Source organism: Apodemus sylvaticus, chromosome 2 (genome assembly GCF_947179515.1).
Source record: "Apodemus sylvaticus chromosome 2, mApoSyl1.1, whole genome shotgun sequence".
Classification (NCBI taxonomy): domain Eukaryota; kingdom Metazoa; phylum Chordata; class Mammalia; order Rodentia; family Muridae; genus Apodemus; species Apodemus sylvaticus.
This window is the reverse complement of record NC_067473.1, coordinates 77,274,762-77,344,845: the sequence shown is the minus strand read 5'-3', so window position 1 is coordinate 77,344,845 and position 70,084 is coordinate 77,274,762. Positions and strand designations below refer to the sequence as shown.

At 48.7% G+C, this 70,084-nt stretch overlaps 3 protein-coding genes and 1 long non-coding RNA gene across 4 annotated transcripts; 3 read left to right on the top strand and 1 right to left on the bottom strand.

Moving 5' to 3' along the window:
• Window positions 1–35,876: 35,876 nt before the first annotated feature.
• Window positions 35,877–37,753, top strand: Hoxa13 (homeobox A13). The gene is made up of 2 exons (XM_052172534.1): window positions 35,877–36,792; window positions 37,509–37,753. Exons 1-2 carry the CDS (start codon window positions 35,877–35,879, stop codon window positions 37,751–37,753), a joined length of 1,161 nt encoding a protein of 386 aa, XP_052028494.1.
• Window positions 37,754–50,711: 12,958 nt separating this feature from the next.
• Hoxa11 (homeobox A11) lies at window positions 50,712–53,047 on the top strand. The gene is made up of 2 exons (XM_052172533.1): window positions 50,712–51,423; window positions 52,815–53,047. Exons 1-2 carry the CDS (start codon window positions 50,712–50,714, stop codon window positions 53,045–53,047), a joined length of 945 nt encoding a protein of 314 aa, XP_052028493.1.
• Window positions 53,048–61,649: 8,602 nt separating this feature from the next.
• Window positions 61,650–64,106, top strand: Hoxa10 (homeobox A10). The gene is made up of 2 exons (XM_052173744.1): window positions 61,650–62,631; window positions 63,824–64,106. The coding sequence occupies exons 1-2, from the start codon at window positions 61,650–61,652 to the stop codon at window positions 64,096–64,098; spliced, it is 1,257 nt and encodes a 418-aa protein (XP_052029704.1). The 3' UTR covers window positions 64,099–64,106.
• Window positions 64,064–67,399, bottom strand: LOC127678631 (uncharacterized). Its single transcript, XR_007976611.1, has 3 exons — window positions 66,254–67,399; window positions 65,020–65,159; window positions 64,064–64,687 (listed from the first exon to the last, which is right to left on the bottom strand). It is a non-coding gene; the product is annotated as an uncharacterized LOC127678631 (long non-coding RNA).
• Window positions 67,400–70,084: the final 2,685 nt, after the last annotated feature.

Sequence of the window (70,084 nt, the reverse complement as noted above, 5' to 3'; positions counted from 1 at the left end):
GACAGTGCAGCCCCTGCCTGAAGTGTAGCAGTCATCTACACCGGGCATCATCAGGAGCTTCTTGGGCACAGGCACAGAGACAATGCCAGTGCCTCTGGGGGCAGGGATGAGATGCACTAGCACAAAGCTTCTGCGGCCTCCTAATCCTCCTCCAACCCCCCCACCCCCCACCCCCCACCCACACACCCCCACACACCCCCTCCTCCAGGCCCTCCTGCTGCACCTGCATCATCCACCTTTTCTTGTTGCCCCACCCCGCCGGCCGCCCTGCCAGGATGTAAACTCTCAGCTACTTTTTCAGCACCTTGCCTGCCTGCATGCCATCACACTCCTTGCTGTGAGAGTCATAGACTAATCCTCTGAAACTTTATGCAAACTCCCAATTGATGCTTTCTTTGACAAATTGCCTTAGTCATGGTATCTCTTCAAAGCAATATAAAAGTAACTAAGGCACCATGATGACTTTAGATTCATTTTCTGTCTCCATATGGCTGATTTTTGGATCTGTAAAACAAACTCAGATCCTTGCAATGCTAAGTGTACCCTGTACACAGTCTCCCATTGAATAACAAACACCCCACACTCCTTTAGGCTTTCTGACACTAAGAAGAATTTCTCACTGGTATAGCATATAAGGCAAAGTTCTTGGCCTGTGGAAGTTGAGCTTCCAGTACTGATAAGAATGTGATATCCTTAAGCTGTGCCTTGTGAACAAAGCAGTAAAGAGGGCAAGGGACTGGAGTTAACTACAATAAAGCACTTGCTTATGATTGGACCTGGGTTGAATTCCCAGCACTTCAAAAAACTAAAGACCTACAATGCCAGCTACTGGGAAGTTGAAGAAGGACTGCAGGGCTACGGTCTCACTGGGTTACAGAATGAGCTCAAGGCCTGCTTGGGCAACTTAGTGAAACAGTATCTCAAAATGAAAGGTCAGGGGGTAGAGAGATGGCTCAGCAGTTATGAGTACTGATTGCTATTCCAGAGGTCCTGAGTTCAAGTCCCAGCAACTACACAGTGGCTCACAACCATCAGTAATGAGATCCGATGCCCTTTTCTGTTGTGTCTGAAGACAGCAACAGTGACAGTGTACTCATATTTATAAAATAAACAAATATTTTTTTTAAAAAAAAATAAAGGTTAAAAAGTTAACTCAGCAGCTAAGAGTGCATATTACTCTTCAAAGGATCCAAGTTCAGTTCCCACCTCTCATATCAGGCAGTGTACAACTCCTGTAACTACAGCTCCAGGAGAGCTGAGGCTCCTGGCCTCCAGGGGCGCCTGCATGTATGCCTCACACTCACACCGATACATACATGTTCATGGTTAAAAGTAAAATAAGCTTCATGTGGTGGTGGTGTATGTCTTCAGTCTCAGCACTTGGGCAACAGAAGCCGCTAGATCCATGTAAGTTTGAAGTCAGCCTGGGCTACATAAAAAGTTCTAGAACAGTTAGGACTATAGAGAGAGACCTTGTTTTGATTGTTTCAATAAAGAAAACTAAATCCTAGAGAGAGAGATAAGGAGAGGAAGGAAGGAAGGAAGGAAAAAAGAAAGGAAGGAGGAAGGGAGAGAGGGAGGGAGGGAGGAAGGAAGGAAGGAAGGAAGGAAGGAAGGAAGGAAGGAAGGAAGGAAGGAAGGAAAGCTAACAGAAAGGGAGAGAGAGAGAGGGAGGGAGGGAAGAAGGAAGAGGGACAGGGTGGGGGGAGAGAGGAGAGAGAGATGAAGTGGAAAATCCTGGTTTCAGTCGTGTTATGTGATGTTTTTCTGGAAATTGTCTTATGAGAGGATGTTGCATTAAAGCAGACATGTAAGAGGAAGTTTTACTGAAGGAGACACATGAGAGGATGTTTTGCTGAGAACAGACATGTGGCGTTTTTCTGCAAGCTGCCTGGGAAAGGGGCATGTGATGTTTTGTTAGAGCAGACACTGGAGAGAACACACGATGTTTGAAAGGTTGTAAGTGTAACTCAGCAGCGGACAGTGGATGACAGTCTGGCATTGGTCTGCCTTGCAGCTCTTTGTTGGCGACCGTTGGTGACTGACTGGCTCTGCTGATGCTGATCTTCGCTGACAATGCTGTGGCGTTGGTTTGCCTTGCCTTCTTAGCTGATCACCGTTTGTCAGGACTTCATAGAACATAGAAACACACCAAAGAACCTCTCGTGATATTCCTGCGACTTCTGGGCTTCTGGCAGCGTCTGCTGATCGGCAGAGCCTCACAGTTTCTTCTGGATCAAACTGCCATGGCTGGTTTGTGAATGGTATTCGCGAGCAAATCAAGCTACCAGTGCTGACTCGTGTGAACTGAACTGCTGATATCCTGACAACGAAGACTGGAATAGCCCCAGAAAACTAAACAGGTCCACACCCCCCTTTGCCCTTCTAACCTTTCCTCTCTACTACCTCTGGTGGGTGGTGGACCAGAAGGGAGATTAAAGCGTTTAAGAACCATTATTAAAGTAGGCTTTAAAAAAAAAAAACTAAGACAGTATGTGTCACATGCTGGGAATATTATAGAGTACTTGGGTAGCATGCATGAGACCCTAGGTTCAATCTTTACTAGTGTGCAACTATGAAGCCCTGGCTAGCCTGAAATTCACCATACAGATCAGGCTGACGTCAAACTTGAAGCAATCCTCTTGTCTCTGCCTCTAGAGTGTTGAAATTACAGGCATGGGCCACCAATCCTGTTTGTTCCATCTTGCACCCCATTCTAGATGCTACCAACTCCTACCTTAGTTAAGTCTCACTGGAAACAGACTCAGACGTACCAAAGGTATGCCCTAGGCATGTCTTTTCTTTTTTTCCTTTTTCTTTTTGTTTTTATTTTCTTACAATGAGTGTTTTACCTGCATGTATGTATGTGCACTATATGCATGCCTGGAGGGCCTACAAAGGTCATAAAGTGTTGAATACATGGGAACTGGAGTTACAGGTTGTGAGCCACCCAGAAGCTGGAAACTAAACATAGGCCCTCTGCAAGAGTAGTGAATGCTTTTAACTACTGATCCTTCTCTTCTGCCCCACCCCCAGGTATCTCTTAATCTACTCAAGTTGATGATAGGAATTAATGATCATGTGAGACAAGGGGTGTGCATGCATTTGTGTAATATTTCCACTGAAAAGACTGCATCTTTACAGGAATTCAGACTACAGTAATTCCTCCTCCAGGCAGGCAGTCAGGCCAGAGAAGAAGCCACTAGAACATACTAGTAACCTTATTATTGCTGCTGTTGTTTCGTTTCTTGTTTTTTGTTTTTGGAGACCCTGTTTCTCTGTGTAGCCCTGACTGTCCAGGAACTCACTATGTAGATCAGGCTGGTGTAAACCTGGCGAACTTCCTGACTCTGCTTCCCAAGTGCTGGAATCAAAGGTGCTTGCTACCACCACCTGGCATAACATATTACACAGTAACTGTAAAACTCACTGTGCTTGGGCAGTGATACTATCCGAGCTAGACAGACACCAGGAAAGAGAGACAAAGAGGACAGATGAGAAGCTTTTCAAGGGACAGAATGAAAAAGGAAAACATTTTCTCAGAAGACCTTTTGAGAAAGAGTCAGCTCCTAAACTCTGTTCCCAACTGGCAGTAAAAACTGAGTGAACTAGAAAACACACTGTGCCTTACTAAAACAGTGTGGTAAGTTCATACAGAGTAGCCATTACTGAGCTTTCTTGGTTTCTAATCCAAACCCAGCCTTTCCCACAGAAGCTATAGCTTTTGTAGTCTTCGCTTTACTCCACGTAAAGTAAGGTGATACCGCTAACTAATTAACACAGTGTCAGATAGGTAGCCCCTGCTGTCTCCTTCATGCAGAAACACGAAGGCCTCTGGCCTGCTTTACACATTTTAGTCTTGGGTGGGAAATGCTCATAACTAAAACATGAAGTCCTTTAGGGTTACTTCTCTTTACCACCCTAGTTACTACTGCCAACAATTCATTTTTCCATGTACTTTATAATAGATTACGACAGTTAGCTAAAGGACTTGGCTGCTACTTCCCTCTCTCCATATTCCCATACATAGACCTCAAGCTTGAAGGTTTGGGGGATTTCCCTAATGACTAGGTATATTGGTTTCCTGTGAGAGCAAATTAGCACTTTCAAACACTAAAACAGGGTGGAAACTTCATACAGAGTAGCCGTGCCTGAACTTTCTTGGTTTCTAATCCAAACCCAGCCTCTCCCACAGAAACTATAGCATTTGTAAAGTTTTCACTTGACTCTGTGGGAAGCTGTTTTTCAGATTATGAACGAGCCCAAGGAACAGAGCAGCCCACAGCTCTGTGCTTTCTCAGACACTGAACAGAACTGAAAACTGAAAGCAAGAGCAGAGGCTGCCCACGGGGACTCCCTCTGCCCACCCGGACTCCCTCTGCCCACCCAGACAGCAAGTGCTGGGTCACAGCCCAGGAAGGGTCATGTGTAATATCTTTGGATCAAGATTGGGGAGGTGAGTTCTAAACCTAATCACTGTATAACCTTAGAGGCCACTGTCTCCCTCTGGGTCCTGACAGGTGGGTGGAGCACTGTCTCCACTCTGGAAGATCTTGTTCAGTTCTGAGCATTACATAACAAAAAATAAGAGACTGAGTTTTAGAATGTCCCAGCCAGGCATTCTGTGACTCTAATTCCATTCTGTGACTCTAATTGTCATAATTCTGGTTTCTGACCTCCATTTCTCCACTGAGGATCCAGAAAGAACTGGCTAAATTCTCAGAGAGCCACAAGGGCGTGGACCCTCTGCCGTAAAATAGAGGATGGAAAATATTCAGTGGACAAACACCTATAGCGACAGAAATAGAAACGGAAACAAGTGTCTTTGTCACCTTAGAGAATCGAGAAGACAGAAGTAGCAGATGCTCAGCTGAAGCTGATGGTATTGGAAGATGTTTCACTTTGAAGCGTGGTTTGGTTTTGTTTTCCTGAATTGTAAAATTCTCTGTTGACTACAGAATGACTCCAGCCCACTACTGGCCCCACTAGGCCGCCCTGGAACCTTTCTATGGTTCACTAACCTGAGGAATACTTGGGCTAGGTGGGAACCTGTGGGAAGCAGGAAGGGGTGCAGTCTTGTCTCCCGGTGTCTTGCCCAAGGATGGGGCTAACGATCTTTTATCTGCTGCCTTTCCAGCCTCAGTCTACCCAGCCCCCTCTGAATTTCTGAGCAGGTTGACTGAGGCTTTTGTCTTCTATCCACAAGCTGACAAGAATCAAACTCTCAGACCGCCTAAATGATAATCCTGTCAAATCCGAAAGGTTCTGGGAGTGGCCGGAGGCCTCTGGCCTATGTCACAATGCTGGCCTGGCGACAGGTTCTACTGATTCTCAGGGACGCTGCCTTGGCAAGACACCAGGGAAAACCTTATCCACGATGACCACCGCAGGTTCAGCGGGCTGCAAGCTCATGCCACCGGCGAGTGCAGAGCGACACGAGGACTTGGGGACTCGGGCAGAGATCACAGCCGCTCAGGCCAACCAGCCTAAAGGCGCGCGGCTCCCAGAGAGGGCTAGAGGGTGGCCCAGGGTAGCAGAGGCAGCGCGGGCGGGCAGTGCACCCCGGAGAGGGAATTCCATCCCAACGCTTGGTATTTGTTGGGAGGAAATTCGACCCTCCAGGAGCAGTGGGCTGGTGTCTGCGCCCTTTCCTGTCTGGGCTTAAAAAGGAATTCTCCATCTGCCGAGAAAGGCTGGGGCTCCCGCCGCGCCGGCGGGATCCAATCCCTCTGAGTTGTGGGGAGTCCGGCAGACACCTTTACCCCCCAAGGTCCTCACTCTGACCCGCTCCTCCCGCGCGACAGACTTTCCCCTCACTTATTCTGGCCTGTGGTCGACCGAGACGATACTCTGCCAAGTTCAGATAGAGAAAAGCCTCTTTTCAACGCTGTACATTTTGTGTAGAACTTTCAAAACAGACCACAACGCACGAGGTCACCGTCGGCCTGATACTGGTGGAAATTCACTAAAGACACTAGTATTTTCATGCCTTAGAAAGTAATTATTTCCTGTGTTCTTTTTCTTGTGTGTGTGCCGTGCAGGGGTGGGTCGGGGAGGGGCGATAAAACCTTGGAGACAATTTGACATTTCTATGTTTATTTAGTTTGCCTTTGAAATGTTACTTCTGGAAATTTTTTTACCCTACACAATGTATTCTAGAATACTTTTTAAAAGAATACTTAGATCGTTTGGGTTATAAAGAAAGAAGTAAAAAAGACAGTCCAGCAATCAATACGCGGAGGCAATGATAGTTAAATAAAACAACACACCGAAAAGAATTCTCAATATGCAAAGGAGATCCGTTCACAGGCAAACGAGGCTAAGCTATCACTGAGAATCAAAGAGCAAGTTGCAAAAGGGCTCAGTACAGCACAGTCCACATTTGTTAAGGTGGAGGGGAAATTGTTCTGCAACTAATCAGATGTGGTCTTGGACTTCACGGTTGATCATGTAGGACACACGTACCTTTCCTGTACTCACCTTTATGGGGGAATGAACACTCCACTGTTACTTAGGGGGCAGGGGAATGTGTGGTGTACTTGTCAAGGTATCAGTTTCCCCCCAGCTTGATCTCTTCCTAAATGAGTGTGTATTAGCTCTCTACTTCCTCCTACACAAAACAAAGAGATTAAAAAGTCAGATCCTTTCCCTCTTGATTGCTATCACTGGTCCACTCTCCTCTCTGATCTTCCCATTTCCCTGTTCATCCTTCAACCTCGGCTCCTCCCTGTACAGGATCCAAGAAACTTGCATCCTTTAATGTCTACTATAGGTTTCCTGGTTTGCATATGCATGCTATTTTAGATTTTGGGGCCCAAAAGAATGAAAGAGGAGAGAAAGGTATTTTCACTTAATCTGTTTATTCAATTTCCTTTTTTAAATTTCCTCCTCCTCCTCCTCCTCCTCTTCTTCTTCTTCTTCTCTTCCTATGATGGAGTTTTGTGAGAGGTGTTGGTTTTGTTTTGTTTAATTGTTTGTTAAGATTTTTATTTTTAGGGATTGGAGAGATGACTGCGTTGGCAGAGGACCTGAGTTTGGTTCCAAGCACCCATACTATGTATTATCTCATTACCACCAATAACACACACACACACACACACACACACACTCCATTTCAAAGTAAAGTCAGTTTTAAAGATTTGTTTTTATTATTTTTAAGTACATGTCTCTCTGTGTGTGTTTGTGCACATAAATACAGTTTCCACAGAGGCCAGAGGTATCAGACTTCCCTGGAACTGGAGGGAAGGCAGTTTGTGCTGCTCAGCTTGGGTGCTAGGACTGAATTCAAGTCCTTTGTGAGAGCAATTCATGCTCTTAACCACTGAGTCAAGTTTGTGCCCAAGCCCACCAGTGCTGGAGACAGTACTCATATCATTTAAATAAAAATGAGAGATGGCTCAGCAGTTAAGAGGACTTCCAGAGATCCTGAGTTCAGTTCCCAGCAACCACATGGTGGCTCACAACCATCTGTAATGGGATCCAATGCACTCTTCTAGTGTGTGTCTGAAGACAGCTGCAGCATAGCATACTCATATAAATAAAAAATAAATAAATCTTTAAAAAATATCTAATACAGTATGTTTTGGCTTTTGGAAGCATTTCAAGTTGTTTATTGTGTTTCTTTGCATATTTGGTCTTGTTAAATATTTCTTTATCTGATGGCATGTGTATGTGCCTGAGTTTAATTTTATGTGTATGTGCACCATACGTGTGCAGTGTGCCTTCAGAAGACAGAAGATTGTGAGACACCAGAGAAGTGCTGGGAACTAAACCCAGGTCCTCTGCAAGAGCAGCCTGAACTCTTAATCTCTGAGCCAGAGAGTGTTTTTCAGGGCTTAGATCCAACTCAGGATTCCATGCGTGCTAGGTGAGGAGTACCGGAGTATTAAGCCACAGCTCAGCCCAGCCTCACTCTAGGACTGCCTGTCTCCTACCTGCAAATATTCTCTCTCAGTGCAGCAAATCCAAAGAGCAGATCTTTAAAATGTGATTTTTTTTTCCTCCCATTCAGTCTCAAAGGACTCCATGCCTTGTGGAGGAACTAACTAGAAAGAGAAAGGTTTTTAGGGACATGAATGGAAGTGGGAAGGAAGGATGCTGGAAATGAGACTATGAAAGGGTTTGGGACGTGAAGCATGGGCCATGGATCTGGGATTGTTTGGATCAGTTCTGGTATTGTTAGAAAACCCTGAGCTCAGGGGGCTGGAGCGATGGCTCAGCAGTTAAGAGTTCTCATTTCTTGTCAAAGGACCCAGATTTGATACCCAGCACCACAAGGAGGTGCACAGCCATTCCACCTACCGTTCCAGGAGGTCTGACACTCTTCTGACCTCTGAGGACACCAGGCAAGTACATGGTACACATACATTACATGCAGGAGCTCACCTGTACTCATAAAAAAAGGCAATAAATCTTAAAATGGGCGGGAGTGGTGGTGCTGGAGAGATGGCTCAGAGGTTAAGAGCACTGACTGTTCTTCCAGAGGACCTGAGATCACATGGTGGCTCACAGCCATCTGCAATGGAATCTGATGCCCTCTTCTGATGTGTCTGAAGAAAGTGTACTCATATAAATAAAATAAAACTTGGAAAAAAAAAAAAGGCCAGGCATGGAAAACATGCCTTTAATCTTAGCACTTGAGAGGTAGAGAGAGGTAGATCTGGGTGAGTTCAAGGATAGCCTGATCTACATACACAGTAAGTTGCAGGACATCCAGAATTAGTGAAACTCTGTCTTCAAAACAAAATAGCAAAACAAAAACAACAGCACCAAAAAAAAGAGTTTAGTTTAAACTATGAATGAGCACAGGCATGTTTTAAACATGTACAGAAGACTCTGAATGTTCAAAATATTCATATATTGGAGCCATCAAGATGGATCAGTGGATAAGGCCCTTGCTGCCAAAACGGACCCACATGGTGATAGGAGAGAAACCATTCCTGAGAGTCATTCTCTTCACAAATGTGACCCGCACATACACACATAAATAGAAGTGTAACAAAGTTTACTGGGTGTGGTATCACACACCTTTGATCCTAGCACTTGCAAGGCAGAGCCAGGTAGAGCTCTGTGAATTTAAAGCCAGACCGACCTAGCAAATTCCAGGCCAGCCAGAACTGCGTATGATACCCAGTCTCAAACAAAATCATATATTCACATATAAAAATGGTTCTTGGTGGCAATAAACAGGACGAATCCACCCCTCACCAAGCAGAGGATTTTGTTTGTTCTGTTTGGGTGGATTTTGGTTTTTAAGACACCACCATGCCTGATCCCTGATGTGTTTCTGTTTTACACACACACACACACACACACACACACACACACACACACCCCATGTTTTCTAGGGCTAGTAAGATGGCTCTGTGGCTAGGTTACTTGTTGCTCTTGCAGAGGACCAGATTTCAATTTCCAGGACTCACATGGGGTCTTACAATCATCTTTAATTCCAGCTCCAGGAGATCTGACGTCCTCTTCTAATTGCTGTGAGATGCACATGGTGCACATATTCAGGCAAAACATTCATACACATAAAATTAAAAAAGAATACCTTAAGGTTTTGTTTTTTGTTTTGTTTTGTTTTTTTGGTTTTTTGGATTTTTTTTTTTTTTTTTTTTGAGACAGGGTTTCTCTGTGTAGCCCTGGCTGTCCTGGAGCTCACTCTGTAGACCAGGCTGGCCTCGAATTCAGAAATCTGCCTGCCTCTGCCTCCCAGAGTGCTGGGATTAGAGGCGTGCACCACCACTGCCCGGCTAAGATTTTTTTTTTAAGCACATTATCTTAGTATACCTCTGAATAGTGTGGGCTCAAACTCACATAACTTAAGTTTGCTTGTTTGTTTGTTTGCTTGCTTGCTTGTTTCACCACATGCCCCCACACCCAATCAGTGTAAAAGTACAGATGTGCTTCAGAGAAGTGTGAGGCTCCTGCTAAGGGCTTAGTATAAATGAGACACAATTGTTCCTTCCTCTTTCATGCCTCTGAAAAAGTTTATCCCTCTCAGTTCTCCTCCTAAAATCCTGTCTTTCTTTCTCTCCTCCACATGATTCTGCAGACAGCTCACCCACAGCCCACGGTGGGAAGAAAGCTCAGCACCATCTAATGGATGCCAAGGGAAACCTGGGCTCTGTTCTCCTCTTGAATTTTCAGAAGGAAAGGACTGATTTTGTTGATGTAAATTTTTATTAGTATTTGTTTATTTTATGTGTATGAACATTTTTGCCTGGGTGTATGTCTGCAGAATAAAGGGTATGCCCGTAGAGGCCAGAACAGAGTGTTGGATTTCCTGAGACTAGAGTTATAAACTGTTGTGAGCCTCTATGTGGGCGCTGAAAATTGAACCCAGGTCCTCTACAAGAGTGGCTAGTGCTCTGAACTGCTGGGACATCTCTCTAGAACCTGATACATATATTTTTTTATAGCATAAAATTTACTCATTTTACGTGTGAAGGTCCATGTTTGTTTTGTTTTGGTTTTTGGTCTTATGGTGGCACAGCCATAAAAATAAATCCATTTAAAAATATTTTCACTCTCCCAGAGATCCTTCATGATTCTCTATAATGAATCTTCCTTCCCATTTCCAGCTTAAAGCAACCACTAGTCTCTGTTCTTTTACCTATATATCACCTTCTCTGGACATTTTAAGTGGTTAAAATACAATAGTTGCTCTCTTGTTCTGGCTTCTATCTCCTAGTATAATATTTTTTTGAGGATTACCCACATGTGATATGTTTGTTACTTTATCACCCATGAAATTGGGACAATTTTTCTTGCCGTGTTTATAAAAATCACAACATATAAAATATTGAGAATGCATAATTAGTTCTCGATGTTTGGGCTGGGATGTAGCTCAGTTGATAGAGGGTGGTGTAGCATTCTGGAAACCCTGGGTTGGATCCCAAGCACTGAATAAGCACTGTGTGTCACCCATTGTGGTGACACACAACTGTAAATACCAGCACTCAAGAGGTGGAGGCAGGAGGATCAGAAGTTCAAAGGTCATGAACAAGCAGGATGGCTATTCCAGTAGATATGCCACTGCCAAGCCTAATGCTCTGAGAGTTTGATCTCTGGTATGTTCATAGAGGAAGGAGAGAACTAACTCCCACAAGCTGTCCTCTGACCTCCACACTGATGCCAGACTGTGCACATTCCTCCCTCCAACAAATAAATAATGAAAATGTACAGGATTCCACATCATCCTCAGCTACACAAAGAGGTGAAGGGCCGACTGAGCAATATGAGCGTAACGAGTGAAAGAAAGCCGGCCTGGGGACGCACGCCTTGATCCCAGTGCACAAGCAGGCGGAGCTCTAAGTTGGAGGCTAACCTGATCTAAATAATGAGTTTCAGGCTACATAGTGAGACTCTAGATCAAAAACCAATGAAAAGAATAAATTAGCTAAATAAAAATAATGTTTACTTAGTTATTGCTGTATCTAGATACCTGAGGCCCTGAATTAAGTGTGTCATTTTTTTCAAGATTTATTTAATTTTTATGAATGTGAATACATAAAAAGTCACTCTCTTCAGACACACCAGAAGAGGGCATCGGATCCCATTACAGATGGCTGTGAGCCATCACACGGTTGCTGGGAATTGAACTCAGGTCCTCTGGAAGAGCAGTCAGTGCTCTTAACCTCTGAGCCATCTCTCCAGCCCCTAAGTGTGTTATTTAAATTATAAAACTCAGACTTCACAAGAGCCTCGTGGGTTAATTAGGTGGCAGTACTCTGCATTTTTCAACCAGAGTAAACTAAAGTTTACAAATATAAACCGATGTGGCCACTGTTACAAAGCAAGTAGGGAACTCAACTTGTACGTCTTGACTCTAGAACCCAAACTAGAATCCCTCATTCTTCAACAAAGTGAAGGTCCTGTGTTCTATTCCTTTCTGTCATCATAGAAAACAAAACCCAGGAAACCGTTCAGAATAATGGCAGTGAGCAGAGGGGAGAAGGCGGGTGCTCTGAGCCCGCGCTGTGGAGCAAGCTGCCGCCGGGATGGAAAGTGCTGGAACCGGAACAGGATGTGATGAGAGCAGCCAACCTTGTTCCCGTACTCACTCACTGAGCCTGTCCCACAGGGGAGGTAAGCTGCTCTGTTCTGAGAACATCTTATACCCCCAGGAAAGAGCTGGGGGCCTGAAAGGCTCATATCTGCAGCACTGGGGTTCTGATTTTCATGTAGGCCAAGGGGTGGTGGTAGTGCGCACCTTTAATCCCAGCACCAAGGAGACAGAGGCAGAGGAATCTCTGAGTGCAAGGTCTACAAAGTAAGTTCTAGGAAGCTAGTAAGTATTACAACAGAGAAATCAGAGGAGAGAGGAGAGAGAGAGAGAGAGAGAGAGAGAGAGAGAGAGAGAGAGAGAGAGAGGACAGGAGGGGTGAGGAGGGAAGAAGAGGGGGGAGAGGAGGGGGGAAGGGAGGGGAGGAGAGGAGAGGGAAGGGGTGGAGAGGGAGGGGAGAGGAGGAGAGGAGAGAGAAGAGGGAGATTGCTTTGGAGAATATGTGGTACCCCTTTAGACCAGGATGTACATAGGCAAAAATAAATCCTGGGGGTCTATACTATTGTTGTTTGTTTACATGGTTAGGTGAGAGGTTTGGTTTGGGGACTTGTTTGTTTTACATTTATTTATTTTATAGGGGTGTGTGTGTGTGTCTATGTGTGTGTGCCTGTGTGTGTGCCTGTGTGTGTGACTGTGTGTATGTGTGTGTGTGTGTGTCTATGTGTGTGTGCCTGTGTGTGTGACTGTGTATGTGACTGTGTGTGTGTGTGCCTCTGTGTGTTACAGATATATGTATATGTGCCACAGTACAAATAACTTCACATCAAAGGAGAGCCAGTTCTCTCCTTCTACCATATCCACTCTGGAGATCAAAATCAGGTTCCAGGCTTAGCAGCAAGTACCCTTACCCACTGAGTCATCTCACCAGCCTTGGTACTTGGCTTTCTGAGACTGGATCCTATTTTGTAGCATAGGCAGACCTTGAATTTATGGCAATCCTCCTGCCATGGCCTCCCAAGTAGTAGAATTACAGAACTGAGCCCCAGAGCACTCAGCTTATTGTGAATTTTATGTTGAAATATAGAAATATATGATAACAGGGAGACGGCACTGTTACAGCTGACCTGACCTCTCTGTAGGAAGACTCCACGGAGACAAGCAGCACACTGTCTCTCAAGCAAGACTCTGGGGTTGTTTGAGTAACAAGAGAACCCCTTTGTTTTGCTGAGTAGTAGATCAGATCTCATGCATATGCATATGCAAACAGTATACTAGGCAAGAACTCTACCCGGAACTCCGCCTCCAGTGTGCTAGTAACTTAAGGTTTCACAGTGAACCTCAGGCCACAAGTTACTGCACTGAGCTTGTCGGAGATGTGTTACAAAACATTGCCAATTGTCTGACTTCTGAAAAAATACAAATCCACTCCTAGGAGACACAGGACAGGACCTAGAAGTGAAGGCCGCACCTCACTCCACTGAGGAGGCCCAGAGGGATCATAAGAGGTGACCTCAACATTTTGTAAAAGTGTGGACTTGAAGCTGGGCAGTGGTGGTGCATGTCTTTAATCCCAGCACTTGGGAGGCAGAGGCAGGCAGATTTCTGAATTTGAGGCCAGCCTGGTCTACAGAGTGAGTTCCAGGACAGCCAGGGCTACACAGAGAAACTCTGTCTCGAAAAACCAAAATAAAACAAAATTAAAAAAAAAAAACGTAAAGAAAAAAAGAAAAAAGGTGTAGACTTGAGATACTGAGTCTTCAGACAAGACTGAAGAGAAACAAAAATCCCATGCCACTTCAAAAACAGATCCCACAGTCACAGGGCCCTCACTGATAGCACTGACAGGCTGCACCTGGGCTTTGTACTTGTCCAGTGAAAGCAAGTGTTTGCTGCCTGTTAAGCAGCAGAATGGTGACTCTCCTCAAGGTGACACAGGGCTAGTTTTGTCCTGTTTCTCTGGCATTGCTGCGTACCCATGTCTTCACTTTGTAATATTTTCTTATAACCTAACGCTTAGTTTTGCATAGATTGCTTCATTAAAATGTATCCAAAAGACATAAAATATAATAAATATTTAGAATATAGAGCATCTATTACAGCATCTCTCATGACAAAGCAAGCTGGCACTCGGAGCATAAATCTATGTTGTGTTACCAAGTTTTCTTTACAGGTTCGAAGCCACTCCTGCCAAGGGTTCTGGCCGCTGATGGAGTTATGGACCAGGAACCCGAGGGTGGGGGTGAGCGGGCTGCAAAGACCAGGAAGAGGATATGGGTCATGATGCCCACTCTGCTAAGGCCATGCCCCAAGTCTAGCCCTTCTGTGTTACAGTGCCAGGCTGGAGGCTGGGGGCTGGGAGGAGGCTTTCTGCAGGAGTGGTTCAGGCCTCAGGATTTCTGCAGGTCTACAACCAGGGCCTGGCAGAACTTCCACTTCTTGGGCTCTCTTTCCCAGCCCTTCCACCTGGCACATTACCCTCCACAGCACGGTGGAATTCCTACCCCAAGCGACAACGCCCTCACACGCGCCTGGGAAAAGAGAACAGAAGATGGAACTCTGCATGACCATTGCACATCTTCCCAAGGTCAGACCGATGAGGGCAGAGAAGCTGAAACACAGAACAGTAGCGCTTTTCCTCGTGCCAACCTTGAAAGCAAGCAAAATCACCAACAGAAGCTTCGTGGGTCTCGTCTTCATCGTGCCCTGCCTCAGGCTTCCCTCTGCAGTCCCAAAAAGAAGCTCTCTGACACCCAGTGGGGAGACTTTGCATTAGTCACTGACCGTGGACTCAACTTCCTCATCTGTGAAATGGGTGTAACACCAATACACAACTTGGAGAAGTTGTGGGGGATGGTGCCCTATGAGATGATGCCTACAAAATACAGCATCAAGAAAAAACAAAACAAACCCCTTCCCCCAGGGGCTGAGGGATAGCTCAGCTCTGAGAGGCCTGTTGCTCTTCCATAGGACCCAGGTTTGGTCTCTGACTCCCATCCATGTCAGAGTACACATGACCGCTTGCAACTCCAGCTCAGAGGGATCCCGTGGCCTCTTCTGGCCCCTGGGCACCTGCATACTTACGACATATATACAAATGGACACATGCATATAAATAAAAATAATAAAAACCTTAAGAAATGAACAGAAAGCCAACTGCATGCAGCAAATAAGATGAATGAGAGAAAGGAGACTTCCTTTACCCTCCTTTTGTTTTCAAATGCTACTGGTCTCCAAACTTTCATACCCTTTCGGCCTGCCAAACTCAGAGACGCCATGGAGGCCCACCACGAGCACCCCAGTCTTCTCTGGCCACCTTCAGCACACCCCTGCCTCACCGCTCTTCCCACACTGTCCCATCCTCCATCCCAGCTTTCCCTTCACAGGGTTGTATGTCCAGTACCGCCACCTTTCTCTCTCACACACAAATCCACATGTGCAAGGGCAAACGGTGAGGAGACCCTGAGGGGAAAAGGCCTCTGTGTTCATATCCGGCGCTAACTAGTGCCAGTACCTCCAGAAAGGGCGGTTTCTCAGAGGCCTCTGGCTGCAGATGGAGAAGGCAGGCCTAGCTCCAGCTTCAACTTCTCTCCACACCGCTAACCTCCTCCTGCCCCCACCCCTGCAGCTGGTAGTGCTATAAAGCAAGCCTCCCCCATGCCAGTCCAACTTGGAGGCCATATTCACCCTAGCGGTGGTGACAGGTTGACGATTCCTGTAACAGGCCCCTTTCCTCTTCTGGGGGTTCCTGCCTGTATGGGGCCTGGCGGAGGGGCCACCAGCGGGGCCGGAAACCTGTGAGGAACTTACCCTGGCTGCCACTGAGTTCTGTTACCAGAATGGATGTTTTTCTACGATTACAACCTTCCCTCCTTCATTACGTCCCCCATGTTCCTAGGGTAGTAAATACCCAGCATATGCATTACCTTTCCCATAACCTACAATTATCAGGAAAGCTTCTATTAATAGACTGTTGGTGAGAAATCTGGCCCTGAAGTCAGCGCAGAGTGACACTTCCAGGGCTCCATATTAGCAGAGGTGCGCATCTCCTTAGCACTTGTCCTCCTTTTAAAACATACCTTATTATTTCATTTCTTAAAATGACGAATAAAAGCTGGGTGGGGGGGGTGGCGCACGCCTTTAATCCCCAGCACTTGGGAGGCAGAGGCAGGCAGATTTCTGAGTTCGAGGCCAGCCTGGTCTACAGAGTGAGTTCCAGGACAGCCAGGGCTACACAGAGAAACCCTGTCTCGAAAAAAACAAATCCAAAAAAACAAACAAACAAAAATTACAAATAAAACAAGTGAGGGATGTGGAGAGGACTGACAGGAGTCCAGGCAAAGGAGTCAGTTCCAGAAGTTGGCTTCAAGGAAGTTGTGAGCCACCACAAGTGGTGGAACTCTGGCCCTCTGTAAGACCAGAACGTGCTCTTAGCCACGGGGACATCTGTAGCTGTCATCTTAGCCATTTTCTCTACCCAGGAAACTAACAAAGGAGAGAAGAAATTAGTAGGTGGGACAGGGTGTTGGATCACATGGATAGTGTGAACACGGCTGTGGCTCAGTCCTCAGCACAGGAAGAGAGATGCAGAGGATTAGCTTTGGGTCTGATGGCAAGAAACAGTCCTCCAGTCACTGCCTAGTTGCTGAATGACTTGGGGGGAAGCTACTTTACCTGTCTGAGCCTGGGTTTCCTTTCCCCATGGAAAAGGTGAAGGTGACTGTCAATCACCTCCTGAAGTTGTTAGGCAGATTCGATGAGCTAATTCATTCATTCATTCATTCATTCATAATGTGATTAGCTATAAGTACTCCGTGACTTTTGTCAAATACAAACGGACAGCACCTCAATATCCTGATCCTAAAATGTACCTTGCTAGTGCAAAATGCCTATAATTCTAAAAATTACATATATATACATATATGCATATATTACATATACACATATACACATAATTACATATATATATATTACAACTTAACTTTCATGTTTCACTGTGTTCTTACTATTATTCAAGCCTAATAGAACTGGCTTTGTGAATTAATCAACTGTTCTCAATCCCACTGGGCTTTCTGAAGATACACTCTGAAAGGAGAACTCAAAAAGAAAGACCAAGAAGAAAGAGAAAAACATCTGGTTGGGATGGCTATAGCAGCCTGTCATGGCAGCACATGCCTTTAATCCCAGCATTCAGGATGCAAAGGCAGGTGGACCGATGAGAATTAAGTGGCCAGCCTGAGCTACATAGTGAGTTCTAGGCTAGCCACATAGTGAAACCCTCTCTCAAAAACAAAACAAGCAAGCAAGCAAACAAACAAACAAACAAAACCAAAAGAGATGGCAATAGTAAAATTTTTATTTTCTTCAAAGACTTTAAAAATTATTTGTAATTATATGTATAGGTATCAGAGGCCAGAGACATCAAATCTCTTGGAAATGAAACTATAGGTATTTGTGAGCTCCTGATGTGGGAGCCAGGAACTGAGTCCCACTCCACTGGGAAGGCAAGTGCTCATAAGCTCTTATTCTATAAATTATTTTTGCTGGGTGATGGTAGCAGCCGCCTTTGATCCCAGTACTCGGGAGGCAGAGGCAGGCAGATCTATGAGTTTGGAACCAGCCTGGTCTACAGAATGAAGAGACAGGCTGTCCAGAACAGCTGGGCCTACACAGAGAAACTCTGTCTGAAAAATAAAAAAAAGAAAATATATTTTCAGCTGGTTGGTGGTGGTGTGCTTCTTTAATTCCAACATTCAGGAGACAGAGGCAGAGAGGAAGATCTCTTTGAAGATTTGATCTAGAGAGTGAGTTCTAAGACAATCAGGACTACACAAGCCCTGTGTCAAAAAAAGTCATCATTATAGTAGGGTTAAATATTTAGGAAGTTATGACAAACTCACTCTTTCCTGATCACAAGATACTTCAGAAAGCCCACATGAGAGGTGTGTACCCAGAGTCAAGTCTAATAGTTCTCAGACTGGAGAAAAGAGATGTTTGCAGAGCTACGAAATCTGCATGCGCTGACAGCCCCATACCCAAGGATGTGCAATAGGCACACCACTTACTCATACAATGACCTGACCATTCAATATCACCATTAAGCATGTTATACTCAGAGTTATAGAAAAACAGAATTGGAGAGACCGCTGAGTGTTAAGAGCACTGACTGTGCTTCCAGAGGTCCCAAGTTCAATTCCCAGCAACCACATGGTGGCTCACAACCATCTGTAGGGGACATACATAAAATAAACAAAAAAAAATTTTTTTTAAAATTACCATGCACAAACTCACAAACACTTTTATCCTAGATTCAGAACAAATGCTAAGGTTTAGATCATGTGCCCAGGAAGCTATATACTTATCCAAAGCCTTCAGGAAGGCATTGCAATAGATGATTAAGACACCCCTGGGAAAGTTTTTAAGGCTCTAAAAGGACCCTTTTTTGTTTTTGTTTTTTGTTTTTGGATTTGGTTTTTTTGAGACAGGGTTTCTCTGTATAGCCCTGGCTGTCCTGGAACTCACTCTGTAGACCAGGACAGCCTTGAACTCAGAAATCTGCCTGCCTCTGCCTCCCAGAGTGCTGGGATTACAAGCATGCTGAAAGGTCACTTTTAGCAAAGCATTCTACCTTTCCACCAGAGGAGCCTGCCTCACAGAGGCCAGGACTGATGGTTCTCAACAGGAAGTGACCCTTTCCCCACAGTGGGCAAGACAATGTCTGAAGATATCTCTTGTACTCACAACTGATGTTAATAGGTAGAAGCTTGAGACGCAAGTAAATCTCCTGGCATGCACAGGCCAGCCTCCACAACATAGGAGGCCATCTGGCCTAAACTGTGAGTATGAGTGTCCAAGTTGAAAGCTTCTGGCCTAGAATGAATCTTACCACCTTGGAGAGAGCATGCCTTCAGGACTCCTCCAGCTGAGAAAGAAAGGCCAACTGGAGGCTCAGGAGGGAGCCTAACAGAGTCCCTTCTCGGCCCCAACTGAGAACTGGAGATGCCAACAGCCTGGGTCCTTCTTCACCTCTGCCTTCAGAGCACAAAATCCTGGCTTCTGAAGACATTAAATGAGATCCATGATTCCCAGGCTGGAGAGATGGATCAGTGGTTAAGAACACTGACTGCTCTTCCTAGAGGTCCTGAGTTCAATTCCCAGCAACCACATGGTGACTCACAACCATCTGTGGTGAGATCTGAGGCCCTTTTCTAGTCTGTTATGTGCTTGAAGGCAGCAACAGTATACTCACATATACATAAAATAAATAAATCTTTTTTAAAAAATCCATGATTCCCAGCCCCTCAGGCTGCATAACCCTGCCCCTCGTATCCTGTTTCCCTCCTGCACCCCCTCCCCACTCTGGAAGCACAGTTGGAAATTCAAATCTCAGTCTTTACTGTCCCGCCCTCAAAAGCTTGGCCTGCCTTGCTTCCTCTCCGGGGACAAAGTCTTCTGGACCCGGTACTGCCTCTCTTTCAGATGACCCCAACCTTGCTTCTTACACCAATTGTAAGTTTTTCTTCCTCTTCTCCCTGTACCTCTCCTTCTCTTCCTAATTAAGCTATATCCAGGGTGTCAGGAGAGAGAGGAAAGGATTTTGAAGACTTCCGTGCTGCAGGTTCTGGGAGCCTATAGCTTTGTGGGTTTTGTGAGGTGCCAACCACACTGTGATCATTAAACCCACAGTGGTCCTGGGGAAGGAAGGAGTGGTTCTCTTGTTTCTGTTAACCTGGGAGCCAGCTACATCTTGTTTATCAGACTCAGTTTCAATTCAGCTTGGTCAGGTTCCAAGTGCAGAGGTGGAGATTAAAGGCAACGGGAGAATCCAATTAGCTGCCCAGTCTTCTTTAAGCCAAAAACTCAGGTCACAAACTAGATCAAAGTGAAATGATTTCTCGACAGCTCTGTTCATTAAGGGGAGGGTAAGAGCTCACACTGCTAAGCCGGGCTCATTACTGGGACTGGCATTTTAAATACAGTATCTCCCCCAAATTACATGTTTCAGAGGTCAGAGGGAGAAACCCAGATTATCTTACATGGAGTCCCTTGCTAATAGAAACCAGAAAGCCGACGAGTGTAGGACGCTAGGAAAGGATCTGAACAAAGCTCCAATATTTCTGGGCAGGAAAACCAAAAGCAGAGGCTGGAATTGGCCAGGAGCTTGCACCTAGATAATCCCTCCTCCAGGGAGCTGAAGACTTGAGAAACCAAGGTCTTCCAGGTGGCCTGCTCACCAATTTGCTAGAGCCCTTCAGAATTTCACCCTCCTCTTCCTGGTTAGTACAGCTGCAAGGGAAACTCCCCACTACTCCGGCAGCCCAGCCAAGCCCAACTCTTTTTCTAGCCCCAGGATGCAAGCAGCTTTTTGAAGAAAAACTCTTCCCCAGTTCTTACTCTGGGGTTCAGCCATTTCTAGCAGAAGAAAGCCCTGGGCACGCTTTCCTGTGTTTCCCCAGGATCTTATTGAATGGCTAGGGAACCTTGGCAGAAGGGAGCACTGAAGCCCTGCTCACAGTCACTTCCCATAGAAGGGATCACGTATTGGATTGTTGTGAGAGCACTGAAAAAAGTGTGACTCTACAGGAGAGAAAAGGGAGAGGCAGGAAATACTCCAAACAGCAGTAAGAGCCATGCCTTTCCTTTCCTCAGCACCTCAGCCTTCCTAAAGCTGTGCCTCCAAACACAGCTCTTCATTTTGTGGTGACTCCCAACCATAAAATTATGTTCATTGCTACTTCATAACTGCAATTTTGTTACTGTTATGAATCGTAATGTAAGTATGTGTTTTCCGATGGTCTTAGGTGACCCCTTTGACAGGGTTGCTCAGTTCCAAAGGGGTCCAGACCCACAGGTTGAGGACATCAAAGCACTGATTTTTTTTTTTCAGTTGAGCCAGGAAATGTACAAAGTTCTGGTTTGCTTCACAGACCAGTTCTAGAAGTATCTCTAGAAGACTGCATATGTAAGGAACTTCAGGTTACAGATTTGGAGAACACTGAGTTTGGCTCTAATTTAATTTTTCAGACTTGAGGACAAAGCTACTTCTAGGGTCTGAAATAGTACCACCACCTCGACATGTTTTGCCACCAATCTGTAGCAGCAGACTGACTTCACTTGCAGGGTGTGGTGGGGGTGGGATGTCTGACTCCTGTGAATGAAAAAACTGAGAAAGAGGGAGGGGAGAGTTGGGGAGAGTGATGGGGTGTGGGAGGAAGTACAGGAGAGGTCTGCTCCTTCAGAAGTCTCGCTGGTCCCAAAGCCTAGCCACTTCAGAGCAAATGCATCACCTTCTCAACCAGGTTTGGAGAAGCCCCAGAAACCTCATTATGCAAAGTTACTCAAGGCCTTGGGTTTCTTTGTTTTTTTTAAGGGTACAACCACCTACTAACTCTCTCTGAGACTAGAGTTCTGACCCTCAAAGGCAGATTCGAAGTGATATCTCAGAGACAACCCCCCAAATCTGAGGGAGGTCCCCCGTGAGCAGGTGAGACCCCGTACTCTAAGTCCCCAAGAAACTGTACCTCAAAGGGATTCTGTTTGGTTCAGGGGCAAGTTTTTAGTTCTTGTGTGCGCACTTCCCTACCCTGAGACTTCACCATCCCCTCTGCCCCCTTCACACCCTCCCTTTCTCCCTACCCTGAGGCGTCGCTGGCGGCTAGGAGCCCTGAAAAGGTCTGCATCTCACACAGATTTTTTTTTTTATTTCCCTCACAAAGCACAGGGAGCCTGGTTGGTTTGTTTGTTTGCTTGTTTGCTTGCTTGTTTTGATCCAGCAGTCTAAAACGAGTTTAAAAATCGGATCTTTTCTAAGAAAGCTAAGAGGAAAAAAAAAAAAGAAAGAAAAGACATGGCGGGTGGTAGATGGTTCAAAGGAGCAAAGAAACCCTGGGGCTGGCATCCGCGGTAGCCAACCCTCCTGCCGAGGGCCAGGATCCAGTTATGCTGAGCGATGCGGGACGGGATTGGGACACATAAACCAGAGGCAACTTTGTACAGCAACTTAGCTGGGCGCCCGCACGGCACCCTCAGAGCCGCCGCCTTGGTTTTTGGGCTAAAAGCCCTGACTAAAATGAAAATTGGGGGCGCGGAGGGAGAGAGCAACCGACGACTTTTAAAGACACACACCTCTGTTGCTCTAAAGCGGGCAGCCAGGCATGGCCTGCCCACCTCGAGCTGCATTTTCACCCTGAGGGCGGCGGGCCACAGCCTGGAAGCCAGAGTGCTCACAACCCAAGTGAAGACCGCAGGGTGCTGGGCAGGTGGCACCACAGGACCTTACAAGGTTCTGTCTGGAGTGAGGTTCCACTGGGTGAGTGGAAGGACCTGCCCTGGGGTGAGGACGTGATGGCCCGGGAATGGAGGCGGGGGTTCCCCCCATCCCAGCTGTCCTCCTGGCCCTGTGGCACTTGGACCTAAAAATAGTAAGTTCACCCCAGGTCAGCTTTGCTAGAGCTAACCCTGCACCCCACCCCAACAAGGCTCAGCCCGCGCCTTTGAGACCTGCTCACGCGAGCAAGGCCTTCTAGATGTGTCATCGCTATCTGCAGCGACCTTCGAGTCGGGCGAGCTAGGCCGTGAGAAAGTGAAGAAAAGCCACCACAACCCCAACCGGCGGGAGGACTCTGACCTTGCCCAAGAGGGGCGCCCGGCCGCCGAGGGCTCCACCGCCACAGGCCGAGCCTCTGCCCGGTACTGATGAGGTTCTCTGGCGAGGTCTTTGAGGATCAAGGGACCAGGGGCTGGCACAGCTTATCTCTGCGAGGCGGACTCTCTCCGGCGCCGCCCGGAAACTGACCTGAAAACGGACAGATAAGCACTTCGAACAATCCGGGAGAGGGAAGAAAACCAAACCAAACCAAACCAAAACCAAACCAAAACAAAAGTAGCCTTCTTGGATAAACGTGCCTACTCCTTTTAGAGTTTTCCTGACTTCTCATAAAGGTGGCCTGGCCATTTACAGTAAGGGCAGAATAACGTTTGAGTCTGTACGACATAACTGTCTCTAGACTTGCTTCTCCCGTGTCCCCAACTAAGGTTTTCAAGCAGCGAAAGCAGCTAATGCATTTGTACACATTAAAATCTTGAACGCATAATTACAGGCTGCAGACAGGCTGGACAATAAAATATCTCCCCTCGATATTTTTGGAAACCTTTCGCGACTGTGCCTGGAATAAATAACAACCTCTTTCTATGTCCTTGGCCATCCAACGGTGGCAGGCCTTTATTTCAGAATACCCCTCACCTCATTTCTTCGGTAATGCTTTTGAAAAATGGTGGTGGGGACAGACAGTGGGAAACAGTCAGAGAATAAAGCAGGCAGGGCAAGGTCTGCTGGCTGCTCTAAACGTAGACAGAGACCAGGAACTATACAAAGAAAACGCATTCCGAGCCCTGTGGGCTTCCTTATTGGAGACTGTAAGCAGGACTCTCTAGGCCTCAAGGTTCTGGGCACCAAACCCTTCCACCATCTCTCTATCTGAAGACCAAGAAGATTAGAGGGACAAAAGTGTTGAGTTCTTGCCTCAAAACGACCGTGCAAACCCAGTTTCTACATTGAGCCTCAGACTACCTGGGAAATCTAGCAGAGGAGGAAGATCTGGACGAGGGCAGAGCAGCAGGCCTAAGAGAAGGAAGTTGAGGCAGTTATTTCCATCCACCGAGGCCTGGGTCTCTCTAGCTTCCCTTGAGTCTTAGTAGCCTGGTCTGTAAAATGGAGATGATTATAATAACCTCAGGACCCACTTCACAGGTCGTTATGAGGAAGCACTTAAATTTTTTTTATTGCTGTATAACTTACATATAGCCAAGTATACAAATCTCAAATACCCAGCTGAGTGATTTTTATGTATGTATACACTTGTGAACTACTGCAAAGATCAAGGTACAGAGTGGTGATACTAGTTCCCAGAAGTTTCCGTGAAGAAGGGATTTTAACACTAACTTTAGTATGTGATGATCTTATCTCCAACGCAAAGACTCAGAATCCTACTTTAGTATATGGAGTTTCTTGACCTTGAGGAAAAGAACTACTAAATAATTGATTGGGTAGGTAGCTCAGTCATGAAGCACGTGTGTTGCATGCATAAGGCCTTCCAATGCTGAAAAATGCAAACTAAATGTCGCATTTATTATTATTATTATTATTATTATTATTATTATTGTTTTATTATTGACACAGGGTGTCACTATATGGTCCTGATCATCCTAGGACTCCCTATGTGAATCAGGCTAGGGATTTACTGAGATCCACCTGCTTCTGCCTTTTGAGTGCTGGGATCGAAAGCATGTGTCACTACCACAGCTAATATTTATTAGTATCGTAGGTATGAACTATGGGACCCTCTGCTCTAGAGGAGCATTAGGGATCCTCTAGTACTCCGGACTTGGGAAAAAAGCTGAAATGAGGCTCACAAATATGTTTGAGACAATGGAGTTTTTGAGCTTCTGGATAGCATGCTCGTGTCCAGACCAGGAAGAGATCCCAGAGGTAAGAGTGAGTAGAAATGCATGTAATGCTAAGGTTCATCCAAACCTTGAGATACCTCATTTCAGCATCCTTCCTGAATTCAAATATAGCTTGATAAATGGAGAAAGATAAATTCCCAAAGAGGTATTGGGCCCATTTTATGAATAGGTATAATTCCAACAGCTAACAAATTCAGTTCATTATAAATTTTCAACACACACACACACAATAAAACGAAATCACTTCAACACTCTGATTCCAGTTTTTCTCAGAACAAGTCACTGTTAGTGATGCCTTTTTAAAATGTACTTCAAGAGGCTTATCCTGGCTTTGTGAGACAGTTCTTCACTGACGGGTGTATTGGCACCAAAAGTTATATATTCAGACCCAGTGTCTAAGACAGAAACGGTTAACCTTGTGTGGCCCACAGAGTGGCAACTGCAGCCTGAGTTCTAGGCCTTGATCTAATGTGAATGAACTTGGCAAACCCTGGTATAATCAGCTAAGTTAACTGTCATTACCAGAGGACCCCCACTCGGCTTGCCTGCAAGCAGAACCATGCTGGGAGAAATAATCAAGGCATTGACCATGACTTTGGAACTTCAACCATTCTCCGAGGTGAGGGGAAATTGGTAATGGCTCTTGGAGTTTTTAACTATTCTGTCTTAGTAGCCATTAAAAAAAAAACCACTCCGGTCATTAGGCCACCCTGGGTGTTCACCGCCGACTCCATTTCCTTAGTCTACTTTGGAGCGCTATGGGGTGGCCCCACTTTTGTCCCGCCCAAGCCTACGCAGAGGCAGGAGGTGACAGGATAGAAGCCTGCCCCCAGACCTTGGACCCTGCAGTATCCGCTAGGAGAAGTCGCAGGAAACGCGTTTACCACCTGGACGACCTTGACTGCAGCCGATTAAAGTTTAATCCGAGGTGTGTGCTCAGCCTTGCCATGTTATTTAAACACATCAAAGGTCATAAAAAGATTCCAAAGGCGTGAGCAGGGCAACTCGGACCGGCAGGGAGCCAGCATTTGATTCTAGTTGACTTCCAAGCTTAGGATTTGGAGAGAAGGGTAAGGAAAGGGCCAGAAGAATCAAAGGAAACGCTTTTGCTTTCCCAGAGAAACTACAGATTTCAAAACGTGGCAGGGGAAACCGAGTCTCAGACAAGGGGACAAACAGTGCACTGTAGTTCCGATTAACTTGGAAGACATCTAGTGGGGAAAGATCGCAACTGCAGCGACGCATCCTCAGCTCTTCGCCAGCCCAGACAGCAGGCCTGCTGGACCACTGGGGTGTCTGCTGGACCACTGGGGTGTCTGCTGGACCACTGGGGTGCCTGCTGGACCACTGGGGTGCCTGCTGGACCACTGGGGTGTCTGCTGGACCACTGGGGTGCCTGCTGGACCACTGGGGTGCCTGCTAGACCACTGGAGGCCACGAAGAGAAGCCAGTCTCTCCAGTGCAGTCCTTTATCCTGCCACACGCTTGCTTATTCTTCTGTCAAAGATCCCAGAGTACTGAGGGGCTGTTTCCACTCCGAGAGAAACTGATCCAGCTCGGAGGGGCGGTCTCTTCCGCTTGTGGTTCTAGTATCCAGTGATGAGGTGTTTGTTGTCCAAGATTCCCGATCTGATCCAGTTATTCTGGAAGTGCCTGATCTCGCTTTGGGAAAAGTCCTACACACCTATATGTGGCTACATAGTAGAGTCCCTTAGGTCGGAAGGCACGAAAGCTTGCCAGCCTTAGATTGCACTGCACTAGGCAGCTAGCAGGCAGCAGGAGGCTCAGGATGCATCACCAACTCATCTCCAACAAGGACTCTTCAGGCCAAACTTAATCCGTGCGGATATCAGTGACATTCTAGTTACAGACTGCAATGACCCCCGTAGATGTAAGCTCCACGTGGAAAACATGGACTGCTTTCTCTCATCTTCCTCTTCCAGCCCTAGCTGGAACATTAAGGCCAAATCAACAGTCTGCACACCTCCTCCCCTTGTGCTTAAGAGATGCTGGTTGTAGCTTCTCCTCATGGAACTGGCTCCACCTACTTCCATAGACTAAGGATATGCTTATCCGCCCCCCTCCCCACAGCCTCCTGCCTGACTACACTAGCAGGGGTCTCCATTTATTGTGGTACCACATCATCCTAGAACGCCAGAGAAAGAGTAGCATCAGGATACTGCTTGTCTTTGTGATTAAAGGGGGAGGGGCACAGGAGAGGGGGCTGGAGAGATGGCTTAGTGGCCAAGAACATTTGTTGTTCTTGGGTTCTTTTTCAAGAAGACCCATGTTTGATTCCCAGCACCCACATGGTGTCTCACCCTAGATGCAAGGGATCCAACAGGCACATGCAATAGTACACATATGCACGCGGGCAAAACATTCATACATGTAAAATAGAATAAATAAAATAAAGAAATCTTTTAAAAACGAAAAAGAAAGACAGGAGACGCTGCTCTTGTCTTTGCTACATCACCTTCCCAGTACATTGTGGACTCAAAATTGGAGCCCAGGGCAGGAATATTCTGGAAGCAAGGGCTGCAGAGAACATGGTGGCTGCTGGCAGCAGCCCTCTGCAAGAAGGTCTCCTTGTCTGGTCTTGTCCACTGGCAGGATCAGGACTACACATGGCTTTGGGAAATGACCTCTCCGTGTTTTCTATCAACTTACCTTCTCTACACCCCCACACAATCCAATCTGGGCTTGGAATTCCCTTGATTCTCAAAAGAGGGTCGTTATTTTACTCCCCACTTCTTAAAAATAATAATAAATTAGAAATGATAGAGGAAACCATTCAGGTCAAAAATTCTTTAGTTTTTTCCACAAACATTCAGCTCATCACAGACCTGAAGTGCATCCACCGAAGACTACAAAGTCTGTGGCTCTCTCTGTTCCCACCCTAACCTAGGAAACTCTCTTGGGTTTTATTGAATTGGCTACAGATTACTGAAGCAGCTCTAGACGGGGCACGGGGCACGGGAAGCAGGACTGTAGCTGAATTAGCAGGAGAATGGAGACCTGGGGTCTGGATTACAAAGGAACCTGGGGTGCAAGGGCTAGGAGTAGCCCAAGTCCCGCGCTGTTCAGATGGACTGGGGTTACTCTTGGAGACTTTCAGGTCCCTCAGCCCAACTTTGTGCCTTACCTGAAAAGTCCCCTAACTTCCCCAGAGCACTGGACTTGTAGCTAGATTCCGCCCAGAGCCTGTCCCCATCACTACACCCATATACCACTCTGTTCTTAGAGTCCTGTTCTTAGCACAAGCCGGAAGGACTTCTATTCCTGGGGTGACAAATGAGTCTGCTCGCTCTCAGTGACATCGAATTACTTTGCACCAGCCGAGGGTCCCATGACCCTACATAACCTCACATTAGATCCTAAAAATGTAAAAGAAATATGGCCTTTTTAAAAGTGGCTGAGAGCAAGTGATCGTTAGCAGGCTGGAGGGGCTGCCCCCAACTCGGCTACCGGCTACCGGCTGGCCGAAGCAGATCCCAGCTGGAATTCACACGCTTGGGCTCTCTACAGACAGATGCTCAATTTTGAATTTAACTCAGGACCCTAATCAGGTTCTCAGAGTTCAAATTATTTTTGTGTAATTAGAGAAATCACAGGGAGACTTGAAGCCTTGCCTATGAAACGGGACCTCAGTGTGTGGTGGGGGCAGGGGAGGGAAGCAAGCAAAGACGACAGAGCCAGCTTCTGAAGAGAGCTAGCTTGCAGAGGGGGGCTTCCATGTTACTTTAAAAACACAGGCATTGCTTAGCTTGCCGTGGCTTAAATGGTTTGTCCGAAGTTACAGCTTCCTTGTTTCTCATTTTCTTTCTTCCTTTCTATCCCTTCCTCTTTCTCTACCAGTTTGTCCGTTAGGGTTTTTTTCCTGTTTTCCCTCTTCCACCGAATTTTTGATATTCTTAATTCTGCAGTCTCTGCCCTGACCTTGACCCAAGCTTTTACTCCTTGGTGACCTCCTTCGTAAGGTCAGGAGACCCAGGACACCCCCACCCTGGCAGCCTCTGTGTCCTGGGCCACTTAAGAGCAGGTTTGTTAGAACCCCTGGACTGCAGTAAGGGAAGGCAAGTCTGAGGAACACTTGTAGGGCTTTCTGCCACATACTGTTAGAACTGCTAGAAATTGACATAAAGTATATGCACATAAATTCTCCTGTTTAATTTATACAACCCTTATGAGTTTAGTCAAATAGCACTTTTCCACTGCCATGAAGAGTTATATATACTCACTATAAAAATAATTCCAGATATTTAGCAGCAAAGTGGGGGACAATTAAAAAATCATAAACAACCCAGTACTCTGGCCTTGGAAGGAAGCTGAACTACTAGGTGGGGATGAATCTTATTCAGCAGCTGCCAAGCATAGAATTTGTCAAACTCAAGAATTTCTATAATTTGTTTTTGTCATTTTGGTTTATAAAGTCACCAAGACTTTTAGCTAAACCAACTTCAGAGCTTCCCGGAATCATGCTCATTTTTCAAATAGATCTCTGAATTAATACAAACAAAACATCAATGCTTTTTTTTATTCAGTATTTTAAAAATCTCTTCTTGCAGAAGGAATATTTTAAAAGACATACAGAGCTAAGTTTTTTTTTTTCCTAGAAAACCATGGTAACTTTGCTATGCATGCTGTCTACCCTTTCTCCTCTCAGTTTAATCATTAGAAATTTCTATGAGAGGTCTACAGGGAAAGAAATGTTTTGAAATAGGAAATAGGCATTTGCTCAACATGAAAGTGTATCAAAACAAGTTAGGACACAGGGCAGTACTGGGGCACAGTTTGTGAGTGTGTATGCACACCCACCCATCCCCCCCACAGAAATCTTCAGTGAAAGAGCTCAGAGAAGAAGGTGATATAACCCCCCCATTCCGTGCATGTGTAATTTTTATAAAGAAAACACATACAGTTTCAGAGACGATCCCAAATCTTTTTGGTCCAGGTTCCTTCTTGATGAACCCTTGGACTCTCTATGGTCTTCGGCTGAAATAACTCTAGTTCACCCCTTTCTCACAATCTTGAAATTTTCTCAAAACCTTCTATTGGGAATAAAGCAGTTCAATGCCTGGAATTTAGTTAAACTTTAAATATCAAAAAAAAAGAAAAGGATGCAAGATAAAATGATAATAAGGACAAAGATAAATCAGATGTAGAGGGGCTTGCCGCACTTCTCTATGTATTTGGAGAAAATATATTCTAAAGGGTAGTTGTTCGCTGTATTAGGGAAAGGCAGAAAACATTTTCCCTGTACAAAGAGGGGAGGGAGTGGCCAACTGGGTAGCCCCTGGAATTGCCCACTCACTTGTCAGTTTCCAGGAACAGAAAATGACCTTGTGCAGTATTTTTGTTTTGTTTTGTTTTGTTTTGTTTTTTCATTCTCTCTGACTTCCCGATGCCTTCTTTCCTTTCCGGCCAGCTTCTTCCCAGGCGAACCGAAGGTCGGGGGCTGATTAATGAAGCTTCCCGTACCCAGCTACCCTCACCAAAGTGTAAATACCTATAAAAACTAATATCAAAAGTTTTTATTGAGCTGCTTCATTTCCCAGAGCATTGGGCTACACAGGGATCCTGTCCCACAAAGAACTGCAGCTGCGGGCTCCTCACTGTTCCCAGCTCAGTGAGGGTCCAGAGATTCTAGGGGAGGACATCTGAACCAGATAAATGCTGACGGCCCGCTCACCTTCCACTGAAGACAAATGTCCGCATTTACAGAGCCAGGAGGGATGACCAGTGGTTGGAGAAATCTGAATTGGACCAGAGGACAGGAAACTGGCCACCAGGCTGGTTTGACAAGGTGATTCTTTTTCTTTAGGACTTGGCATTGTGACTGTATTTCCATGACAAAACATTTGGCATACATTCATTCACTACGCTTTGCCTGTGGATACATGTGATGTGTGAATCTGTGCGTGTGCGTATGAAGGCATCGTTATGATTACTGTATATAACGTGCCTGTAAAAATCTGATTACACCTCAGTGTGTACTTGAAGGGGTCTTGAGTTCCCCCTTTCTCTTTGCTGGTGAGTTTCCCTCCCTCTGTTGCGTTTGTCTGTTAAGAATTCACAGCCAGATGGGGAGTGTCCTTAAGGAGAAGGACTTCTGTGGGCCCAGCTCTCCTGGCTCCACGCTGATTTCTCGGGGAGAAACACTGAGCCCAACAGTACTAGACTTAGACACAAACCCCTACTTCCTTCTAACTCTACCGTGTATTTGTTGATATAAAGGATCCACAGCCCGGGGCGCTGGTTTCCTGTTTTGTTGCGGGCAGTGAGCATCACCCTAGGGTTGGGAGGGGGTCCTTTTCACTTAGCAACTGCAGGCGACCGGGTTACCAGGAGGCACCCCATTCTGCCAGCATCCGTCCCAGTGGCCCAGAGCTCACTCCTAGAGTCTTGCAAGCTGGTGCCCTGGTCGGGCTGCCTACCACTCGCTGTGGAAGGGAGCGTCTTCCTTCAGGATGAGCCTCTATTTACAGGAATTCGGTCCCTCTGCTTCCAACTCACCGTCGTCGGTCCTTTAGGTGAAGTCTGAGCTTCCAGTTGTGGTGAAGGGTAGCAGAGCGACGCCATTAGAACACGGAGAGAGCTCTCACCACCTTCTAAATCACTCGAGAGAGGGGATCTCAGGCAGCGGGGGTAGGAGGTGCTCCTCACCAGAGCCTGAAACCTGCTGCTAGTTCTTCTAAAATGGGGGAGGGGTGCGGGCGGAGGTGCCTTCTTCCTTCTTTGAGACTCTGTAAGAAACAGTAGCGATGCAGCTAGATTCCTCTCTGAGTTTCTGCTATCCTTCCTTCGAGAAGGCTCTTCCCCATGGCTGGCTCCAGGCTGGTTCCCGTTGTACCTGCTCCAATCCGGCAGGCAGTGGATGGGCCAATTATCCAATAATTTGCTCTCCTCAAAGTCCATCCTGAGGTGGTTTTAGAGGCAAGACTGTGGGTTTCTTTCCTGATCTCCCACTTCCATGTCAAAGTGGGTCACCATCCTACAGAGTGACTACCCATGTTCCAAAATTATCCCCACAACACGAAACCTGTCCTTAACTTCATTATTGCTTCACTATAGGACAAAAACCTCAAATGAGTCATATGACATTCTCCTGTGCTCTGACCAGCCCAGAATTCCAGACACCCCCTCATACACACACACACACACACACACACACACACACACACCCAAAAGGGGGCCACTGCTTTCACCCTGGTGTGTGTACAGGATTGAGATCCCTCAAAAACTCAACTCCCTCCTTGCTCCATTCCCAAATGGTCTGCTGGTAAGGATTCTGAAGAGTTACCTTCTTTCTCTCTCTCCCCCACCCCAGTCCCCCAGACCCTGCCCCTTTCTGAATCCTTCTTGCTTTGCCATTATCTCTTTGCCCCCAGCCTGCCTGGGGTGGAAGCCAAAGGGTAAGACGTCCTGCAAATGCAGCTCATAAAGCTGCTGGGATACATTAGAAACACATGAATATCCCGAAATACAAAGTGTCTTTAAAACCAGCCCTGGAATGTTTATCCTAATACCAGATCAATGCAAAGAAGTAGTTCCAGAGAATGGTGCTGACAGCCTCTTCCGAGTTAAAGTGAGAGCAGGTAAACTTAATTTGCTAATGAAAATCAAATACGATTAGACCTCCATTTCCCTTTGTCCTTTTCTTCTCCAACATTAGGAGCCCAGGGTCCTGTAATCCTGGTTGGTCAGGGGTCCTCTATCAAGAAAAGAAAAAAAAAATGTAGCCAAAGTCTCAAGCGAGATGCAAGGGGGCCGTCAAAGCCCGTGGATCCAGGCTTGCACTAGTGAAAGCAAGAGCTTGGGAAAATCTATGGAAACTCCTTGAACAAAGGCAGGGCTGTAGCCATGCTGCCCTTGAAGGCCTTTGCTGAGAAATCTGGGTGCATCAGACAAAACTTGGGCACCAATGGAGACCTCTCTAGCTTCCTCTTGGCTCCAGAGCGCCTCTGGCCACTATTGCCTGAAGGTGACTATGGATGCCCTGACCGCTTCCCTGGGCCATGGAGAACCATGTTACCTTACTGGTGCTTCTGTAAGAAGAACCCCAAGCCTGGGAGACAAAAAGAGCTCAGAAAGTCAGGCCTTGCTCGCTGGACAGACAAGCACATTTTTCCTGTGCCTTTGGTGAATGAGGAAGAACACTGGAAGAGACTGGTGGCTTCCCAAGAGCCAGGCTTCATCCTCCAGTCTTCCTTTTCCCACACCAACCTGGTCTGGTACTGCCTGGAGCATTGTCTAAGAAACCATTAATGCATCCCTTCTCTCCCCCTTTGAAAGACTGAGGAATTGCTGTTTTAAAGTGAGTAGAATTTCTAGAAAGTCTTACCCCAAACCATTCCCAGAGTTCATTCTAATTTGAGAAACAATTCCCAAGGACTCCTACAGCCTTCAATTCAATAACTAGCAGGACATGTGGATGTTTTAAAACAGTGGAGAAGCAACCCAGGGAAGGGAGAAGGAGTCAGATATGCTACTATGCCCCTGACACAAGCCTAGTAGAAAATCCACACCAATGTATGAGATTTAAGACAGGAGAGCAAGGATGCTACTTTCTCTAAATAATTCTCTTAGGCTTCTCTCTTTCTCTCTCTCTCTCTCTCTCTCTCTCTCTCTCTCTCTCTCGCTCTCGCTCTCGCTCTCGCTCTGTTTCTCTCTCTCTCAAATTGATAAGAAAATATAAATCTCAGTAATTTAAATCCAAAGTCCTTCCACAACAGGGACGCCACGTGCAGGAAGCAAAGCCAGGGAATTCACGATGCAGCCCAAAGCCTCCCGCTGCTGCTGCTTCGTTCTTCCCAGACAAACCTGCTTCTGATCCCTCTGAGGAAAAAGATGAGTTCCTTTCTCACCATTTTTGGAGCGGAGGGACCCAGCCGACTTTGGCAGTCTGTAGAGCTGAGGCCCTTCCCCTGAGTGCAGGGCTCCCGGCTCCAGTGAACTGAGGGAGAGGGAAGAACGTGGAGCTGGTCTTGGCTGCTGTGTGGACCAGCAGTGCAGCCACTGCCAGAGGTGAACTGGCATAGCATCGGCTGGTGGAGGCTTCCTGAGCTGTGTTTTCGTTTTTTCCGAACCTAGCTGGAAAACTTCGGAGGCTCAGAAACCCAGCTCAGAGCAGGGCGGCCCGACAGAGAAGAATCAGTCCAGTCTGTAAACACCGCCCCCAAAACTCTACAAAGAGAAAAAAAATGATGCTGAGAAACCAAACAGAGCCAGAAGCCAGAACTGTAAAGGATGGGGGGGGGGGGGGGATTGAGAGCGAGAGGAGGTGGGCAGTTGGCTCTGTCTCTGGGCTTCTATTGTAGTTTCTCACGCTGACTAGACAGCAACTTTCAACTTGACCTTGGCCTCCAGCCGTGTCTGACCTGTATGTAAACTGCCCTCAAGCCCCGAGTCTCCAAGACTGGGAGCCTGGAACCGCACTTAGTCTCTTTGTCACTGTTGAGTTTTACAATGCCACTTAGAGGGAGGAAGGAGTGGGGGGGGACGGATGAAAAGAGCTCCGAAGTAACACAGAAATCAAGTCTTCACAGAGGTTGGTTCCTTAGTCTGCAAATGGCCCCCAGTCAGTAAGAAGGTAAACTGGGGGCAAATCAATATTTACCCAGGACTGCTAAAGTCAGAAGAGAAAGGACACACTGGGTGTGGGGGAGAATTGGGTGTGGGGATCAAGGAAGGTTTTATTGGGCGACGCTTAACATTAGTCAGAACAAACCCAGAATCCCGGCAGATAAAAACCTGAACCTCGCTTTACTGGTCCCAATCTTGCCAGAAGCCCAGGGGGCTTACAGAGCAGCAGATGAATTGGGTGGTATGTGTGATGCTCTAGCTTAGGGTTGAGTCTGCAGGCTGGGACCAGAGGGCAGGTCCAAGTCTGGCTGCCTACCAGAGCATTTGACCAAAGAGAGCACTGAACTCAGCCCAGCCCGTATATTCCAGAATGCACACACTTTCACTTTGACCATTTGTTCCCCTCTGGACGTACACAGTTGCAGAACCAGAGATAGATGTGGTCCTAAGGAGGCAGGGTCCCCAGAATCCTTTACCAAAACACTGCACCTAAACGTGGCTCTTCTAATACAAACACCCCACCGAGCTCCAGTGGTACAGAGGAACTCATCACGGCACCTTGAACCCACTACAGGCTGAGCTCCTACTAGAAGGAAAACCATGAAATGATTCCAAAGATCCTCTTTCTCTTTCCCCAAAACGGAATGCAACAGTAGATTTCCAGGTGTCTGGAGTGTCGTGTCCAACTCAGGATCTATGGAGTGGCTTGTAGGAAGCCCCAGAACCGCGATTGGAGTTCCAGCCAGCAGCCCAGCTGGGGCCTGTTCTTCTTAAACCCCTTCAGGAAAAGGCAGCCGGACTCAGGAGACAGGAGCATGAGTGAATGGTGCTTTCTTCATCTGAAATCCTCTGCGGACCAGAAAGAATAGTTGCTGCATCGGAATGAATAGCGAGCTGTATATACAAGTTGGACAATGTGGCAGTATGCCTCTCTCTCTCTCTCTCTCTCTCTCTCCTCTCTCTCTCTCTCTCTGTGTGTGTGTGTGTGTGTGTGTGTGTGTATGTGTGTGTCTAAATTTGCGCTTGCGTGTGTGAGGGGCATAGGGAGATACAATTAGTTGTTCTGATATTCTGAGTCTGTAGGCCTAATTGAAATTGTCCTCTAAAGCCTAAGAACAGGGAAGGAAGCTCCTAACGCAGCCCAAGCTTCCCAGAGAAATGTCCGGGTACTCAGGCTTCTCCTTAAACCAACAGGAAACAAACGCTCTTGTTCCCCAGGGGTGGGAGAGTCAAATCTCGGCGAGGCAAAAGCTACGACATCCTTGGGAGGGTCTAGCTGCAGAAAGATGTATCCATCTCTGGAAAGAAAACAGCCCCAGGAGTCCCTAAAACACGCCAGGCCATCCTGGGCCAGTTCAAGGCAAAGGTAAACCCTCATTCCTGGCCACTGGAGAATTTACCTGACTTGTCCCCACGACCTCAACTGCACCCCAACTGCAGCCCCTCACGGCCCCTCCCAACCTTCGCGGGAAACCCGGGAAGGGATCGGGGGTCCATGTGTTCCCCACCCCACCCGCCCTAGTCCCCCGCCTCTTCCGTGGGTGACTGCTGCGCGGCCGCGCGGCGGGAGCTAGAGCTGGCTCAGAGGACCGCGCGGGCGGCGGCGGGGACGGCGGGCCCAGCACGGAGCCGAGCCGGAGCCTCCCGCTTTGCATACGCCGGGGGCGGGCCGGGGGCGGGCCAATGGGCGGCCGCCTGGCGCGACCCCGCAGGGCGCGACCCGCCCCCCTCGCTCGGGCCCCGGCCCCGCGCGGCGCGCTCTTCACTTCTTGGGGGCTTTTTAAAACAGCGCCACTGGGGTCTTCTCCATGCGGCTCGGGCTATGACAGCCTCCGTGCTCCTCCACCCCCGCTGGATCGAGCCCACCGTCATGTTTCTCTACGACAACGGCGGCGGCCTGGTGGCCGACGAGCTCAACAAGAACATGGAAGGGGCGGCGGCGGCTGCGGCGGCGGCGGCAGCGGCGGCGGCGGCGGGAGCTGGGGGCGGGGGCTTCCCCCACCCGGCTGCCGCGGCCGCGGGGGGCAATTTCTCGGTGGCCGCCGCGGCCGCCGCCGCCGCCGCCGCCGCGGCTAACCAGTGCCGCAACCTGATGGCGCATCCCGCACCACTGGCGCCGGGCGCCGCGGCCGCGTACAGCAGCGCCCCGGGGGAGGCGCCCCCGTCCGCCGCCGCCGCCGCCGCTGCCGCCGCTGCCGCCGCCGCCGCCGCGGCTGCCGCGTCGTCGTCGGGAGGGCCCGGGCCGGCCGGGCCCGCGGGTGCCGAGGCCGCCAAGCAGTGCAGTCCCTGCTCGGCGGCGGCACAGAGCTCGTCGGGGCCCGCGGCGCTGCCCTACGGCTACTTCGGCAGCGGCTACTACCCGTGCGCCCGTATGGGCCCGCACCCCAACGCCATCAAGTCGTGCGCGCAGCCTGCCTCGGCCGCCGCCGCCTTCGCCGACAAGTACATGGACACCGCCGGCCCCGCGGCCGAGGAGTTCAGCTCCCGCGCCAAGGAGTTCGCTTTCTACCATCAGGGCTACGCGGCCGGGCCTTACCACCACCACCAGCCCGTGCCCGGCTATCTGGATATGCCAGTGGTTCCGGGGCTCGGGGGTCCTGGCGAGACGCGCCACGAGCCTCTGGGGCTTCCCATGGAAAGCTATCAGCCTTGGGCTCTGCCCAACGGCTGGAACGGCCAAATGTACTGCCCCAAAGATCAGACGCAGCCTCCCCACCTCTGGAAGTCCACTCTGCCCGGTAAATGGCGCCCCCTTTCCAGCCCGGGTCTTCCAGCTTTTCAGCTTCTCCTCGGCTCGCGCTCCAGGGTTACTCGGGTGCCCCTTCCCCCCCCCCCCGCACTCTCCCTGGCCTGGCTTGCACCCCTGGGAGCCTGACCCCGGCTGGCTGGCGCTGTCCGTCCGCCCTGCCCTAAGTTGAGCTGGTCCCTGGCCCTCCTTCGGTAAGGGGTAGCTGGGAGGAAGCTTGTGGGTCCTAACTCCCGGCAGCCCCTTTCTCCCTGTGTGCCCCACCCTCCCAAGCCCTTGACATTGACTCCAAGATGGGAAATAGACTTGATTTTGAGCTCACCAAATTGTCCCTGGTAGCTCTCTGGGAAAAAAAAAAAAAAAGGCTTCAGAAGCATAGAATGTTGGGACTTGGGGCAAGCTGAGAGGAGCCGAGGCTCTACAGAAGTGTTGTACCCTGTTGAGTGCTAAGGTGTGGACCGCTGTACATGCAGTATGGCCCGATTGGGGTGGTCACTGGAACACTGGGCGATTTCATTTCAATACACAACTAACCATACCCCCTACTAACGCTCCAGGCTTTGGCAGAAGGCTGGATTGTATAGCGCTCGCTCGTGGCAAAGAGCAATCAGACATTGACTGCAAGGCCAGCAGCTCACATTGAGCTGTCGCCTGTGTTCTGGCTCAGGTCGGCTCCCAGAGTAACTTTCCTTCTTCCTTATCTTCCAGACGTCGTCTCCCATCCTTCAGACGCCAGCTCCTATAGGAGGGGGAGAAAGAAGCGGGTGCCTTACACTAAGGTGCAGTTGAAAGAACTCGAACGGGAATACGCTACGAACAAATTCATTACCAAGGACAAACGGAGAAGGATATCAGCCACAACGAACCTCTCTGAGAGGCAGGTCACAATCTGGTTCCAGAACAGGAGGGTCAAAGAGAAAAAAGTCATCAATAAACTCAAGACCACTAGTTAATGGATTAAAAGGTGGAGCAGAGGGCAGCTTGGAGAAACGCTTAAGGATTTGTTTCTTTGCCCAGATGATAATAATAATGCGTAATAATAACTGAAGAATTGGATAGAGAGACGCTGACATTTCGCTCTCCTAAGGGGACTCTCTCTTCAATGGAATCTACAATTAAAACAAAACCTTAAGAAATGGTAAAGACTACCAGTTCTCCCGACAAACCCCACCAGACCTATAAGTGGCAAACTCTAGAGTCAACTCATCAGCCCCTAAAACACACAATTTCAGATAAATTATGAATTTACTCAAATCTTGTAAGTATTTATGTGACCATTATATTTTAGGACACTGTGTTAGATGGTAATCTGAAAACTGGTTACAGAAACAAAGGCTGTTTTCACGTCGCTTGTCCAGCACCGTCCTCTTTGCATGTTAAGTGCCTGCTCAGGTAAACCTTATTGAAATTACTACCATTGTTCAGTTCTGAAAAATGTTTAACGTAGAGGCTTAGAAGGCAGAAAGGCACTGAATTTTTTAATTTGAACTATTGCTAAAAAGGGAGATAAGAAAGAATACTCATCCAATGATCTATTGTTTTGATAGTAAATGTGGCCAGCTAAACCCTGAGGCTACAAGAGAACCCTGGGTGGGTAAAGAACTTCTGGAAATACCTTTCAATTGCTTACTGCAAACATGTTGAAATAACCCATTGTCAGAGCCTTTTTTCTCACAGGATTTATTGTAATTTTTGAAGTGTTCAAATCTCACCAGATAATCCAAAGAATTCACTTTAAATGCCCCTTCTCCTGGAACGTTCCACCCTAGTGTGGATTTCTCCTAAAACATATTCTTTCTTTAATTTTTTAAATTGGCATTTTCCAATGCATGTTAAACATTTTGCTAGAGACATCATTTTCCTTTTTTTTTACTTAAAAAAACAAACAAACAAACCTCAAAATGGAAATCCATTCTCCCAAAAATATTTAGTTGTCGACATTCTATATTTTGATTTACTACATGATTAGTATTTTTTCTTGTTTATCATGTTAGGAGGCTGCAGTAGAAAGTCTATGGAGTCATCCTCACAGCACATTTTTAATCAAGCAGTAATTTCAATTCACACATTCATTTTGTTCATATTCACTTTAAATGCTATCTTGTAAATAAAGACATTCGGCACACTGTGAAAGTGTATTCGTGCACCTGCTTTTTAAATACTTCCACTAAAAATGAAAAATTAGATCTGTAGATAGTGGTATTAACTCTGTTAATAAAATAATCACTGCCATTAAAATCTGAAGGAAACACTCGAGTTACTTTTCTATGCGGAACTTGCACTGCACAAAAACTAAACAGGCAGGCTTGTCTTACAAGCCAAGGACCATTCTTTTCTATTATTATTCAGTTTTTCTAAATTTTTAATGAGAAGGAGAAAAAATCTCACATAACTAAAAGCTTACAAATGAAAAGGTTTCAAGGAGATGAAAGTGTCAGGTATTCTGAGAGGGAGAGAAAGGAAAGGGGGAGAGACAGAGCATGGTCCCAGGCTCCCTGTGGCAAATGGAAACCAGTTGTTGAGTATCAGCAATGCCTAGGCTGTCGTATTTTAAAATCTGCTCTTAAGTCTGCATGTGACTGAAAGGACAGGTTTTTGGTATTTGTTGAAATGACAGGACTAGGAAAGGCCTTAAACCTTGACCTTGATGAAAAAAGACAATTTGTGACCTTGACTTTTGACAGCTCATGAATCGGCCTCAGCCAGATTCATAGATCAAGGGCGCCACCTCGTGTTGACAAACTTCCTTGTAATTCTTCAGCTTCAAGGGAATTGAGCTCTTACTTGACTTGTTTTAAAGATTTAGTATTCATAATTTTTTGCTCCAAAAGGAGAAGATTTGAATATATGTAAATTATACATGTGCTTGTATATATGTGAATATATAATATATGTTTATATATGTATTTGCATATCAGTGTTTGTGTGTTGTGTATATAATTGTAGAATTTGTACAGGTATAGTATTATTAATTGCTGATGACTGAAGACACTGTAATTTAAGGTGATTTCTAGACTTGGGGTACAAAATGGTCTTTACGCAATGAGTTTGCTTCCTTTCTTTAATGGCCAGCCTTAATCTGCCCTCACAGCGGCTCGCTGTGCATCAGATTTCTGCAGATCTGTTTTAAAGCTGTACATGTTTGTTACAGTCCAAGAGGTGTTCTTAAATAACCGTTCTTTCCCAGCCTTCACCCTCCAAGGTGGTCTGTGACCTTAATTAGAACTATCTGGGAATCTTTACGGCAAATTAAAAAGTCTCACATACCTTCCTAACTCTAGAGTTCTAGAGTTACATTTCAGAAATTCAAAGCAATCCACCTCTCTAAGAAGTCAGTAGGAGAACTTAAATATTTCATCTACAAAATGCTCACAATACAAATGCAGGAGAAAAGTTATTCTGGACAGCTTAATGCTGATTGTTGCGCTATGATGGCGCTTAATCTTATATTGATGCTTGCCAACCTGCCATTTGTTTTGTAGGAATAAATATACTTAGTATCAATAACTATCATCAAAACTATATTAACAATCAGTATTATAGCTGTTGTTTATTGGCCCCAAACAGCACAAGAGATATTGTGTTCAGAGTCATAAATAATACAGAATGTTTATGTATTTAATATACAAGTGGGATAATGTGGGGGTTTGTTTTTTCTTTTTGTCAAATCCTTTGTGTGTGTGTGTGTGTGTGCGCGACACACACACACACACACACACACATTAAAATGTTTAAGGAACTAGTAGCTTTGGAATTTGGATTTTTCAGCTGCAGATTAAGTTTACCTTTATGTCAGGGGACAATAATGGTGAATGAGAGAACTGAATTTATCATTTGTTGGAAGGTATTTGCTCCTTATAATCCCAGATGATGGAAACATCTCCAGCCCTTCCTGAAGACATATAAAGACTTGAAGAGCTTCTTTATGTCTTTCTAGATGAAGAACGATGGAAAAAAATATAAAGCTGCTTAAGCAAAGAATGGCCCTGAAACACAAGTCAGATGGTCTTGTAAAGAGTAATCTGTTTGCTACCCTACCATTTGTGGAAACACATGAAAATACTTCTTGAGACCGGCACCCTGCGCCTTGTATTACAGCCTCATTTCCAAATGAACTACCATCAAGCAACATTAATGACTTCTCCAAAATGTTTAAAGTTTTGAAAATTCCCTTCCAAGTTGGTTCAAACACTGTTTATGAACTGCTCCAAATGACTCTTCTGTTGATAGGAGATATTTTTCTTTAGATGTAAGACATCTTCTGAACCTAAGGCCTAGGAAAGAGGCTAACCAGCAGCTCTGCAGAGGGAATACTGCCCCTTCCGAAAGCCACCACTACTGCAGGAGTTCTGGGTAAAGTCTCTCTCTCTCTCTCTCTCTCTCTCTCTCTCTCTCTCTCTCTCTCTCTCTCTCTCTCTCCAGAAAATGTCAGGGTGCCCCCCCTTAGTTCTGGCGTGGTTGTTGACAGTGCCAATCTCAGCTAACTCCCTTCTTATTTAAAATGAACATGGCATGGATTTACACATTAGTTGAGGCGGTGATGGATTGTAATGGCTTCTTAGATTTTTTTATTTTATTATTATGTTGGTGGTGTTTTGTTTTGTTTTCAAAGATACAGTTTCCCTGTCCTGGAACTCACTCTGTAGTCTAGGCTGGCCTCCAACTCAGAAATTCACCTGCCTAGTCTCCAGAGTGCTGGGATTAAAGGAGTATGCTACCATGCCTGGAGACGTCTTCATTTTTAAATAGTAATCAGCCTAAAACTTTTTGAACAAGACAGTCAGGAGAACATTGGCCTCCTCCTGAAAAAAAAAAAAAAACAAAAAACAAAACCAAACAGCACAGAAATGCCAATGCAGACTAATGATGTTGAAAACTTCATTCAAGTATCTTTTTTCTAAAAAGGAAACTCCCTGAATAAAAATTATAAACATAGAACTTGAAAAAACGACCTTTTCCATCTGCTCTCAATACTGTCAGATTTATTAAGTAACTTTAAGTGGATGGTTGTAAAACGTCACTATGCATTTCACTAAGTATTTACGCTGATGCCGAACTGAGGCCAATCTTTTTTTAATTAATGTACGATTTTTAAATACAAAACGAACTTAGAGACGTTTGGGGGGGAAATATCCATTTAAAATACTCAACCTAATTTAAATGTTTTGTTAGAGATTCACCCGAAGGCAGTGAAATTCAGCTGAGTGTGACGTATTGGTGTACCAATAATAGCCAGATCGTAGATAAGTACAGATTGCCCGATGCTGAGTGTTTGGGCGGATGAAGATGCAGTATCTCGCTTCCTCTCAGTGAATTCCGGGGAGGGGGGGGAGGTTTAGGAGCTGTGAGGAACGTTGCCCTGGACTACTAATCCCCTGATGGGGTTCCATAGGCGCCCTTCTGGGCTTGTGAACCTCGCCTGAAGAGACTCTAGGGGGTTGCTGATTTATATGCGTTCCTTTAAACTTGATCGAATGCATGGCAGCAGCCCGAGACCTGGAGGATCAGAGAAATGTGCAGCGAGTTGCATGCACCCCATTCTTCATAAGCAAAGATGCGGCCCTATCCAAAAGGCCCGGCAAGATTTATGCCTGCCTGGGTTTTAGACAGGCACGCTAATTAAGTTTTCATCTGCACGGCCGCTGGGTAAATAAAATCGGGCTTCGTTCTTTATGAAAATTACTACTCAGTCCTCACGCATCTACCGAGCCGACGAATGCCTGAGAGGTGCCTGCTATTTAAAATAGTATAAAAGAAAGGTGATGCTTGCGCAGAAAAATTCCAACGAGAAAGCAGCCAAGGCCTTGCCACAGTCCATTTCGTTTCAATCCGGCTCTGCTGCAGAGCTAAAGCCATCCGGCAGAAATAATTTCACCGGTGTCTAAGATCTTGAAACTTCTGTGAGCCGTCGAGAGGCGCGGGCCTACCCAGGTGCAAGGGTGTGGGCAAGTGAGAGCAACGTAGCCGCGGACTGAGAGGGCTGCCGGGTGTCGCGCCTGTTGGAGACAGGACACCCCTACTCAAGATGGAGGCTTGGGACTTGCCCTGGCCCACCAGGTTCCGACGGCATGAGGGCAGCAGACAGAAGAGCCGCAGGATCGCGGTGGAGGTCGCGGAGGTGGGATCAGCAGCCCGTGCTGCGTGGACACAGGATGGCCGCGGACACGCGCTGGGAGCCGCCCGGAGTCTCGGGCTGACGTCACCGCAGGCCTCGCAGGCCTCCCCGGCTCCAGGCACTGTGTGCGGAGGACGGGCGACCGAGGAGAAGGTTTTGTGAGGGTGCCCCCTTCCCCGCCCCGCCCCTCCGTCCCCAGGAGAATAATCGGGTATTTAATCTCTCCTGGCCTTAATTCCTGGCTGCGTGGAAGGTGGTTTTGCAACGGGAAATAAAACTTGACAGGAGCATTTTCTCCTCGAAAAGGGGTTTTTGAGACGGGCTGAAAAGACACCGCGTTTTGCTGTTCCCAACACTTAAGCCTTGTGAGCCAGGAGCTGAGCGAAAGGAAGCGGGGAGAGCCAGCCGCGGGCTCCACCTGGGCAGGGAAGCAGCCTCGGGACGCGCGCTCTCCCGAGCATCTGCCGCCTGAAGCCTAAGGATAGGACCCGGCGCGCCGGAGCTTAGCACCGCCCGGGCCTGCCTGGCACCGTGTAACACCCAGAGCCTGGCCGAGGGCGGCTGGGATCTAGGAAGAGGAGAGGGCCTTGGGAAGCCGGGTTTAGCCCTGACTTCTGCCCTGGGGAGGGGGGCTAGGTAGATGGTAGATGGCGAAAGCGTGCTAGGGGCTTTGTTTCTTGGCCAAGGACTTGTGATCTTGCACGGAAACACGAGGGGGAATGGAGATGAGACGCCCAGTGTGCGTGGAATGTCTGCTATTGGGTGGCAGAGGCTGGAGACAGCCGAGGCCGGAGACAGCCGAGTCCTCCTCCCGCTCTTCGTTCTTCGCACCGTAAAGGTCAAGTCCTCGGCGCCACCGCCTTCTTCACGGTCAGGGCCGCCTGAGAAAGAAGCCGCCACGACTACAGAAAAGCACAGGACACATAATTGGCCAGGCCATCACTCTTGCTGCAAGCAGGTCTTGGCCCTGATAGCCTGAGCCTGAGCACTGAGGCAAGATTCTTTCTTACTTTTCAATTCCCTTTATCCCCATCCTCCTCTGAAAGAAAGGAGTCTCTGAAGCTAAGGATAGCCCAAACTATGCCTTTGTAATGGAAAGGCAGAAACTGCCCCTAAACGGGGGATTTCTGAGCCTGCGGGGGGGCCAATCCAGGGCAAAAGTGAATTTATACATGCCCAGAATAGACGTTAGCTGAAGTTCTGGTCGATAGGAACATCGGCTCAGCCGGCCTGGCGGCTGGGATTTGGATATGAAAATAAAGATCCTGCTGGGGTCGTCCAGTCCAGACTCGAGGTTTTTCAGGTCTTTGGTGAGACTCTTAATGCCCTTCTACCTAAATCTACTTTAAAGGAGGTGAACCAAGTAAAACTTTAAAGGGAGTGCCAACATAAAGCCCCTTGATTCCTGCCTCCTCTCCCCAAACCTCCATTGTACTCCACGCGACAGAGACTTCCTCTGTCTTCCCGCAGCAGGTCAGAGCATCGGGCCCAGCAGTAACACATCGCTAAAGACTAGTTGGCCACTGACTCTAACACTCAAAGTGAACAAAAATTTGCAAATTATCGGTTCCCTTTTCAAAGGAAAAAAAAAAGCCGGGGCTCCCCCCCCACACCCACACACACACAGCTGCGGTAAGGAGATGTGTCAGGAAGGGCAGCGCAGAATAGATACCGTGGCAGAGTTGTCTGGCAAGGTGAACGGAGGGCCCTTGGGACAGGGATCCGCCTGCAGGCTTGGATAGACATTGGGGCACTTCTTGGATTTCTAATGTGAGCTGCCACCAGCAGTGAGCAGAGGTGGAGCTCTTCTTTGTAATTCAGGGCCTGGGGATGTCTTCAGAGCCTCAGCCTAGGGACTGAGCCCAAAGACCAGGGTCAACCTTCTGGCTGTGCTCCTTTGTCCTCTTTGTGAGTGAAGACACGCACTCAGCTGAGGAGACCACCCTCCCCCCTCCCCTTTAGGCCAAAGCTGCTGTAGGGAATGGGAGGGGATGGATAGAAAGAGTATAAGAAGAGAGCTCTGAGAACTGGGGTTTCACAGTTCAAAGTTTTCCTCACCCCACTCCAACCCACTCTGTAGGAACAATCAAGTCTTCTCTAGTGAATCAGCAACCATGAACATACAAATAGTTCCCAAAGAACCCCTCCCCTCCTGTCAACTTGAAACTCACCAAACTAAATGATAACCAGATTGTTTGGGCGATGAAGACCCTAAGCTGAGCTCAGTGCTCTACCCTTCCGTGGCCAGAAGGACATGGACTTGCTCAGAGTCTAGGGGCAAGGGATAGTAATTGGAACCACTCACTAACCAGGTAAGAAATCAGCTGTTGAGGTCAAGTTCAAGGTATTATCACCTGTTCTTTAGCTGTAAGAGAGCAGGTAGGTCAGCTCAGGAAAGGCTGGTTCCTTGACAAAAATGCAAATTAACCCCTGTCTCCACCTACTAGCGATATTTTGCTTAAGTATAAAGCCACAATCTGCTAGCAAACCATTCTCTGAAGACAAATACTTAGAGATCTTTGGGACATTCCGTGCAATTCATCTCTGTAGCTTGCTGCTGTGGAGGAAAGGCATATTCCAAAGACACCTCCTGCTTTGAAGGAGAAAGTACCTAAAAGGAAGTCAGGCCTCCAGTCACTGGGGGAGTTCTGCTTCTGTAGTTATTTCCCCCACGTCCCTCACCAGTCAGTTCTCACACCTGTGTACAATATGGCCACCAGATCAGCACTAGTTTTCAATTCAGCTTTATAAACACAATGCAATATTTTGGGACAGAGGAAAATAAGGCTTGGGCCAGGAGCAAGAGGCAAATTATTTATGGTGTTTTAATCAATCCACTGAAAAACAACTATAGTCGCTTGAGAACAAGACCTGGTCAGTCTGGTGGGTCCAACCCATCCCAGGCTAGCTACTTGTGATTACTCAGAATGTAATAGAAGCAGGTGGGCTCGGGAGGAAGAGGAGGAGGGGGAGAGTGGGAGGAGGAGGAGGAGGAGGAGGAGGAGGAGGAGGAGGAGGAGGAGGAGGAAAGGTTGTGCTTAGGAAGTAGTACTCATTGGAAGGGGTAAGAAATCCAGTTCAGGTCTCTGGTGAAGACCCCTTTCTTTAAACCCGTGGAGTGGTTTCCTTCCAAGGAACACTTCAGCTCTGGCTGAATCAAGGAGAGATGTCAGAAAAGGCAGGAGAGAGCCTGAGAAAGGATAGATGGGAAGAGACAAGGTGGGAGACAGCAGGTCAGGAGGAACAGCCTGGAGATGAGACAGGCTTGAGAAGGATCTGGAGACTGGAGGAAGCCAGGTTGGACATTCACACTGTGGAAGACATGCTGACCCTTCCCGGAACTGCACTGGGAATTTTCCGATGCCCTGAGTTAGAGCTACCTGGCAGCTGCTACCTCCAAACCACCCCCTTTGCTGAAGGTGGTTAATGGAAGGCATTGATGCCAGGAAGCCCGGAATCAAGAAGTGCTTATGGCTGCCCATGTGTCTATTTTCCTTTGAAGTGGCATAGTACTATGTAGCCTATCATGTGACAGAGCTTCCAGCTCGAGTCTCTTGAATGGCTGTGTTGGAACCGGGCCTGGCACAGGCAATCGGGCCACAAGGCCTTACATTGCTTTTCTACAAATACACAATTCCTCCAAAGCCAGAAGCACCCTAGGCAGCTTCCCCCAACTCCCCCACCCCCGCACTCCCCCACTACTGCCCATACATCTCCGACTGCAAGGAAAATCAGATTCAGCAGAGGCACCTGAATACACTTTATTCTGATATTCTACCTCCAAAGGAGAGTGCAGCGCAAGGTGCCTGAATCTCCCTCCCTTGTTGGTACATTTAGCCCGACAGGGGGAAAGCAGCAGCCCCCCACCCCACCCCACCCCCATCCAGCCGCTGTGGACACTAGCATATACCCTTTAGGACCAAATCAAAAGAAACCTCGGAAAAAGCTCGGTTTGTTCTGCCGATCAAATCTCCTTAGCCTTTCAGCCCGACGAGGTAGAATCCTTGGCCACCTCCAAATGCTGCGCCGGGGGAGCCTCGGCCAGGCCCTAAGGGGGGTCTGCCTAGACCTTGAAGTTCGGGAAAACAAGAGGAGATTGAACGGGCTCCCTCCCTTCTGTACAGACACACACGCACCGTCAGGCCGCGGCCACTTCCTGCCTTTGTTTTTCTTCCTCCAAACATTTTTGGCCTCTTACATTAGCCGCCTTAGGCTCCGGGTTGACGATTAAAGGAAGTAAATGTTGAAGAGCCTTTTCTGGAGCCCCGTGCTGTGGAGTTCTTGAGAAAGAACAGCTCCTGGGAAATCAATGTCCAGGGCCAATGTCATAGCCTTGCCCGCAGCCGCCTCTTCTAGGAATGGAACTCGGACTTGGCCTTCCGGTGTGCTCTTATCCCTAGTTGGGTCTTCCCCAGATCCTGGTGGGCTGAAATCAACCTTGGGCCTCCTGGAAAGCCAAAGAACCAGTTAGGCTCAGAACAGAGTGAAAACCAAGGACCCCCGAGACCTCCCTTTCTTCCTCCAGATTTGGTCCGAACCTCAGGGCAGCTCGCACCTTGTACCCTGATGCCTGACTGAAGAGCATTCACACTACCAGGGCCAGGCAGGGCGAGATTAAGCAAGGCGGTTACTATTGAGCAGCCAGAGGGATGTAAGCATCTAAGCATCCATGTCTTGCCTCTGCTTAGAGAACTAAAAAGCAATCAGCAGCCCCAGGCCTTTTCCGGGTTACCATCAAAAGCCCTTGCCTCATGCATCTTCACCGCAGCGCCCCCACACGCTCCCTTCGAGGATGCCTCTCTGGGCACCCCACTTCTCTACAGCCTGTCGAGAATTGCTCTCTCAGCCACTCGTGGAGTGCCTTCTTCTCCCGCAGTCTTTCCTCGGGAATTTGCCTTGTCTTCTGCTGACACCCATGGGATACAGACCTGCCGGCTCCTATTCAATTAGCCCTCCACGGGAACCTAGGAACCACTGGCTGTGCAGAACACTGCCCAGTGCCGCACCGACCTTTCTGCGGGTACTTCTTCTCCCTGGAATCCTGGGAAGCCGAGTTAATTATGAGAGAAGCTGCCCTGTAGTCAGGGGAGGCGGCCTAGCGTCCCCCGCGGCTGGGCCACCTCGGCCCCACTGTTCAGGCACAAGCTGAAGTTGACTGCCAAAACTGCTATAAAACCACAGGTCTGTCTAGAACTGTTTTCGGTTCTCCTAGACGCCCCCGGGTTCAATTATGGTCTTAAAAGCCCTAATACAAGTGCAAGAATTTGTTTGCCTTCACCCAGGGGCGGGGCGAGCCCTGCAATGGTGGCGCCTTTGTTATGGCAAAGTCACTGAAACCCTTCATGCATTCCTTTTGTTCGAGGGAAGGGGTATTGAGGACTGGGTGGGCTGCTGGCGAAAGTTTGGGGTAGCAAAACCAACCCAGAGATCTGCTCAAATAAAGCCGTTTGCAACCCCACCTCCCTTTTATTTTCGTCTCCAGAAAGATATCGTGAAGAGACAAATATGCTTGCCTCCTTGGTGACTGCTAGAAGTAGAAGTTTTTTTTGCTGCAGGACCCTCCTGTAGCTTTAGAAAGCCTGAAGCTACCTTTCCCCACCAACCGCTCTCCCTCATTTGCACACCATGGCAGTCATCTAGGAAGCCACAGTGGACAAATATGTCAAGCTGAAGATGCACAAATAATTTCAAGTTCAGCTCTCAGGGATTTCAAGGGGCATGAAAGTTCCTGCAGCAAATCCTGAATAAAGAGTTCATTAAACCAATGTGTCCGAGTAGCTTGATTTGTGATAAGCAGCCCTTGTAAAAGAGAGGGGGGTTGGAGCCACATAAACATTAATGCTAATAAATTAGTTTACTCCACTACACAGTAATTACTTGATATTATTGATATTTACAGTGAGCATTCAAATGCAATGGTGGGTCATTATTTGGAGAAAATACATAACGAGAGTAGTTCTTTTCCAGAGCAATACACGATTAAATTTGTTATTGAGTCAGTTACAGTCAGCTCAGCAATAAATAAATAAATCGAAGTTGACACTTAAATACCAAAGATCTTAGCGTTTATACTCTAAATCTCCCCAAGATATGTAAATACCTTTGGCTATTTCCTGAGTGAGGAAAGGGGAAAAGGTTTTCATTTTTTCACTTTTGACTGTTGTGACACCCTAGCACCTTCTAAGAAGGGAGTTGTGGAGAGCCCCAGGTCTGGAGCCCAGTCTCGGCTCAGTTTGCCTAGTTGCCCAGCGCCCTTTTTTTTCTTTCATTTTCCCCAAGAACGTCTTTGGTCTTGCAGAATGGCAGGCGTTATTTTGTCTTCTTAATCCCCATTTCCTCCTCTGGAGAAAGCTGGATGCATCTTGGCAGCCATAGCCTCTTTAGAGTTATCTATCTGTACAGCAATCTTGCTTGCCCTTTCGAGACATCTCTGTGGCCCGAGGTGCAGGCAGCTAGGAGAGCACCTCTCTTTCCTTTTGCATTGTGCTTCTCCTATGGACTAAAGAACAAGAAGGAAGGGAGCTGTCTCAAGTTCTGCCTTGAATATCCTATGCTTTCACTCTTAGGTTTTGCAAGGAAGAAGAGACTTCTTTCTTAGCCAGGGTTCCTTGGACCATTACTCCCTCTTTGCCACCCTCCTTTCCCCTCACAGCTCTGAAGCCCTGCAAGCAGCCTGGTGCTCCCCCCTCCCCCAAAGGTGCAGCATACCCAGGAGAAGGCTCCTCAGCGCCTCTAAAACAGCCCAAGATTCGCCTCAATTGCATGGTTTCCCGATTCGTCAGCTTCAGTAGACCAGGCAGCTTGCGGACCGGTGAGCAGAAGTGCCTCTGGCTCTGTGGAGTCACTCCGAACCCCTACAGGCAACGAGGAGAAGGGGTTCCTTCAAGGACAGGGTGTGGGGTAAGGAAGTAAGCAGAAAGATACAGGGAAGGTGGAACCCGGGTAGGGCGAAGGCCCTTCCGGGCAGCGCGGATTATTGACAACCCGCGGAGGGAAGCCGCTTTGCCTGTTGGCGGTTTGGGGACGGAAGGCACTAAAGCGCTTCGGAAGTGACCATGAATGAGAGCGTGTAATCAAGTCACCGTGCAAATCGGACAAGCCACGAGGCCGGCACATCCGTGGCTGCTAAGCCTGGCCCCAAATGGGGTCCAGCCAGGGTCTGAGGCTGAGGTGCTTCCTAGAGCAAGCCTGTGGCAGGGGGACTACGAAGAAGGTGCTGAATGTAAGCCTTCGGATAACAGACTCCGGGACCTGAAGCTACGTAATGCCTGGCTTTCACCTGACCACCCCCAGCCCAGAGCATCCCTCACCCACCGGGGAGTGGGGGGAGGCGTCAGGAGTTGCGCTCTCTTGCCGCCCTCAGAGCCCTCGTGGACCAGGACCCTGTAGTTGAGCAAAGGAGTGCTGCCTGGAGGCGCACCCCAGCCTCTCTGCGCGCGGGGAGGCCCCCCAGCCAACATGAGTTACACCGGCGATTACGTGCTTTCGGTGAGAACACCGAGTGACGATCTGTTGCTTCCCCTGAGGTGGCTACAAAGAAAGGAAGCCGAGGAGGGAGGGGAGGGGAAAAAAGGAAAGGGAGGGGGGGTTTAAAAAAAAAAAAAGCCGGGACTAGCTCGCGGCTTGTCAATTTCAACATCGGGTCACATGACCAGCACCTCCCTGCTAAGGATGGGGATAGATTTCCACGTCAGCTTACGTCTCCAAATTTCTACTTCACGGATCCGCTTCAAAGAGGCAGCTGCAGTGGAGAATCATGTTAAGCTCGGCTACTGCGGAGAGCCCAAGGTAGCCCAATGATGGATTTTGATGAGCGTGGTCCCTGCTCCTCTAACATGTATTTGCCAAGTTGTACTTACTACGTCTCGGGTCCAGATTTCTCCAGCCTCCCTTCTTTTTTGCCCCAGACCCCGTCTTCGCGCCCAATGACATACTCCTACTCCTCCAACCTGCCCCAGGTCCAACCCGTGCGCGAAGTGACCTTCAGAGAGTACGCCATTGAGCCCGCCACTAAATGGCACCCCCGCGGCAATCTGGCCCACTGCTACTCCGCGGAGGAGCTCGTGCACAGAGACTGTCTGCAGGCGCCCAGCGCGGCCGGCGTGCCTGGCGACGTGCTGGCCAAGAGCTCGGCCAACGTCTACCACCACCCCACCCCCGCCGTCTCGTCCAATTTCTATAGCACGGTGGGCAGGAACGGCGTTCTGCCACAGGCTTTCGACCAGTTTTTCGAGACGGCTTACGGCACCCCGGAAAACCTCGCTTCCTCCGACTACCCCGGGGACAAGAACGCGGAGAAGGGGCCCCCAGCAGCAGCTGCGACCTCCGCTGCGGCGGTGGCGGCGGCGGCGGCCACGGGCGCGCCGGCAACTTCAAGTTCGGACGGCGGCGGTGGAGGTGGCTGTCAGGAGGCGGCGGCGGAGGAGAAGGAGCGGCGGCGGCGACCCGAGAGCAGCAGCAGCCCCGAGTCGTCTTCCGGCCACACTGAGGACAAGGCCGGTGGCTCCGGTGCGTATAAAGGCAGCGCCCAGCGCTTTATGAAAGGGGAGTTGGGAATCTAGCGCAGCACCGCTGTTAAATTTTTATATGCTGTTTTATAAGCATATAAGGTTTATGAAGGGCCTTTAGGTTTCCCCCAACAAAACTTTGTTATAAAAGGAGGGATCACGTGGCGAGTGCTGAAATTGGCCGTGAAATACCCACCGGCCAAAGCATGCCTGCAAAAAAAAAAAAAAAAAAAAAAAATACAACTCCCCTTTTCCTTTTTTTCCCTTCTCAGCTCCCAAACTCAACAACACGATCTCCGCTCGAGGCCAGCTCCAGGCTGGGGAGCCGGAGGTGGGCGCCTGTAAATTCCCCCTACAAGGGCTTTAGGAGCCTTTGATAGCAAGGTAATCCGGAGATTTTTATAAAAGCCATGTGTTGCGGCGGGACTCCAGTCCCGGCTGGGATTCAAAGGCATCGCTGTTTAACGATGGCGCTAGGAGCGCATTTAACAGATAAAGTAGCCCACTTAGCTCAAGCAATATATTAAAAGAAACAAATTAACCCAAAGTTGGCCTTTTTGTCCAAAGGAAGCCATTTTCCTCTGGCGCGGTTGCAATTACGTGCCGCCTTCTGTTATTCACAATTGTTTTTAAATCAGTCAAAAGTAGTGTGTGTGTGTGTGTGTGTGTGTGTGTGTGTGTGTGTTTCTTAAAGGTGGGAGTGAACAAATAGCTCCTGCCTTAGGTTTAGGTAGCCTCTCTTTCCTCTACGCTTCCTAACTAGCATCCCTAGCCTGCTGAGGCCCTCTGGCTGAGTCCTGACGGGGAGTTCGGAGTGAAGGCCTGGGTAGGGGGTTCCTGCCACCTCCCACTTAGAGAGAGAGCTGGGAGGCTGGCGGAAGAGGCGAGAGCTGGTGATCCGAAGTCAGGCTGACAAAGACCCCGCAGCCGCCCCAGATGTTAAGCAGGGCTAAATCACGGCTGCAACCAGGAAAGCCTGGGGCCAGGGCGCATGCCTTTACTGCCTCGGGAACAGGCGGCCCAGGTGCTGAAGGTGAAATGTCCTCGGGGCGGCTGTTTGTTTAGTCTGGCGGGGCAAGGAGCAGCCCTCAACCCCCTCTTGCCTCCGTTCAAAGCGACTCAGGCAGCGCAAACTCGCCTGTTGCTGTGAAGAGCCTTCCTTTCTGCTCAAGGGGCAGCCTGAGTCCTTTCCCTGGGGGCCTATCTAGGGCTTTTATCTGAAACTGGCTCCAGACTGCAACTTGTCCCTGACCAGCCATAGACGCCTGGAAAGACTTTGAAAGGGCCTGAATTGGGCCTCCAGACCCTGTGGCCAGACCTTCTCCAATGGGGGTCCTGGAAATGATTGCAGCCCCTATCGCCCGCTCACACTTTGCCTCTCTCCTTCCTTAGGTGGCCAACGCACCCGCAAAAAGCGCTGCCCTTATACCAAATACCAGATCCGAGAGCTGGAGCGAGAGTTCTTCTTCAGCGTCTACATCAACAAAGAGAAGCGTCTGCAACTGTCCCGCATGCTCAACCTCACCGACCGTCAAGTCAAAATCTGGTTTCAGAACAGAAGAATGAAGGAAAAAAAGATTAACAGAGACCGGTTACAGTACTACTCAGCTAATCCACTTCTCTAAGGCTCCAGCCTACTGGAATTGGGAGGGGGCTTCATACACGTGAAATAATATGCAGATTTTGCCCTTGACAAGGTCAAGCCACATTGTGACTTGGAAAAGGGGGGTGATATAGGAGAAAGGGGAGGCTTCCTTTGCAGAGATAGCCCAATAGGAAGGGGGCCTGAAACCCTTGGTTCAGATCTCCATGATTATTAAGCTTCCTATTAATAATTGGAATCTAAGAGTTGTGAATCAACAGAATGAATGGGTTTGGGACCCCTGGTGGTTCACTCTTAGAGCCTGCAAAAGCTTTGGGCTGGGTGTGGTCACTGGGGATTGGGCCCCTGCCAAACCCTATGGAGGCCACCCGTCCGCCCAAGACCCTCCGCACAGAGCCTGCCAACACCCAGGTCCCTCAAGTCAAGAAATTGTTTGCCCCAAACCTAGCTCAACTTGGAGATAGGGGCAGGAGGAAAGGGGAGGATTCCTAGAGATTCAGAGATTCAGACTGGGGTTGCTTTCCAAAAGTAATGTGAAAGACAGTTGAACTAAAAGGTGGCTGTGAAATGGGAAAGAGCTGGGGAGGGGGGCGGTCCTGGAGGAAAGAGAAATCTCTCCAGATGACATTAATATCATCCCATCCTGCCTAGCTACCACTGACCTGCACCCAAACCTGAGCTCCTAGCAGCCACCTTCTGCAGCCCACCTGGGTCTTCTGCCCCCCAAATGGTGGTGATGGGTCTTCCTTCAAGCCCCATCTCAGAGCTGGGGTAGAAGCTCCATTCCTGGGGTAGAAGACATTGAAAACTCCAGAGGCTGTGCTGGTTGCTGGCCCCTCAATCCCTACAGGAAATGCCTGTGGAGTTCTACAGTTTGGCAAACTCTCCACCACTTTAAGGAAACTTGGATTTGGTGTGTGTCAGGCAGCAGAGCAGCAGGCCTGGCCAGTGGGTGCTTGCTTGGCCTTTGGCTGTGAGGGGCTGAAGGTCCCCCATTCCCAGTTCCCTCATCCCTACGCTGTACTCTGTGCTCATTGACTCAGAACTGAGCTTGGAAGCTTCTGGCAATCTTCTAAGAGCCGGAGAGTGATTTGGAGTTATTTTAAAAGATAAATATTATATTATATATATATTTCCCCCGAAGGAACCAAAGCGAATTTTAAGATGCAATGTAGAGAGGGGCGGGGATAATAAAAATATTTAAAGGCTCTATCTGTTTACAGTGTTCCAAGGTTAAACTCGCTCACTGCTAAAATATTTGAATGTAAGCTTCATACAGGGATGGTGTTCAAAAGATGTGTAAATAAAGAAACCATAACCTAATTCGCCGTTTCAATATTCTTTCTCTCCCCCCCTATTAGTTGATTTATTTGAGGGTGCAGGAGAGAGTAGGAAGGATGTCAGGGTTGGTCTTTTTAATCTCTTACAACACTGTGACATTTGCAAAGGGCTGGCTGGCATACTAAGACCTGAGAACATCTTCTGGGGAGCCAGGTGCTCTCCAAATGAATCTCACTGCCTCCCGGCCTTAAGAAATCCCTGGTGGTTCTGTCTCTAATGAATGCCTTTGGCCAGTTCTTACCCACCATACATTTCCTATATGTTTTAACACGCACACAGACAATAGGGCATACCAAGAATAAAAAAGGATAGAAATTTGAATATCAGGTCCTGGTGTGACATTTCTCTCTCCCTGTTCCTCCTTTTCCTGCCAAATGTCTCCCCTCAGCTAGCATCCTTTTAGCAGTAAAAGGGGTGAGTTACCACGCCCCTGAGAGGTGATGGAGTCAAGATTGAGCTGCAATAGGAGCTAAGCAGAGGAAGCCTGAGGCTATATGTCCTTGTGGAAGGCATGGTGTGTGTCAGGGCCTAGGGTGTGAGACCTCACTCCTTCCAACTGACCTCTGCTCTGGAAAAGGCCTTGGGGGGGGGGGGACTGCAAGAGCCCATGGCCTAACCCAGGCTACTCTTGCTCACCTCAGGACTGAATAAAACCCCTCTGGGTGTACCTTGTACGTTCTTTCAGCATGAGAGACCTGAGTCTAGGTAGTACGGCAGGGCTAGGACTCTCGGGAGCTTCCTCTCCAGCTCCCTCTCCGTTCCCCTGGGCAAAGAGAGATGCGGGCTTGCTCTTTGTTTGCTGTCTTTGAACTTCTGCCTTAAATTTGGACATCACCCATAACCTTGAGGGGCAGGGCGGAAAGGACAGAGCCTTTTGTTGCCCACCCAGGCAGAGCCAAAGCAGCAAAGAGGGTCTCATTTGGAGAGAGAGACCCTAGGCTCCAAGAGCCTGCTCTGTTTATTTGTTTGTGTGTTTGTCTAACTGGCGCGACAGGGGTGGGGAAAGCAAGCTGAAAGGGGAGAGGGACAGACCCTCTAGATGAATGTCTTGGTTGATCGACAGACACACTGAGAACAAGAGCCCTCCTGGGGGCCAGAGGGGGCGGGCAGGGAAGCTCGCTTTAGGAAAAGACTTCCTTTGGGATGGTTAAAGATTAACCAAAGTCTCTCAAGTTGCTAGAGAGAGTCTAGCCAGGAGAACTGCTTGCAGGCGGGCGGCGGGAGGGCGCGGGTTTGATTTCTGAGCCCTATAAAAGCCCATCCTCCGACGGCTGTGACAATGTGGTCGTAAACCCGTCCCGGGCCGGCCAATTTGCATATTTGGAATGCGCCGCTATAAACCCGGCTGGGGTTTTGCAGCAATTTCTTAGATGTAAAAATGAGATCTCAATAGCAGCGGGTTGGGCACATTCTCTTGCTCCTTCTCTGCCCAGAACCAGCTTCCTTTTCTGGGCCGCAGGCTGAAATCTCCAGCCTCGCCTAGGCCGGCAGCCGCCACGAGATGGCGCACTCCCGATCAATGTCAAAGCCGCCAGGGAGCCCGGAACCCCAGCGAGATTCTTGGCCTTTGTTCGCTTCTGATACTAAGAGCAACACGGTACGTTATTTCACTTGTCCGGCTCCCCTTCGTATTCAAAAAGAGGGGGCCTCGCGCTCAAGAAGTGATTGAGGCTGTAATTTAAAGCAAAGCGCCTTCGTTAGGCCTTTCCGCACCGCGGCGTGGAGAAGCTGATGCCCCTTGGCAGTGATTTCAGAAATGAGTCAAGGTAAGCGGCCACAAGTTTATCATTTTCACTGTAGCAGAGGTGGGAGTGGGAACGTAGCTGACGCCTAAAGCAAAGCTCCGGGCCATGATTGAGTTTCTGGGGTGATGCCCCTTTGCCACTCCCCAGCCCCCGCCGTCCCATCGCTCTCTCTGGTCGGGAAGCAGTGGGAGGCCTAAGTGGAAAAGTTGTCGGTTTTAGCTCTGTGCGCGAGAGCATTTCACCTAAGCTTCTCGGCACAGGCGATCTTTCGATTTTGCTGAAATCTTCCAGTCTGAATAAGTTAGTTATAGTCCGAACCCAGACGAAAGGGACTCAGCTGTGCTGGGATTAAGGCCGTTAGGAGAGGAAAGAGGTGGCAGACTAGGGAAAACAAAGTTTCTCCTTGGAAACAATGGGTTGGTCAGCATCTGTGGCCATTTGAGCGGGGATCCCTTCCGCCCCCCCACCCCCGCAGCCCACCAGAGGTTACCGATTTTCTCGTAGGTGCAGCCTAGAAGTCTGCCTAACAGGCTAGCGCAAAGCTTTGTTCCCAAAAAAGGCCATTCAAAGAAGTCGCATTTGGCTTTTCTGAGGATGTTGGAGACAGCCCCGTATTGCGTATTTGGAATGTAGCATCATAATCCTGGCTGGCATTTTCCAACAAAATCCCTTAGCCATTAAAACGAGGAGGGGCTTCTTATGGCATATTCTGCAAAATTATACAAAAATATACTGGTAAATATCTATATATTTGCTTAAATGGCATGGGGGATTAAATCTGTCTCCGTGTTTTTATAAAACAAGTTTTAAATAACCAAAATGCTTACATCTTGAAGGCCAGATTTAAAACTTGCGTTACTCCCATATTTAAAATTTTATTTCAACATCTTTTCATTTGTTTTTTGAAATAGTTTCTATCTTTCCCCCAAATATACAGTGCCGTGGTGGGCGAGTAAAAAGAATTCCAGAACGCGTAGGTGGTGCCCCCATTTACAAGTGTGTGAGGGAAGTGATGCTTATGATTCGCTGGTTTTGTTAAACGTAGGCTCCTAAGCTATTCCAGAAAACAAAATCTGCTCTGCCGAGCAGAGCAGCCGTGAGGGCCCACTCTGTGAGCTGCAGGCTGTGGGACTGGCGCCTGCTTGCACTCCCTATAAGCCTGGGCTGCTTCCAGTTTTAAGGCCAGAGCCAGTTTCTTACCTAGAAAAGTAAGAGCACTGGTATTTCAAAATTACTGACAATAGGACTCGAGACTTCCCCCTCTAAAGGTCGAGGACCAACTCAATAGTAGGATTTAGAGGGAAAAAATTAGAAAAAAATATTTTAAGGATAGATCGAACCTGGTAAACAACAACAACAAAACAAAAATCAAACAAAGAGAAAGAAACAAAAGCCCATTTTCATTAAACATCCCCGGGAATGTCGACATTCATAAAGAAAAACAGAAAAGGAATGTTGCTCACGGGGAAAAAAGATCTAGTTATTCATAAATATATGAATGGGAGACTTTCTGAAATGGTATTAATGCTGGACACATTGAGGCTGTATTAACTTTTCTCCATGAAGTTGTGACCCAGCACTGCAGCCCTCTAGATAACTAGAAACCCCAAAAACATTGAGAATGGACTCTGGGTACAAACAGATTTATTTCATTCTCAGGACCTGGAATTTTTATTTATTTATTTATTTATTTTTGGCTGTTGTTTGTCTTGTTTTGTCCTGGTGAAAAACCCAACTTATTTTGATATTAAGAATGTAATCTGAGAAGCTTGCAAGGGCCTACTCAGGAAGAGGAATTTGTTATTAGTAATGGCTACACTTTCCTGATTCGTTCGCCTGGCATTTCTCTTGGCTTCATGGAGAGAATGTGTGTTATCACCAGGTAGAAACCGGCAACATTTACTCCCGAACAAACACTGGCTCTGGGGGTGGCAGCAGCGACCTGATTGCTGTACAGGCCTGGTTAAGGCCAGCAGGCACCAAGGGTTTTAGGTCAAAGACATTTAAAGAAGGAAAAGGGAATTCATCTGCTAAGGGGAAGGGCGAAGGAGAAAAAGAAGGGGAATCGCTAGACTTCATCTCTTAGGGATGACAAGAATCTTCATCATGATGAGTCTCCAGAAGGCAAGGAGCTCAATAAACAGAATACTGTTATTGAGGAGGCTAACAGCTCATCGTTGTAGTCTAGGGAGACACTGGAGCCTTCAGAATGCCTCAGGGATGCCTGGGGCTCCAGACTCAAAAGAGCCCAGCCGGCACTCAGCCCACAGGTCACGTTTAACTTGAGCTTCTGAGTCATTGTATTTACTTCAAGACAACCACACCAGGCCAGTCTGCCTGCTGGACACTGGGCATTCCATGGTAGGCCCTCCTGTTGTTCCCTTGCATAGTAAGTCTCAGTGAGAGTAGGACTGAGATCCCCAGTCAGAGAGGGGTTGCTATAAAGGCTTCCACACTTGAACACGAAAGGAAAGGAGACCCTGAATTAAACACCCTGTTGGGTTTCTTGCAAGGGGAATGTTGAGAACAGCATAACTGCTTCCACAAAGGTTGGTGAAGATTCAGTTGTTAATGCCGTGGTCTGGGAGGCTGGTAGCAAGTAATCCAGTTCCTCCCAGCTTTAGTAGAGGCAGCCTTGTAGTGTGTGCAGCATTGCAGCTGAGTTTTAAGCCTTGCTTAGCAAGTGCAGGCTTCTGAATCCCACGCAGTCTAGAAACCCATTTGGCTATCCTACAAGGCCTTGACTAGGAGCAGCCTAAGTGGCTTGCAGTTGGACACACGGCTTGTCTGACCAGACAAATAGGCAGGGGTTGCTGAGTGCACGGAGAGTCCTCTGGAGAAGGTGAGGACAGGCTTGGGGTGGGGGTTATGAACTCTGAAAATGATGGGTCGGATCATGGGAATGCACAGATTTAGGTTTTTTTGTTTGTTTGTTTGTTTTGTTTTGTTTTCACTTGTTTTTTCACAAGATAAGTCAGCACTACCCTTGGACTACTCAGAGGGTTCCCTGTAATCCTAGACGGTTAAGAAAGATGCTGTCTCTATCACACTGTCTTGTACTTTATCCTTGTAGCCTCTGTTATCTCAAACACACTCTCCAATGGCCACTGGTCCTTTAAAATCCTTAGCCAGGGAAACTCCTTTTTGCATGAGATCCAGACAGGGACAGCTCAGGAGCCTGGCTCACAGGCCTGCTGGAGCTCCTTTCCCACAAGGAATATTCAGCTCTCCTCGTGGGACCTACTTTTCCACATAACAGCTTTCCAGAGAGGAACCAGCATTGCTGGAGAGCAACATGCAGTTTTCAAGCAGCCCAGATTCAGACATTTCCCGGTGGCACTGTTGAATACAAGACTTCTACCTATTTAGTGAACAGAGCAAAGACTGCACACATCTGGAAGCTTAAGGTAGGGTAAAAGCTTAGCAGCTCTCTGGCTCTCTGGTCCTTAAGGCCTATCTGAGTGAAAATTTGCCTTGGCCTTGGATACAGAAGCAAATCAGATAGCTAATGATGCCTCACACAGACCCAGCTTTTATTTTCCAGAGCGGCGGCTGTCTGCAGAGAACTGGTGCTCATCTGAATTTCTCTCTCTCTCTCTCTCTCTCTCTCTCTCTCTCTCTCTCTCTCTCTCTCTCTCTCTCTCTCTCTCTCCTCCCTCATCTCCTTGCCTCCTCCTTCCCCTTCTACCCCTCTTTTCTCCCTATCCCTTTCTTTTGCATTTAGATGCTTAGATACCCAGCCCTCCCACCCATCACCTCCACAGAGACAGAGGTACAATTGGCAGAGCGGCCTTGAGAGTGTTAGCGGAGGGAGGCACTGCCTCCTGGGCGTGGGCTTGCCAAGCAGCTCCATCCAACTGCAGCTTCTTCCATTTCAGAAGCCAGAGCCTAGCCTCTACCTAGCCCGCTCTCCTGTGTCCTCTCCCTCTCAGGGTGCTGTCAGGGTGGTCTTTGTCCGGGATTCCTTCTGGGAGGAACCAGAATATAGGCGACTAAAAGCAAGAGTCTCTCCTTGTCACTTGCAGAGGCCTGAACAATGTAGTTCAGGGGTCCTGGGCAGTCAGCAGCTCTCCAGTTCCAACTGGAGCTGGCGGGTCTGGGACATCCTGCAGACCCTGTAACCCACAGGCCTGGAGTAAAGCATCAACTACGCCAGCTCCACTGGACCCTGCGGGAAAGGTCACATTTCCTGAGTTTGATATAAGGCCCACATTTGGGGGCTAGCATGCTGCAGGGTGACCACTTTCAGTTGCCCAAAGGAAGCACCCTGAGTAGGACCCAGTCAGTGTCTGCTAAGCAAAGCACCTGGCCTCTGGAGTCTCTTATAAAAGGGCCCAAACCCAGCTCAGCCTTCTAGTGATGATTTCCTCATCACCACCTTGTTAACATGTGCACAGTACACAACACAAATGGCTGGGAAAAGGTCTGCCCTAGACATGCCTGGGGGCAGGGGGAGTACAGCACGGCAAAAATCGTAGTGACAGGTTTTGTCAGAACCTCCTGGGGCCAAGGAATGCTTAGGCTAAACGGAGAGCGAGAAAGAAAGCAGTGTGGCGGAGGTATTTGCTAGACACATTCTTCCAAGGTTTTCCTTCCAGTTCTGCCAGCGCAGAAAGACCAGCGAACCAAGGCCAACATTCAGGTCCTCTAAAGGTAGTGAGCTGGGGGGGGGGGGTCTCCTCAAAGAGGATAGGGAGTATGCTTTTGATTCTGAACTGTGGATTTGGGGCGCGCAGGGGGGGGGGGCTGCCTTTTGCCAGTCCGTGGCTTTTCACCTCACTGTGCAAGGTTGGATGGCAGGAATAGAAGTGTGTGAACTGACTGAGCGCAGTGAAGAAGGAAAGTCTTGACTGGCCAAAGAGGGAGTAAGACAGTGGCGCGGACAGAGACGCCAGGCAGCGACGGGCCAATGCATTTCAGACACTGTTCTTTCTCTGTGAGATGCAGTACTAGTTTACTGTGGGTTCTGGTGACAGCCTTAGTACACCTTTTTTTTTTTTTTAAACCAGCCACGTTGGGAAGCCAAATTTAAGAATTGAGGCCAGCTCCAGGTCCAGAAATGTATAGGACAGCTAGACTACTACAGGGCCTGCTTAAATGATCGAGGGGCAATGGGGACTCAAGGCTACTCCACAGCAGACATGGGAGCACTCAAGGTTGGCTGGGGTGCATATCATAAGCACCCCACTTGTTAACAGCGCAGGGCCCATGGGCGCTTCCAAATAGACCCTTGCAAGGGGGTGGGGTACAGGTTCAAGAGCCAGGTCTCTCCCCCCCACCCCCGCCCCGCCACTTTGAGGCAGCCCCACAGTTCTGGCCTTCGGGCCATAGGTGTCAGGCGTGCGTCTTCTGGCCCATCAATACAGATTACATATTTATATCAATCGCGGGCTCCGAGGGCGCCCTCAGAGAGCGGCCCCGCGCCTACGAAACCAAACTGGGAGTGGTCGCGTGGAAACTCTGGCTCGGGATTGGCTGCAGGCGCCCGCCGCGGTGCGGGGGGATTGCTAATCGTATTCAGCATGTTTTGCACAAGAAATGTCAGCCAGAAAGGGCTATCTGCTCCCTTCGCCAAATTATCCCACAACAATGTCCTGCTCGGAGAGCCCTGCCGCGAACTCGTTTTTGGTCGACTCGCTCATCAGCCCAGGCAGAGGCGAGGCGGGTGGCGGTGGCGGTAGCGCGGGTGGCGGTGGAGGTGGCTACTATGCCCACGGTGGGGTCTACCTGCCGCCTGCCAACGACCTGCCCTACGGGCTGCAAAGCTGCGGGCTCTTCCCCGCGCTGGGCAGCAAGCGTAATGAGACGCCGTCGCCCGGAGGCGGTGGCGGTGGTGGCAGCGGGGCCCTGGGTCCTGGGACGCATGGCTACGCGCCCGCGCCCCTAGACCTATGGCTGGATGCGCCCCGCTCCTGCCGGATGGAGCCGCCCGACGGGCCGCCGCCACCGCAGCCACAGCCCCAACAGCAGCAGCCGCCGCCCCCGCCGCAGCCACCCCAACCCCCGCCACAGGCCACTTCGTGTTCTTTTGCGCAGAACATCAAAGAAGAGAGCTCCTACTGCCTCTACGATTCTGCGGACAAATGCCCCAAAGGCTCGGCCACCGCCGATCTAGCCCCTTTCCCGCGGGGCCCGGCGCCCGACGGCTGCGCCCTGGGCGCCTCCAGCGGAGTGCCAGTGCCGGGCTACTTCCGCCTGTCGCAGGCCTACGGCACGGCCAAGGGCTTCGGCGGCGGCGGCGGAGGCGGCGGCGGAGGTGGCACGCAGCAGCTCGCTAGTCCCTTTCCTGCGCAGCCCCCGGGGCGCGGCTTCGACCCGCAGCCCGCTCTGGCCTCTGGCTCGGCCGAGGCAGCCGGGAAGGAGCGAGTCCTAGACTCCACGCCACCCCCCACGCTGGTTTGCGCCGGTGGCGGCGGCTCGCAGGGCGACGAGGAGGCGCACGCGTCATCCTCGGCGGCTGAGGAGCTGTCCCCGGCCCCTTCTGAAAACAGTAAAGCCTCGCCGGAGAAGGACTCCCTGGGTAAGCAGAGCGCAACCAACGGAAGGTTCAAGTCGGACGGGCAGACAGACAGACCCACAAGAAAGGAGCAGAGGACCAGGAGCCCGCGCGCGCGGCAGCCGCAGGCCTTGGCCCAAGCTGACGGCAGGCTGACCTTCTGAACTTGTTTTTAATATTTGGGCGTGGGGACGCTGTAAAAATCCACGTCCGGCTTAGGGCCCCACACCAAGATGTCCTTAGCTCTGGTGCCTGCTCACCCAGACTTAGGGGCTGAGGACATCAGCGAGCAGCCCTCCTCCTGTGCATGCACTTTCTCGTGGCCCTGAGTACCCCCCAAGCCCTGGTCCCCAGCCCAGCCTGCTTAGAGCGGCCCACGCGGGGGGGAGGGGCAGGAGGGAAAGTGGCTCGCTTGCAGATAGCACGGATGTTTGTAAGGCATCCAAAATAAGCAGCCGCCAGAGCCAATAAATAAGCCCATTAACCGGCGAAGTTCGAGTTTACGATCCCCCATGCGTTTTTTCAAAGTTTCTGGAGGGGCGGGAGTCCTTGTTGTAAGAAAAAAAGAGAAAGCGAATTCGGCCCGAACGCTTGGGCCCTGAGCTGAAAACCTAGGAAAGGTCATTTCCCTTCTCCTGGAACCCGGTGTCGCCTAGCTTAACACTCCAGTTACTTGGAGGGACAGGAGCCAAACCCAAGCCCTTGACCCCGGAATCGGTTTTTCGGAACTCCCCCATTGGCCTAACTACGTCCTTCTTCTGGCCTGGGGCGATCTAGGAGGCTAGGGTAAGCCAGTCAGTGGGGGGAGCTGCCAGCCTCTCATCCAAATAAGCATTCCCTTACCCCAGCTTGGGGGCCGGCAGGAAATGCTTCCCTGCCAGTGGGTGAGAGGCAGAGAAAGGCGTTAAGTTCAAGATGTACGGCCTTGCCTTCTCAGGCCTTTCATTCCTCCAGCGCCCCGCGGCGTGGTGCTAAAAACAGGTGCCTGGAAAAAAAGTAGAGGAAAATGTAAATTGGGAGGACCGGGTGTGGATTTGAGGCCCAGTCGATTTTGTCATGCCTTTTGGAGGGATTTCTTGCAAAAGGAGGGAGGGCATAACCCTCTCTCTATGACTTCGGGCATCCCTCTAAATGGGAAAGGCCCGGAATTCACCCCCCTCATACAGCCCGAGTGGCCTCGACTTAACCTTCCCCTCTGTATTCTCTTAAACTCCAGGCAATTCCAAAGGCGAAAATGCAGCCAACTGGCTCACAGCAAAGAGCGGCCGGAAGAAACGCTGCCCTTACACGAAGCACCAGACGCTGGAGCTGGAGAAGGAGTTTCTATTCAACATGTACCTTACTCGAGAGCGGCGCCTAGAGATCAGCCGCAGCGTCCACCTCACGGACAGACAAGTGAAAATCTGGTTTCAGAATCGCAGGATGAAACTGAAGAAAATGAACCGAGAAAACCGAATCCGGGAGCTCACAGCCAACTTTAATTTTTCTTGATGAAACTTCCAGACAAGGCGTTTTCCGAGCGCCTGTACCCTCCTCCTGCCTCCAGCCTCTGCCCCAGAACTCGCACCTGTGCCGGAGCCCCATTTCTCCCTCCCACACTCGCCATCTCCCAGGCCGGTTTCGTCTGTGCAGGGCTGGTTTGTTCTGGCTTTTGTTGTTGTTGTTGTTGTTGTTGTTTCTTTGTCTGTTTGCTTGGTGTTTACTTGTTTCTGGGGGAAAAGCCATATCGCTAAAATTCTATAGAGGTTGAGATCGTTCTCACTGTCAAGTCCTGACTGGGCTGGGTTGGCTGCCTCTGGGACCCACTGCTAGGAAAGGACCCCAGTACTCCTCCACGGGTCTGGTTTCCTGCCAGCCCTGGGGAAACTTAGCCGGAAGCCCTAGGTCCCATTGTCGGCGCTGAGGTGTCTGGCCTGAGGTCAACGGTGCAAGGGGCCACCACCGGGTTCCAGCGGAGTGCTGGGCTGTGTTTAATCAGGGAGTCCAGGCCTGGTTTCTCTTTTCTTCCTTCTTTTCTTCCTTGGCCAAGAGCAGAGTAAGGAAGTGTGGACATTCAGGTTAGCTAAAGGGCTTGACCTGGCTGGTTGAAAAAGTGAAAAAGAAATAATCAGAAAGATTAATTTTTTTTCCTTCTTCTGTAAGATCCCCCAGCTTTAAAGGAAAATAAAAATGGGCAAGAGAAGGAAACCTCTCTTACCGTTCGCCCAAGGTCTTGCTTGCCTGACTAAAAATCCTTCATTCACCTTTTAATTTCCATATCCCTGCTGCTGATAAACAGTGCAGGGTTGTTTATACATGTGGAATTAGTGGATTTTCGTCATTAAAACTGTTACCGATTGGTAACACGTGAAAAGCACACCCCGATTCTCCCTATTTAATGGAGTTGGCTTTTTTTTTTTTGCTTTGATTTACCTTTTGTTTTGTTTTATTTTGTAGGCTTTCTGAAATTCACGGAAGCCTAGGTGGGCTGGGCAAGCAGACAAAACGAGAGAAGGGAGATGTTGTTTGGATTTCCTCTATACTGTGAAGTTACATGCATAAAAGGGTCAAACCTGTAGATGCAGAAAAGAAAAAACCTATAAATACAAATCTGTATAAATGTCTATTATTATGAAAAATTGCCAATCTTGTTTAAGCAAATGCATTCTATCGTTATTATAAATGTTAGTTCTAGCTTTATTTACTTCAAATCTTAAATCAGAATAAATTAATATTGTATTGCTGCTGTGCGTGGAAAAAGATGATGTTTATGTTCTTATAGAATAAAAGCTGTGGAATGAAGCTTTTTAATTTTACCTCTTTTTTGACTTCTTATCTTCACCTTCCATTTTATCCTGTCCACCACTTTTACAACAGGAGGGCTAGCCCGAGCCCCCTGCAATTACTTTAGGCATCTATTTAAATATTACCTAGACGGTCGTAATTTGTCTGGGCCCTATAGCCCTGGTGCCTTAAGGTTTGTCGGCTTTTGTTCAGTTTTATGACTTGCTAGTATATCTGGATTGTGGCTGTCTTGGACCAGTGGTTTCAGTTGAGCGGAGAGCTGCATAGACAGAGGAAGCTAAACAGGATTTCTTTCGGGAGCCCCAGAGAGGCTCGCAGAGGCCAGTTATTTTGCGGGTGTCCAGGTCCCAGAAGACCCCACGCCCGAAATCCGCGGAGGAGGGTCCACTCATGGAGCACCACTAGTGCCTGCGGCAGCGGTTAAGTGGACCTGGGCCGAGCTGTCCAGGGTCACCCCCTCCCCCTGCCCGACCTCCCCCACCTGGCGGCCCTCCGCTAGGCCACGCGTTTCCTGCTCGCCGGAGGTGGGGGGGCGACACTGGGGGGAGGGAGGGTCGCGGGAGCGCGCGCCTCAGCGGGCGGGCGCCTAGGAGGGAGAAGAGGGGGAGAGCGAGCGGCTGCGGGGAGTGAGTAGAAGAGGCCGCGGCCAGACACAGGACCCGGCTCGGTGCTGTCCCCAGCTTTTTCTGCTCTTCCAGGGCGGCAATTGCACGGCTCTGTTTGGCAAAGCTGCAGAATCTAGGAAACCCGCCGCACACCGCTGGGTCTCCCCTCTCTTCTAGCTTTTCCCCTTTCCTTTTTATTTCCTCCCTCTTTCTCATCCCCCTCCCTCCATTTCACTTTCTCCTTCTCCTAGGCGTACCTCTCCCTAGAACGGTGCCTTCTTCGTCCACCACGGGCTTGGGGTGGTGTCTGGTACAGGTTGCGGAGGGCTGGTCTGGGCACAATCGCAGGGCTCTTTCCTTGGCGGCGACAGTGGCGGCAGCGGCCAGCGGAGGCGGCGAGGGGCGAGGCAAGGCTACGCCGGCAGCATCAGAACTGGTCGGTGATTTAGGTAGTTTCCTGTTGTTGGGATCCACCTTTCTCTCGACAGCATGACACTGCCTTCATTACTTCAGTTGAAAGCGTCTTCAGGTACCTGTACTGAGCAGCCCGGGGTGGTCAGGCGTGCCATCAAGGCCTAATCGTGCCAGGCCTGCGGTGGCAACCTCAGATCCCCAGTGCAGGAGGAGCTTCGGGTCTTCCTCAGCGCTGTGCCATCCAGCCCGCCTCACTGTCTCCTCCCGGCACCTGGCCCGGAGCAGGTACGGTCAGGTTAGCGGCTGATTCTCGGACGCCGGGGGCGTGGTAAGAATTCTGGGCCCCGGGCCATTCAAGGTCAGGGGCGCTCGTTTGCTGTCTGAGCTTTCCCTACTGTCGACCTGTGCCTGTGTGGGGCTCTGTCATTCTCCGACAAGGCTGGGCTGGAACACATGCTCGGCCCAGTAATTCCGCTATGAGCAGAGGCAAAAGTCCTTTGCCAGTGGAGACAGTCGGGGCTGGTACCCTGGCCTTGTCGCTTACCCTTCCCGCTGCAAGGGCGCCTCTGCTCTCAGTTGCTGCTGTGTGTTTTCGTATTTTCTATCCTCTTCCCTTTCTTCTTTATTTTTTCCTTTCCGTTACTCCTTCCTTTTTTTTTTTCCTTGCATCTTCCATCTTTCTGTCCAAATCTCTAGCTCTCTGTTTCCTTTCCAAATGGTTCTTCCGGAGGGTAAAGAGCTAGCTTAGAGAAAGCTTGGAGGTTTCTTTTCTCTCTCTCGGTACACAGTTTTGGTTGTACTAAGTGCATAAAGGGAGGCTGTTCAGGTCCGTGGTTTTTGGCCTGGTGGGCCTCTGAGCAGACAAGGCCTCGGTTACGATCACGACCGGTTGGCGGCGGCCTTGCGTTAGCGGCTGCCTGCGAGATCCGGTGAGGGGGGCACCCGCGGCGTCTTTGTGTGCCCACACCGAGGGCAGGAAACCCTTTGCCAGCTCCATTGGTTTAGAAACTGGAATCAGGGCCGAATTTCTGCCTAGGTTCTGTGGCGCCAGACTACAGAGAAAGCTCCAGCAGGAAGCCTCTGATGGGTTCTGCGGCTCTGCCAGCTTTCTGGGTCCTAACTCGGGCTTTGACCGTGGTGAAGGAGCCTCACCGGGTCCAAGGCTTGACTGCTTGCTGGCTTGCTAGCCTTATTAGATTCAGAAAACGTTAGACATGTCCTGCCGTGTTCAGCAGCTGAGTGCTTGAGAAGGGAGACCTTCCCAGCTCCAATATATTTTAAATGAGTGAGAACAATACCACACTCAAGAACAGAGAGGGCACAAACTGGGGTACTGGTACTAAATTGTAATCTAAGAAAACCAGCCTAACCACGCAATACAGAAAACTGAAAACAAACCACCCTATCCCAACAACATAGACACTTCCCGCGCCGCGCCACAAAACTCTGTTTCCACGCCCAGCTCAGGCCGATGCCCAGGACTTGTTTTTGTCGCTTAGTCAACAACCTGTTATCTGAATGACCAGTGCACCCGGGGCCTTCCAACTCTTCTCTGCCATTTTCTAGATCCGGATCCGGGTATTGGATTTATTTCAGAGACTAACGTTTTAAGAAGATTCTCAGTTGAGAGTGAGGTGGTGTGAGATTACGTTCATTTATTATTTTAAAGATGTGTATACAATTCTTTTCACATCCAAAAGAAAGCAGAAATAAAAGCCTGTATACTTTAGGATCAAGTTTCTAGATTCACAAGGACAATATCTGCTTTTATGAAATTTTCCCCCTTCAGGTCACACGTAAACAGCTGCTTAATACTCAGTGCCTACTCCTTTGTAATTTTTATATTTTGAGACTGAAGTTTTTAAATTATTTTTAATGAATAAATAATGATAATTATTATGATGATCTTCTCATCTTTTCTGAATGCAAAAAGTGATAAAGTCAGCCAGGAATACTCTACAACTTAAAATTACAATTAAGAGCAGAGTTATACTTCAAGGTTATTGCTTTAATGAAAACCTGAACCTCAGAGGACTACCGGATATTTAGAACTCCTTGGGCTGTGTTGGTGGTGTATGTGTCTTGGAGGAATTTGAAGAGAAAGAAAAATATTCGGGGGAGGGATTGAGGCAGTCAGGACAGGCCACATCCAGTTCCTGGTGTTGGTCACTTTCTTTTTTCCTGCTGACAAGCAAAGGAGGGGCTTCACACCCCCTCTCTAGTGTAGAGCCTAATATTTTGGGGAGACAGAAATCTGTCAGAGTATTGGAAAGTGTCTACTTGAACTATATCTGAGAAAGAAAGCAAAAAACAAAGATGGAAATGTCTCCAGACAGCAGTTTTTGGGATAGTGAAGTAATGAGAAACATCTTCTTGGAAGGCACAGAATTCACACGTGAATTTAATTACCCAGTTTCTAAGAGTTGTTGCTTTGTGTTCCAGATTGGGATGGGGCCACTAAGCCTCCCACTAACAACAGTGGCTGTGGCCTTTCACTTTCCCCCCTTTCTTCCCAAAGATTCTAAGGGGTAAAAAATAGCATCCTCCATTTGACCAAAGGATGAGATTAAAGTCAATGTCCAGTGCTCCTCCTGGGTTGATGTGTAGCACTGGACTTGAGCCTTAGTCCTCTAGTTTTGACTACTGTTGTTCTGTTTCAAGGATAACCAAGACAGGGGTGCTGGAGATAGGGGAAAAAAGGAAAAGAGAAGGAGGGAAGCAGAGAAAAAAGAGAAAGGGAATAAAAGGGAAGGGAAAGAAAGGGGGAAAGAAAGGAGGGAAAGAAAGGAGGGAAAGAAAGGGGGAAGGAGTAGGAGGAAAGAACAGAGGAGGGAAGGATCCCAGAGAGGGCCCAGAAATGGCCTCTTCAAGTGCCCGTGCTCCTCTTTTAGGCGAGGTGACCCCTCAGCAAGACAAACTCTGTTGACTGGCGGTTTTCCTCAGCTCCTGTCTCTGGAGAGGGACTAGGCATACAGATGATGGAGCCTAGAGCCCTCTGGCTAGGGAATAAAATTCGCTGAGCAGTTTGTGCTCAAAGATGTGGGCCAGGGCGCTTGTGACACAATCAGGGCGTTTGTGACACAAACCCTTGAGGGTGGCTGGCAGTCCTCTCCTTGGCAGTTCCTCTGTGGGGCCTTCCCTTGTGGAGCAGGGGTGATCTGGGTGCCTGTGCAAGAGCCTGGCTGGGTTTCCAGTCTAACTAGGGTCAGTAGCCCATTTTCGGTGATTGTATCATCGCTGGTGCATGGTGCGTCGCGCCAGGGGCGGTGGTTACTCTGTTTGAGGTGGAGAAAGCCTTGTATTTGACTTTTCTTCGAAGCCGGCCTGGGGGCGAGGGGAATGGGGAGGGTCTCGCATCTCTGAGGACTGCAAGGATTATTTACAGGGTATTCACCAACCAAACACAACAGTCTAATTTAACCTTTCCAAGTCCTCATAAATTTTTACAGGGAGCTGCAGCGAGGCAAACGAATCTGTTGGTCGTTCCTGACTTTCCACCAGCCTGTGTGGCTTCCGAAACAATAACTCCTTATGAAATATCATAAATATAGATTTAAATACAGTGGAGTGAGAATGCGATTTGGCTGCTTTTTTATGGCTTCAATTATTGTCTAATTTTATGTGAGGGGCTCTGCTGGCCGTGCTCGCACGCGGGACCCGCGCCTTCCTGATGG

Bases quoted from the DNA above. Each gene is read 5' to 3' on its own strand.
- Hoxa13 (XM_052172534.1), top strand. From the start codon at position 35,877: ATGACAGCCTCCGTGCTCCTCCACCCCCGCTGGATCGAGCCCACCGTC. The intron at 36,793-37,508 runs GTAAATGGCGCC...CTTATCTTCCAG, and splicing joins CTGGAAGTCCACTCTGCCCG to ACGTCGTCTCCCATCCTTCA.
- Hoxa11 (XM_052172533.1), top strand. From the start codon at position 50,712: ATGATGGATTTTGATGAGCGTGGTCCCTGCTCCTCTAACATGTATTTG. The intron at 51,424-52,814 runs GTGCGTATAAAG...CTCCTTCCTTAG, and splicing joins GGACAAGGCCGGTGGCTCCG to GTGGCCAACGCACCCGCAAA.
- Hoxa10 (XM_052173744.1), top strand. From the start codon at position 61,650: ATGTCAGCCAGAAAGGGCTATCTGCTCCCTTCGCCAAATTATCCCACA. The intron at 62,632-63,823 runs GTAAGCAGAGCG...CTTAAACTCCAG, and splicing joins GCCGGAGAAGGACTCCCTGG to GCAATTCCAAAGGCGAAAAT.